Source organism: Acomys russatus, chromosome 28 (genome assembly GCF_903995435.1).
Source record: "Acomys russatus chromosome 28, mAcoRus1.1, whole genome shotgun sequence".
Lineage (NCBI taxonomy): Eukaryota > Metazoa > Chordata > Mammalia > Rodentia > Muridae > Acomys > Acomys russatus.
The window spans coordinates 4,465,671-4,526,618 of record NC_067164.1 but is presented as its reverse complement, the minus strand read 5'-3'; the positions used below and the strand labels follow the sequence as shown (position 1 = coordinate 4,526,618).

The 60,948-nt window shown below is 42.4% G+C and overlaps 1 protein-coding gene across 1 annotated transcript; it reads right to left on the bottom strand.

The window, feature by feature from the left end:
- Positions 1–10,139: 10,139 nt before the first annotated feature.
- On the bottom strand, positions 10,140–38,035 carry Exoc1l (exocyst complex component 1 like). The gene is made up of 3 exons (XM_051170453.1): positions 37,910–38,035; positions 22,458–22,588; positions 10,140–10,524 (listed from the first exon to the last, which is right to left on the bottom strand). The coding sequence occupies exons 1-3, from the start codon at positions 38,028–38,030 to the stop codon at positions 10,258–10,260; spliced, it is 519 nt and encodes a 172-aa protein (XP_051026410.1). The 5' UTR covers positions 38,031–38,035; the 3' UTR covers positions 10,140–10,257.
- Between the last annotated feature and the right edge of the window lie 22,913 nt (positions 38,036–60,948).

Below are 60,948 nucleotides of genomic sequence, written 5' to 3'. Positions count from 1 at the left end.
CAGAAAGGATTGGAGTGGGAGGAGAAATGAAACATTGCAAAAAGATGCAGTCAGAGGAGGCATCTTGGTTGATCATCAACACATTTGAATATTTTCGGACTCTCTTAGGACTTTTCAAAAACTTTATCAATCTCTGGACTGTCTACTACGGGCAAGAATGAAGGAGTCATTTGTATGTCAGGCCCTTCCTTTGATCAAAAAGCTAATAATACTCCTGTGCATTAACTACTCTGCATTTTTGAAATTACCCAGTTGGGAAGCTCAGCTTATGCTCTCATCAAAGATGTACTGCCGCAGGAGCGAGGGAAGAGGTGCTGATGTGGTGCCCTGCAGAGCTCATCAACCCTGTTCAGAACAGGTTGTTGGAAACAGCAGTTAAAATTATGAAGGAATTTGAAGTGGCAACAGAAACTGTGCAGAAATGCATTCATCCTGAGGGTGCTGTTAAAAAACAAACAAACGAGAACATTTTGACGGGTGGATCTGAGCCCAGGGGTCCTGCTCAAACTAGGGCACCAGCCAAGGGCAATACATGCAGTAAACTTCGAACCCCTACCCAGATCTAGCCAATGGACAGGACATTCTCCACAGTTGAGTGGAGAGTGGGGTCTGACTTTCACACCAACTCTGGTGCCCCATATTTGACCACGTCCCCTTGATGGGGAGACCTGGTGGCACTCAGAGGAAGGATAGCAGGTTACCAAGAAGAGACTTGATACCCTATGAGTATATACAGGGGGAGGAAATCCCTCTCAGGAACAGTCATAGGGGAGGGGAATAAGGGGAAAATGGGAGGGAGGGAGGAATGGGAGGATACAAGGGATGGGATAACAGTTGAGATGTAATATGAATAAATTAACAACATATATTTAAACAAACAAACAAAAAAGGATTTGTACGTTGAAGTAGTGATCAGTAGTGATGGTCAGGGCTGCTGTAGCTTTAGTGACTGTGGACATTGGCATAACTAACGAGAGAAAGAAAAGTCTTCAGGTCACGCCTTCCCCCTTTTCATAAAAATAAACAGTAAAGTGTATTTCTACAAGCTCTGCTGAGAGCACAGATTCCCGGGGGTACTTAATGCTCCTAAGAGCTATCCCTCAGTGGGAATGGCGTGCAGCAACAATTCCATGTCACCAACCAGTTAGTGTGATCCAGAATCCAGTCCTCTGTTCTGTATTTAATAGTCACAAAGAACTCCTACGTGGCCATGGAAGTGAGTTGCAGAAGATATGTCAACGTTGGGAAAATAAATGATGAGGGAGTTGGAACCACCCATTCTTGAAATGGCTTGTGTTTTCTGGACCCGCTCAACTTGACCCTGTGCCATGTTCATTCTTCAACAGGTTCCTCTGAGCCTGTGCACCCGTGAGCTGGTGGAACTAGTAATTTACCCATCTCATGGTAGGTGACCCTCATTTTCCCAGGAGAGAATTGTTCTCTGCTTCAGAAAGCATGTCTTGCAGAACAGTAGGGACCAGTGTAGCAACCCTTAACTGTAGTTTTCTGGGGATGCCACACAGGGCTTTTCTCCATCACAGATTCCAAGCCTTCTGTTTGGATAACTGAAAGGCAACAATAATAATGATAATAAAATATTATATTTATAATAATTTGATAACATATTTGGGGCAAACAGTCTGGTAGTAGGGCAACTTGACATCCCTTCTGGGCAATATGGGGAAGTGGTGAATACCATATTTTTGCGTTGAGTTCATTCCAATATCCATCCTTTTGGGAAACAGGGTAGTAACTGTCGTTCCTTCTTCACAGAATAAATTCATTCATTCCCCATCCAATTAACTCCCAGCACCCAGTCAGCACTGTTGTAGCATCTCACTCTCACCTGGCATAGGTCATCACAGGTCCAGGAAGCACAAAGGCCATGTTTTAGAACTTACTCCACCTATCTTAGCCAAACCGTTGAGTGGTCAATCAGCTGATGCCATCTACTTTCCTCTGTCCCGCCTTACACCTGTATTTATTCTTCTGACCTAAAGTCTTCAATGTATATTCACACCCCATTTGTTTCTAGTGGTGTGTATTAGCCCATTTTTGCTGTATCTTTTGGGTTAGCATAGTTCAGTGGATCTCAACATCCATGGGAGGACATTTGACAATGTTTTGAGACATTTTTGGTTGTCATTACTGAAAGAGATCTGCTGACATCTAGTGGGTAGAAGAAGCCAGAGTTGGTGTTAACCGATCTATAACACTAAGGATGGCCCTTCACAACAAAGAACCACTCACCACAAATATCCCAAGTGTCCAAAGCGAGAAACCTTTGCTGTAGTTATTTTGTTTTGGTTTTTGGTTTTTGTTTGTTTGTTTGTTTCCCCTAGGGCAGAGATAGAAATTTCTCAAAAGGCTGGTCTGGCATAGCTTAGTTATGTTGTGGAGGGATTTTATAGAGATGGGAAACAAAGAAATAGAGTTATATTTTGAAGCAGTTGTTTTTGTAACATTTAAAGACATGGGGGAGATTGCTCTTCAGTGTCAGAAGGAAAAAAGACATTGAGGTTGAGAAAGATCTGATGGTTTAAGAGTATGAAGCCTGAAAGGAAAAGTATCAGCTTAGGACCCCAGGGAGCAAATTCTCAGCTCAAAGGACATGTCTTTGCTGCAGAGAGACTGAGGGCAGGGACTAAGAGCCAAAGACAGGAGAGAGAGGATGAGGGAGAAGGGGAAGGGGACAACGAGGAGGAGGAGGAGGAGGGTGTTCGTTCCAGAGTGTGACAAAGGACTGCCTCTGGATAGCGAGGGGACAGGCATAGCACAAAGGAAAATGGCAGTTTATAAAAGTAAAGGGGAAATCTGGTTTTGGGATGAGGTGTTTAATTTTGCTTGGGCATGTTGATTAGGTGAGCCAAAGGGGGCTTTTGATTGCTGGATTTCAATACTTTGATAGCTGGACCTTGATAGTCAGCCTCAGGAGGAGGAAGTGGCCAAATAAGGGACTAGACTTTGGTGGCTAGCTTTAGGAATGTAATCTCAGGGTTTTGTTTTGTTTTGTTGTTTTTTTTGTTTTTTGTTTTTAGCAAGGCAGAGGGAATAAGGGAGAAGGGCAAGGCCTGCCAGTGCCATGCTGGCCACACGCGAGCTGACCTTATAAAGACTTTACAGTGTCCCCATTCTAGATTTCAACAACCCATCGCTTTCCTATTAGTGCCCTGGCTTTGGTGTAGATGGTATTTCTAGGCTATGAATTTATATTCTCTTGAGCTTCTGTTTCTTCTTCTTCTTATTATTATTAAATACTGCACAGGCTGCAGAGTGGTTCCACTGCCCCTGAGTGATTTTGTGGTACTTTCTGAGAACCTTAGAGCTGTGTCTTACAATTTCACACAAGTGAAAAGAGAGAAGTGTTCACCTATTGGCTTCCCCTGCCACCACTGACTATTTCAGCACATCTGAGTGCACGTGTGATGAGAGGGCTGACTCATGCAGGTGTTCAGGCCCTGGCATTGCCTGGATTGCTAGGGAGTGGGAGAAGCAGCTTGTTGTCATGTCATCCTTGAGAGAAGCTAGCTGATGCCTCTGATTGGTCACTGCAGCAAATACCTAGACTAAGAGATGAAACTAGAAGGGTTCTGAGTAAGACTCAAGGAAATGAACACTCCTGGTCCCTCAGTACATCAGGGTTTGATCTAATCTGCATGGGAGCATTTTGGGCATGGTGCTACTGGCAAGCCCAGAATCGCCTCTTAGAAACATAAGCAAGCCAACATAAACATAACCAGATCCTTAGGTTTGCCATATTAATTTTTATTGAAAATCATATTTCATGTTAAGTGTCCAAAACACATTTTATTAAGCTTATTTTCCTCCTTCATCCTAAGAGGTATTAAATTATGATTTTATTTGTATATATTCAGCTGGAGAATGTGTTCTCACATAACCCAGTAAGCCACATTCAAACACTAGGAAGTATTTTTTTGGAAAGTGGCATTTAAACCACACAAAGCTAGGTCTGTTCTTAATGAGGCAGATTCAGAATTAGCATTTTCCTTTAGTGAGGGCCCTTGAGAATCCTGGCCTTCCTAGGAGAGGCATGGGATGCATCCTAAAGAGCATAGTTGCCTTGGAGTCGTATATGAATCTAGTATTTCTCTAAGAGCTTGTTATCTATTTCCTATAGACTCTTGGGTCTCTCAGAAAAAATGCCTAAAGTCGCTAGTGAGCTAACACAGAGAACTAAACAGTGAGATGGGCGAGCACATAGGTGAGAGTCAATGCCTGACCTTTACAGTAAAATCTCCTGGCTCTCAGAACAAAACAGCAACAAAAAAGTTAATTATCTAAATGAATCCCAAAGTGGTATAAATAAAAGGTTTCTGAACACGATGAATTTACTTTTCTGCACATTTTACTTAAAAATGTAAAAGTGTAATGTAAGTGGGGGAAAAACCCAAACCAAACCAAACCAAACCTGGTCTCTGCCCTGTGATCAGTGACATCACACAGGTGTGGGTTCAGATTTGGTTCTGGCCTTTGCTGAATTATTTAGTCACAAGGAAAGTTATTTGACCTTCTGACCCTCATTTTCCTCATCATCAGGAAATTAAAAATAATAGACTCCATCTGTGTATCTGTGTCCACTCTGGTGGAGGGCGTTGTGATTTTACTGCTGCAATGTTCTCATCAATGTTAATTTTTAGGGGAACTTACAGCTTTTCTCTTAGCTGATCTTTTAGTTTGTGGCAGGAAAAATTTGAAAACCTAATACATTGTTTATGAGCTATGTTTTCTTTTTTATTGTGTTTGAATTCATGTAGCACAAAATCTAACCATTTTAATCACTTTTTTCTTTCTTTCTTTCTTTCTTTTTTTTTTTTTTTTTTTTTTTTTTTTTTTTGAGACAAGGTCTCACTGAATCCCTAACTGGCCTGGAACTAACTATGTAGATGAGTCTGGCCTTGAAGTCACAGAGATCCACTTGCCTCTGCTTGCAGAGTGTAAGAGTAAAGATATTCATTACTACACCTGGCCTTATTTTAGTCACCTTTATGCATAGAGTTTGGTGGTGGCACAGAGGCACACACTTGGAATCCGAGCACTCAGGAGGCTGAGGCAGGAGGCTCTATATGAAGTCAAGGCCAGGTTGAGATACAGAGCAAGACCCTGTCTCAAAAAAATATACACTTATATAATGTATAATATTGTGTAATGTTGCCAGCACCCACTTCAGAACTGCTCTTTTGTTGCAAAACTGAAGCTCTGTATCCAAGAAACAATGACAGCCATATTTTACACAGTCATGTTCCCTCTACTTCACAATACGGTATTTCCCTTTCAATGGGAATTTGGGGGTGGAGAATTTTATAAATATTGTTGTAAGATAAATATTTATGTAGCTCTATTATATCTGGAACCTATTTTAATTATTAATATATTGTCACACATTTTACCCAAGAAAGAGATGTCTGCTCACAGTCTTGGTTTGATCCCCGGGTAGGTGGAGTGCAGTTGCCGTTTTCAGACTTTGGGCTTGACCTGCTTGCTGTGACCAATGGGTTGCTAGTGGACTTGACCTGAGCAGAAATTTGAAATGTACCTGGAAAATAGCCATATTCTTTATGTCGTTGGATACATGTAAGTCCTTGGATCTTATACCACTGAAAATCTATTTGTCATCATTGTGATATTTAGACATTGATGAATAAAGAAAAGGAGCAAGCATATTTGTATTTCCCTTTTCTGATAGGAGCTGTAGTCCAAGTGACAGCAGAGAAGGGCATACCAGTAAGGAAAAATCCCAAATAATAAGGGAAGAAGGTGTGACAGAGCCAGAAAGCAAAATAAAGTTGAGGATTGCTTGACATCCCTTTTATAAAGAGGTCTTTCAGCTCAGGAACAGCTGCAAGAGAGAAATAGTGCATGGACTAGGATAACTAGTGCTAGCTGATGAAGAAGTGCTCTAAAAAACCCATACACAGATGTATAAACATCCATAGGAAATATTAATTATTTGGGCTTTGTCAGGGGAGTGTTGTAGACAAATCATACGCCCAATATTAATGCCATTATGAACAAAGGATAAGAGAGAGAATATAAGCACATAAAATCAAAGAAGAGGAAACCTCAGGCTGCTAAACTTTAGTTGTAAATATTGACATAAACTCACTAACATGAGTGTCTGTCTTCAAAAGCAAGCATGCATTTCCTGTCTGTTTGTCTTTAGGCAAAGCATGTGGGTTAAGCACCCTCACCAGCTAGGTGGTCCTGAGTTTCTTCAAGGGGACCACATTCAGGAAGTGGTACCCACAGTCCACCCACATGGTAAGCTGCATGTTCAATATTATCAATTAACCTGCTTGCTTCAGGTATCAGTGAACAGACCTAGGGAATGTAGGCATATTTCAAATAGATTTTATGCTTTTATTGTATCTATGTCTTAGTTACTGTTCTCTGCTGTGAATGGATACTATGACCAAGGCAATTTAATGAACTATAGAATTGATCCCTGGAAGTATAGTCTTGACCAAGGCAATTTAAAATGAAGCATTTAATTTGGGATTTAATATCATAGTGTTAGTTCACAACAGGCATGGCACTGATCTTTAGCCGAGAGCTTATATGTGTGTGCTTTTGAAATCTAAAACTGTACCCCAAATAACATCCCTCCTCCAACAAGGCCACACCTCCTCCAGCAAGGCCACACCTCCTCCAACAAGGCCACACCTCCTCCAACAAGGCCACATCTCCTAAACTGTCCCAGACAGTTCCACAAACTGGAGACCGAGCAATCAAACACATGAGCTTAAGAGGATTCTCATTCATACCACCACAATCTCTGAGTATTCTTTTAGGTTTGCTGGATTTTGGAAAATTTACATAGCTGTAACTACCACAACGATGATACTTCTGAGTATTCAAACAATGACCATATTATTTGCAGAAACAGAACTCTGGTTTACAACCTGCCGCAAGCAGCCCAGGAACCAACATGCTATATACGGTAACTAGTCCATGCTGTTATCCACTATCCACAAAGTATGTATGGATAGACATACACTATCCATGTGTATAGTATGTAGTCCAGACAACTAACCAAGACACTCTGGAGCAACAGGACCCATGTGGGCAGGACTTAATCATTAATGGCGTCCCTAATTCTTGGCTCCTCCTTAAAAACTTAGGGCGAAACTGAAGAACCCAAATACGTATTCCTAAGTAACCACATAAGATTTCCTGCTTCTAATTATCTACCCCAGCCCCAATCCGGTTGTACCGAAGCCTTTGATGTTTCCGCCTGCACACTGCCCCATTTTATATATAATAGTTTATTCATTCTGTTAACCTTCCAATGTTACATACTTGAGCTCATGTAAACATTTTGCAAACAACATGTGCCTGCACACATGTCTTTGAGATCAGGATCAACACATCAAAGAGTAAACACACACACACACACACACACACACTGAGACAATATCACTATTTTGGGATTTATTTCCCAAGAAGTGAGCTCACCCCACAGATACAATATCCGTTTCTCTCCTGAACCAGGTTGAGCATCTTTTCAAGCTTCCCAGTGCCATTTGCGATTCCTTTCCTCTGAACTGTCTGCTCATGTGTTTTCCAATTGGTTGCTAACCTTTTTTAAAAAGGGTCTTTAACTTTAGGAGTACGTACATGCGTGTCTTTATACAAGTTGCAATTTTTCCAAGTTTGCAATTCATTTTGTCTTTGTCATTTTTTTCATATATGTTTTATATAGTTAATATTATTTGCCCTGTTTCTGGATTCCGAGCGATAGCAAGGAAAGGTTTTCCCATTCTTAGTTTGTGAAAAGTTTATATAGTTTCCTTCTGGTAGACTCAAGGATGTCCTTTTTTCCTTTTATATCTTTATTATTGTATAGTTATTCACCATATAACCTACCATTTAAAGTATAGTATATGTTGTTTATTTATCACATTTTAAAGTTATGTTCAATATATAATATTATGTTGACCTTTTTAACCATTTTCAATGTACAACAAGGTGGTATTCGTCCCACTTGCTATGCAGCACAACCATCTGCATGTCTAAAGCCTTTTCACCACAGAATCTGTATAACAATAAAAAAAAATCTTCATTTTTCTCTCCTCCAGTGTGTTAGCTTTTCCTCTAGTCTGTCTCTGAATTTATCTACTCCAAATATTTCATCAAGTAAAATCATGCAATAATTGTCCTTTCCTTTGTAGTGAGCACCAAAAGTTTTGTCCCTTTAAAGTCTGAATAATATTTCATTACTTGTTAATTCATTCATCTTTGATAGACACAAGATGTTTTTCTCTTTTTGTATTTCAAGGAATGCTGCAAACACAATTATAAGCCGATTTATAATATTATGTACATTGGTTCGCAACTATTTGCTCAAGTCACAGTTTTGAATTTGCTTGGGTCTGTACCTAAAAGCAAACTGCTAAGTCATTTGGTAACTTTACTTCTAAGGAAATGCCTGTAAGGAGCGAGACTTCTTGAACTGTGCATTCCATGGCTGGCCTTGAATATCACTGCTCAGTTCTCTCTTTGCTTCCCAGAAAGTACAAACTAGTCATTAGAGTAAAACGTGTTTTACTACTGAACCCAGAATGATGAGGGCACCAATACCAATTCTTTAAGGGACACTTTGGTACCGAGTGTGCTTAAACAAGGTGCATTGTGCATTCCAGCTTAATTGAATTCACTTGTGTCTTCACCCAAATTGCAGGGATCCAGCTGGTACTCTGACCACCAAGACCTACATTTTCTCAGCAAGTCCCCAGTAGGCTTAGTCTGTGCAACCCTAGATCTGTGTGCATCTTTTCTTTGGCCCCACGACTCCCTGGGGCTGGTTCTTGTACTTTGGGCGTGGCTTGCTCGAGCACACCATCAAACCCACTTCTTCTGTGTCTGCAGCGTTTACATCCCCACAGCCGTGGAAGAGGATTCCAGTTGCTGTACACCTTCACTCACTCTTCTCTCCCACTTTTATTTTATAAAGACATAGTCATCCTAGTAGATGTGAAAGCAGATCTGACTTGGCACTTGGGTTTTGATTTACATTTCCCTAATGACTAGTGATGCCAAACATCTTTCTCATGCTTGTTGTGTATTTGTAGAAATGGCTGTCAACATCCTTTGCCCATGTTTAAATTGGGTTGTTTTATGTCACCGAGTTCTCTGTGTCTGGGTGGTAAATCTTCAGACAGGCGATTTGAAGATATGTTCTTTCCTCCGAGGCTTGTTTTCAATTTCTTTATAATGTCCTTTGGTGCAAAGATATCTTTATTTTTCATGAAATTTAGGTTAGTTCTTTTTTCTTTTTAGTTGTGATTCTCTTAATTATAAGAATACAGCATCAAGGCCAGGTATGGTGGCGCACACCTTTAATCCCAGCACTTGGGAGGCAGAGGCAGGTGGATCGCTGTGAGTTCGAGGCCAGCCTGGTCTACAAAGCAAGTCTAGGACAGCCAAGGCTAACACAGACAGACTCTGTCTTGAAAAACTTAAAGAAAATACAGCATCAATCTCAAAGTCCTTAAGATTTACTTTATATTTTATTATAATAGTTTATGGATTTAGTTACTATGTTTAGGTTAATGATTCATTTAAAATTTTATAGCTGGTGTGAGGTATGTGTCCAACTCAGTTTTTCTGTGTGGGTATCCAATATCCCAGCCTTATCAGTTGATGAACTATTCCTTCTCCCTTGGATGAACTCAGTAGCTTTGTGTTCTGGGACTATTTTTATGCTAGTACCATGCTGTTTTAATTAGAATAGTTTTTTAGTGAGTTTCAAAATCAGACATTATGAGTACTCCAACTTTGTATTTATTTTTCAAGTGTTTTTTTTTGTTTGTTTGTTTGCTTGTTTTTCCTACCAGGAATTCTGTATGAATTTTGAAGATTGGATTTTCCATGTTTACAGCACAAGCCACTGGAATTTTGTAGAAGGATTATCTTTTATTTTAAGAATATCTTGAACCTTACTGATATGGAATCTTCTTATTTATGAACCCAGGATCTCTTTTTATTTTTTTCTTGATTCTAATTTAGTTCAAACCATGCAACACCCCCCAAAGTTACTAAGGGACACAGTAGACCAAAAGAGCCCCAGCTTTTGAACAATTGCACCAAAGTACATTTCATTGTAATTCACAAAGCCTCATTTTATTTTACTATAAATAATAGCCATCCATGAAGAGGCAGAACAACCTTTTGACTGTCGGTATTCAGTTGGGGTGCCAGTTTCTTCAGACACTAATGAAGGACTTTGGGGGTACAGCTTCAAAGTGGCAGGGGACACAGGGACAAGCACACGAGATTGAAAGCATAAAAGCATATTCTCATAAGGACCAGGCAGTCCTTATTGTTGGAGGACCAAATGGAGTCATCGTTAATGTAAGTAGAGTCGAAGTTCACAATGTGTAAGTCCTTCTTAAGATACGCATGATTCAGCCTGTTCACCGTCCGAGCGAAGGAGTACTTGGAGGCACAACTGTAGGCCTCCAAGCGGTACACTTTCTTGAAGTGCAGATCAAAAAACGGATTGTCCTAGAAGAGGAAGAGGGAGCTGATTTACTTTTTATTCAAAGACATTTCCTGGATTCCTTTAGTCTTCTGGCTGTGCCTATCCGTCGTAAAGTATCAGTAATCGGAAATATTTCTAAAATCTACAGATCAGCTTTCCAAAGCTAAGAGTGCCAAATAGAAGTACTTCTTAACATCAACAGTACAACTATTGGTTTATCCTAGCCTCCAATTCCAGCAGGCATTCCCTGGGAACCCTGCAGAGAAGCACAGAGGCTAATTGCCGCTCTTCACCTTTCCTCCCATTCTTCTAGCCCTATCCCTGAGTCTTATCCTCAGCTCTGCAGCAGTCTACTTGCTGAAGCCTCCCTTCCACCTTCAGTGGCTCACACAGGTCGTTCATACACACCCCGTTGCTTTATCGCAGCCGCCAACTACAGCAGACCTTCCTTGGGAACGTGCAGGCCACTCAGGCCAGAACAGCAAGTAGTCTAACTACAGATCTCCATCACTCCCTCCTCTCCTCCAAATCCAATCCCCCAGTCTCAAACCATCTCTATAGAAGCGCACAGGTCACCAGGCTATTAATCACATACAGGCTTTCCGGGCAGAAAACAGGTTATATGTCTCTCCCTTTGTGGAGATATCCCTGCACATTTACCTCTCCTGGCTCCTCTAGTGCTTCTCTGTGAGCACAAGGACCTACATGCCTCCTACAGAGCACCTTGCTTTCCTCCCTCTTGTGGACACCCCCAACCCTCCCTAGTCCATTCTTTTCTAGATGTCAACTTTCAATACCTAGGAAGACATTTTACCTGGAAACCCCAATGGCCACACCCATTAGGATCCCAGAAGAGCCTTCTACTAGGCAACACACTACCACTGTGCTCTCCTGAGAACCAGAGAGGTCAACAGCAACCAAAGAACATACTAGACAAAGACAAGTCCAGATTTCAGCACCTAGATTACAGTCTTCCTAAACTCAGATGCCTAGATGCCAGCATAAAAACCCAATCATCTAGGACACTGTATCCCACTAGAGGCCAGCAAGCCTGTAACAGCAAGCCCTGAGCATTTACAACATAGCTGAAGCACAAGAAAAAGACCCTAAGAGAGCAATTATGAATAGGCTAGAAGTCCTTAAAGAGGAAATGAATAATCCCTTAAAGAAATATATGAAAACACAAACAGTGGAAGAAAATGAACAGCAGTTCAGGACCTGAAAATGGAAATAATTAATAAAGAAAACCCAAACTGAGGAAATCTGAAAGTAAAAAATTTAGGCACTCGAACCTTAGAGGCAAGCCTCACCAATAGAATACAAGAGATTGAAAAAAGAAGCCCAGGTATTGAAGACATGATAGAAGAAATGGATACCTCAGTCAAAAAAAAAAAAAAAAAAAAAAAAAAGTTAAATTAAAAAACAAAACAAAACAAAACAAAAAACTCCTGCACAAAACATTCAGAAAATCTTGGACACTATGAAAAGACCAAACCTAAGAATAATAGGAATAAAGGAAGGGAAAGAAACAGTTCAAAGGCACAGGAAATATTTTCAACAAATTCATAGAAGAAAAATTTCCTAACCTAAAGAAGATGCCTATCAAGGCACAAGAGGCATGCAGAATACCAAATAGGTTGGACCAGAAAAGAAATTCCCTTCAGCACATAATAATCAAAACACTAAACATACAGAATAAAGAACGACTATTAAAAGCTGAAAGGGAAGCTAGGTGGTGGTGGCGCACACCTTTGATCCCAGCACTCAGGGAGGCAGAGGCAGGCAGATCTCTCTGAGTTTGAAGCAAGCCTAGTCTACAAAGCAAGTCCAGGACATCCAGGGCTACACAGAGAAACCTTGTCTTAAAAAACAAAAACAAAACAAACAAACAAACAAGAAACAAGGGAAAAAGACCAAGTAACTATGCACGCAGGCCTATTATAATTACATCTGACTTTTCGACGCAGACCTCCATCCCCTAGTAAAATGAAAGTACTCCACTCTTGCCAATAGAAATGCTGGAGCTGACTGATACTATAGTCCCAATAGACCTTACAGGTATTTATAAAACATTTTACCCAAATACAAAAGAATATACCTTCTCAGTGTCGTATGGAGCGTTCTCTAAAACTGACCACATACTTGGACACCAAACACGTCTCAACAGATAGGAGAAAATTGAAGTAACACCCTCCATTCTGTCTGACCACCACAGAACGGAACTGGATATCAACAACAACAGAAACAACAGGAAGCCTACAACTCATGGAAACTGAATGACTCTCTATTGAATGAAAATCATCAAGACAGAAACTAAGGAAAATATTAAAGAATTTTTAGAATTAAATGAACGTGAATATACATAATATACCCAAACATAGGGTACACAATGAAAGTGGTGCTAAGAGGAAAGTTCATAGTACAAAGTGCCTACATTAAAAAAAAAAAAAAAAAAAAAAAAGGAGAAATCTCATACTAGCAACTTTATAGTGCACATGAAAACTCCAGAACAAAATGAAGAAATTACACCCAAGAGGAGTAGGTGACAAGAAATAATCTCAGGATTGAAATCAATAAAATAGAAACAAAACAAACAAATTAACAAGAAGAATCAATAAAACAAAGAGTTGGTTCTTTGAGAAAAATCAGTAAAATTGGCAAGCCATTATCCAAACTAACTAAAAGATACAGAGAGAAGACACAAATTTAAGACTTATAAATGAAAAGGAGGACATAACCACTGATTCTTTGGAAATCCAGAAATTCATAAGAGCATACTTTAAAAACCTGTACTCGGATAAGCTGGCTAATCTAAAGGGGATAATTTTCTCAATGCATACCACTTACCAAAGTTAAGTCAAGACCAGATAACCAAGTTAAAGAGACTTATAACTCCTAGTGAGTAGTCATTAAAAGTCCCCCAAGCAAGAAAAAAATTCCCAGGGCTAGATGGTTTTAGTGCAAAATTTACCAGACTTTCAAAGAGAGAAGGCCTTTGACAAAATCCAACAGTTCTTTATCATGAATGCCCTGGACAGATTAGGGATTAAAGGGACATACTGTAACATAATAAAGACAAAACAGCAAGCCCACAGCTAACATCAAAATAAATGGAGAGAAACTCAAACCAATTGCAGTAAAACCAGGAACAAGACAAGGCTGTCCACTCCCTCCATGCCTATTCAGTATAGTTCTAGCTAGAGCAATAAGCCAACTGAAGGAGATCAAAGAGATACAAATTGAAAAGGAGGAAGCCAAAGTATCTTTATTTGCAGATAATATGATAGTATATACAAGTGACACTAAAAAACTCACCAGGAAACTTCCACAGCTAATAAACACTTTCAGCAAAATAGCAGGATACAAAGTTAACTCACAAAAATCACCAGGCTTCCTATATAAAAATGACAAATGGACTGAGAATGAAATCAGAGAAACAATACCTTTCACAGTAGCCTCAAATAATATAAAATCCTTGAGTCTAACACAGCAAGTGAAAGACTTGTATGATTTAAAAAAAACACCTTTAAGACTTTAAAGGAAGATATTGAAAAAGATACCAGGAGATAGAAAGATCTTCCCTGCTCATGGATCAGTAGAATTAATATTGTAAAAATGGCCATCCTACCAAGAGCAATCTACAGAGTTGATGTAATCCACATAGTTCTTCACAGATCTTGAAAAGACAATCTTCAGTTTCGTATGGGAACACAACAGAACCCAGGATGGCTAAGATAGTACTGAATAATAAAAGAACTGCTGGAGGTATCCCTATCCCTGACCTCAAATTGTACAACAGAGCTATAGTAATAAAAACAGCATGGTATTGGCATAAGAACAGCCACATTGTTCAATGGATTGGAATTGAAGACCCAGACATAAATCTACACCTGATTTTTAAAAAAGCAAGCCAGAAGTACATATCAGAAAAAAAAAAAATACAGCACCTTTAAGAAACTGTGCTGGTCAAACTGGACAGCTACATGTAGAAGAATCCAAACAGACTTGTATTTAGCACCTTGCACAAAACGCAACTCAAAATGGGTCAAAAACTTTAACTTAAAATAAATACACTGAACCTGATAGAATAGAAAGTAGGGAATAGCCTTGAACTCGTAGGCACTGGAGATGCCTTTCTGAACAGAACGCTTAGCATGGGCACCAAGACCAACAATTAATAAATGTGACCTTATGAGACTGAAAATCTTCTGCACTGCAAAGGGCACTCTCGTTTGGACAAAGTACCAGCCTCCAGAATGGGAAAGCATTTTTACCAACTATACATCAAAAGAAGGCTAATATATAAAAAAATACAAAGAATTAAAATTACTAGATATCAAGAAAACATAACCCCAAACAAATAACTCTTAAAAAATGGAGTACAGAGCTAAACAGAGAATTGTCAAGAGCAAAAATTCAAATGGCTGAGAAACACTTAAAGAAAAGATCAATATCCTTAGTCATCTGGGAAATGCAAATCAAAACTACCTTGAGATTTCACCTTATACTTGTCAGAATGACTAAGATCAATAATGCAAGTGACAGCTCATGCTGGCAAGCAAGTGGAGCAAAGGGAACACTCATCCACTGCTGCTGGGAGTGCAAACTTGTACCAATACCATGGAGATCAGCACGGTTGATCCTCAGGATGATGGAATGGACCTATGCCAGTATCCAGCAATGCCATTCTTGAATGTACACCCACACAATGCTTCATTCTACCCACAGAGACACTTGCTCAACTGTGATCATTGCTGCTCTACTCATAACAGCCAGGAAATGGAAACAACATAGATGTCTTAAACAGAAGAAGGATAAAGAAAATGTGGTACATTTAGACAGTGAAGTCTTACTCAGCTATTAAAAATCATAAAATTTGCAGATAAATGGATGAATAAATTCCCAAATGAAATAAAATTTGCAGATAAATGGATGACCCAGAAAGACAGATACGGTATGTACTCACTTATATGTGGACGTTAGCTATTAAGTCAGTGATAACCAAGCTACAATGCATAGAACCACAGAGGTTGGGTAAAGAGTAAGAGAAAAGGGGTGGGGGTGGGGGTGACAGATCTTCCTAGGAAAAGGAAATAAAGGCAATTAAGGATGCAGTGGGCAGAGAATGGAATGGGAGGATCAAGTGGAGAAGAGGAAGGAAGACGGGGACAAGGGAGCTAATACAAGGAGAGACAGCTAAAATTAAAGGCCACTTGAAGGGTAGATTGGATACCACTTATAGTAGACACTTCCAATCTAAAATGTATACATGTATGAAGTATATCTAAATGAAATCACCAGATAATAGGAGACGGAGTCTCAACTAGCCATCTCGTATAATCAAACGAAGCTTCCAGTACTGGGTTGAGTTACATCTCATTGAGTTGTTGGCCAAAGGGGTCCCATGGGAATCCTCAAACAACCCAGGCTGTTGCCAAAACTATAAGTTGCTCTCCACACACTGAAAGCAAGGCTCCACTGCCGAAAACAACACTTACACAACACATTGAATACAGAGAAGTTGAGTTGGTGCCTTTGCCCCTATGTTCTAGTGTCCTTGAGTTAAGAAGGTACTCTGTAGGCTACTAAAGGAGAAAATGGAAACACTAACTGAGCCACAAACTCTTTGATATACAATCGTGTCCTACTTGCAAGATATGCTAATGCAATGGTGGCACAAAGTCTGTGGGAGTAACCGACCAATATCTGACTTGACTTCAGGCCCACTGCATAAGGTGAAACCCATACCTGACAGTGCTTGAGTGACCAAGAATCTGAGACTAGATAGCCTGAGGTAAAACCAAAATCTACTGTTAAAAACAAGCTAACTAGCTAACTAAACCAACCAACCAACCAACCAAAACCAAAAAACCAAACCTAGCAATAAATAACTGCTAATGATATTCTCAGGCACCAGTGTCCTCATCAATCCTTCCCCTCGGGGCTCAGGCAGAGAGGAGGTGGGAAAAAATGTAAGAGCCAGAGAGGACAGAAGACAGCAAGAAACAAGTCCCTCTAGATCAACAGGATGAGCTTACAGAGACTGAGGCTGCATACACAGGGCCTGCATGGGTCAGCAGCAGGTGGGGTCCTAGAGCTGGAAGGAGACTCTCCCACAGATAACTGCTTGCTGATGAAAATTGGTTTTCCCCAAGGGAGTCTCACTAGGGAAACAAACTACTCTTAAGGGTAGGCTGCATGCCCAGCAGTGGCTGCCCAAGAAAAAATTAGCTCAGTGGCAACTTTGGAGGGTTCTTGTCTCATATTATGTCAGGGCTCTTTCTTTTAAATAATAATAATAATAATAATAATAATTATTATTATTATTATTATTGTTATTATTATTATTATATTTGCTCTTTTTACCCTACAGGTTTTTTTTTTTTTTTTTTTTTTGGTTTTTCGAGACAGGGTTTCTCTGTGTAGTAGCCTTGGCCATCCTGGACTCACTTTGTAGACCAGGCTGGCCTCGAACTCACAGCGATCCGCCTGCCTCTACCCTACAGGTTCTTTGTGTGTAGATTATTGCTTCCAGTTTAGTGTTTCTTTATAGGGTTCCTGAACATGCAAACAAGTGAATCTCTTTTTTTCTTGTGTCTACTCTTGGGCTCTTTTCCTTCTGTTTGTTTATTTTGACCAATTCTGATGTTTTATTTTATTTTATTTTATTTTATCTCATTTATTACTATCCCATAGAGGCCTGTTTGTTTTCTAGTGAGAGAAAGAAAGGTAGGAAGTCTGGGTGGGAGGGGAGGAGAAGAGAGAGGGGAAACTGTAATCAGGATATATTATATGAGAAAGGAATCTATTTTTAATAAAAGGAAAAGAAAAAGTAAACAGTACCAAAGCCTTTGGAACATCCATGTCTCTTCAGTTGTACATATAATCATATAATATGTTGGTATCAAGTTTCCCGGTACATTTTAGAGTGTGGGAAAGGATGGAAGAAGAGACTCAACCCACTTGCAGACTTCTGGAGGAAGTAATAGCTTTCTCTCTGTTTTAAGGGATTCTATGGCTCTGTGATTAAGTGGGTCCTTTGTGCTATTTTGGAGGCAAATTGGGACACACAGGATGGCTAACTTACCCTTTGACATCGTACTGTTTACCAACTTGATAACTTTGAAGGTAACAATGTGGAATAAGCTTTGGCAGAGTAGAGAGAGCCATAAAGTCTTTTGACCAATATGGACAAAAACCCAACACTGACACAGCTCTTGCTGCTTCTAGTCATCTCTTTTGTTATGTGTATAGACAATGACAAGCCCCGCTGTTATTAATGGGAAAGACAATGCTTTAAAGCAGTGTTCAAAATGCATTTCTATTTACAAAATACATCGTCTGCCCGGCTTCTAACTAGCCTGGAGAGCAAAGAGTTTAAATTATCTGCTTCTGTGTTCCCAGTGTTTGCCTATGGCAGCTAAGTTCTCAGCAAATGTGTGCTGGGCTGATGTGAACTATATCTTTGAAAAGAGGGATGGAGGTAACCATTGCCCTAAATAACAAAGAAATTGAGAGGGTCCAAAACCCACAAGAGCACTGCTGACCATTTAAGATCCTGTTACAACAATGACAAATTATTTGTCTGAGCTGACCCTCCCCTTTGACCATCATTTTAGATAGGGTTGCCATGACATTTTCCTGAGATCAGCTATATAAGCTGCTAGTATAAAGCTTAATAATGGAAGATCTTTTTGTCAGATTTGCTCAGTCTTTGCTACTTGGTGTTAAAATATTTCCTTAGTTTATACAGTCAATATTTTAAAAACAAAACAAAACCCAAGCCCTAGTCACTAGAGGCTGGAGAGATGGCTCATTGGGTAAGTTCTTGCCTACTCAGCATGAGTACCTTAGTTCAAATCCCCATCACTCATGTTAGAAGCTAGGCATGACACCATGCACCTGTAACCCCAATACTGTGGAGGAATGGGGATAGGTGGGTTCCAAAGGCTCAGTAGCCAGGGATTTCTGGGAATATTCTGGCTAGTCTAGCCTAAAATGATAAGTCCTTGGTTTGTTGAGAGACTTGCCTCAAAGAAAAGCAGGGAGCAGCTAGGCAGTGGTGGCATATACCTTCAATTAATTCCAGCACTCAGGAAGCAGAAGCAGGCGGATCTCTGATGTCACAGTCAGCCTGGTCTACATAGCCAGTTCTGTGACAGCCATGGCTACATACGGAAACCCTGTCTCAAACAGACAAAACAAAACAAAACAAGACAAAAAATAATGGGAGCAATTAAGGAAGACACTTGAAGGTGGCCCCTGGCTTCACACACATGTGCAAGCACATTTATACACAATACCTGCCCACATGCGCCTTCCTAAACACACAACAATTATTTTTTTCTCTCTCTCTATCTTTTGTAATTTTAATTGAAGCACTGCTAATCACTGTTTTTTTTTTTTTTTTTCTTTTACTTTTAAAGCACCAAATTTTAATCTCTAAGTCAATTTGGGGGTGAGGGGGAGAAACACTCCAGAACTTCTCTCCAGAAGAAAACAGTGATGTTCATTCCTCCACATGTCCACATTAAAGATCTACTGAAACCAAAACTAAACCCCAAATCTTATACAGAGGAAAAAGATGCTAAAATCACATTCTAGGGGGTCAGTGCGTTCGCAGTCTTTGTTAGGCTAATTGTCCTTCAGCTGACTTTTATAAATGAACAACACCCTAGCTCATCAAAATATACATTTTCCCATTGGTTTTTTTTTTAATTAAAAATAATTAATTAAAAACGAAAATCACTGGAGGTATTCATGGACAGTTGCCTAACTCATTTGATGGCATATATGGCATAGTTGGGGGAACATAGGAGCACATGCCTATCCTCGTAGCACCTGGGAGGCTGGTGCCTGACAATAGCCATGATTTTGAGGCCAGTACCAGACACAGAATGACCTCAGGATAGCAAGACTGTTTACAAAGCAAAAATAAATGATGTGCAGGGGTGCCAAGGTTTCACGTGCTCTGCATGTCACACCTCACAACTGTTTCCTAGCTGCCATTACTGCAGTTGAAGGACAATCACAGAGAATCTCAACCAAAGAAAATCACAATGATTGTGCCTTGAGGTGGTTTTCTCTCCCAACACTTGCCCCTTATCATGGTGGGAAAATCTTTCATGTCTTTGAAATACTTAGGAAAGGTTGAAATTTCCTCTAGCCTAATAATTGAAGGCTGAGCAAGTGTATTCATAAAACACAGTCTCTTCTTCCCTCTTTCCTTTCTTTGCATTCTTTTTTTCTTCTAAATTCTAGAGCTGAGGCGAGAACTCATGGATTTGTAGTTTTCAAAGAGGTGACATTCAGGTGACCCATGTAAAGCCCAGGCAGAGCCCAGGACAAGGACTGAGGCCCCAGTCAGCTCAAGCCACATTTCGCTCCAGCACCCTCTCCTGTTACACACCAATCACTCTTCAAATCTCAAATTATTTCTTTTTCTGCTTTACAAATTGAATTTAATTCCAGTTCTTTCCATGTATAGTTGACAACTGGCTTGAAATTGCACTACTTATCACTTTACATTGCCATTGTTTTTTTTTTAAAAAAATCACAATTTGTACATACTCCTGAGGATTCACCCCCAAGATAAAGAGGTAGGCATTCCCAGGGTAGCCAGGAAGAGATTCTTAAGAATACAACTATTTGGGTCCTATAGTGTTTTTTCAAGCAATTTAGTATTTTAGGTCCTTAAGTGATGAGAGAAGCAGAAATGGTAGATTTTCTTTCTTTCTTTCTTTCTTTCTTTCTTTCTTTCTTTCTTTCTTTCTTTCTTTCTTTCTTTTTCTGGTTCACTATCAACAACCATGATCTTCACATTGAAAAGGGGAGAATCAATCATTTTGCAATGGAATTAGAGGCCAAAAAAAGTAGGGAAAAAATAGAATACAGTTAACCTCTTCAAATAGATCAGACTTGACAGGCTTCATTTGTACGTCCCCAGGCACTGGCCAAACCCAGCAGATAATTATGACTTACGTAATATTTGAGAGTGAGAGGGGAAAGACGAATGGGCTAAAAATGAATGAGGATGGATAACTTCTAATCCCCAGATTGGTAAACATGCTATAGATGTCTCTTAAGAGTCAATGCAATATAAAAATTTGGTACGCACCAAAAAGTATAATGAAGAAAAAAAGTTGTACCACTATCACTCAGGAAAATGTTATTAAAGTTTGTTTCATATATATATGCATATACATATATGTATACTTTCGTATAAAATATAAGGTTTAACATTTTGTATTGGGTGAAAACTAATCGAACTTAGACACGCCATGCTTAATCATTTTCTAAGTCTTCCACATTTAGGTAAAATATGTTTTCAGGACATTTTTGAGTGCCCAGGACACGAAACAATGATATACCCCAATTCTTTGGCTAAGAGTCTTGTCAAATACACTCAAGAGTGGGATTTCTCGGTGACCACAAAGATAATAACAGAGTATGTTAATGGTGTAGAAAATGATAAAGTTTAGACAATGGCAACATCAAATGCTTATGAGTGTCTCAATACTCACTTTTTCCTCAGAGCCTAGCAGGTTCTGATGGTCTATACATCCCCAATAAATGACTGAAGAATGAAGGAGTATATGAATTCTTGCATATTAAACAACTGATCTAAAGAACACAAATTAATAAACTCACAAGTAGTCTAGATCTGCCACTTAATAGTTGTGTGACCTAGGACCAGTTAATTAGTCTCTTAAATATATTATTTTCTTCCTCTATTGAATTGTAGCAGTAATAGAATTTAATCCATGGGGCTTAAAATGAGGTAAAATTTATGTGTCATATAAATATAGTTGTACATTGTGTATTACATATTATATTATGGTTAGCTTGGTTCCTGTCCCTCTTGTTTACTATGTGTAAGATGGCAGCTGGTGACAAACCCAACATCAGCAGCAGTGATAATCATCTATTCTGTAGAGGTTAGTCCTTGGTCCTACCTCTTGGTCTTAAAGGTTGATTTGCTTAACTCTGGATCACAACATAGTGATGCCAAAACATCAAGGTATGAAAGCACTCAGTATGTCAGGCTATAGGACGAGCTAAGAATATGCTATTATTTGATGATAACAAATGACTTTAAGTTATATAATTCACTCAACCATAACACCACAGATATTTATTGAGCCATCTATTAGGCAGAAGGCTATAATAAAGAATGAAGCATTGGTCCCAGAATGTTAGGACTTTTCTATCCAAAGGGGAGCTGGGTAGCCCATCAACCATGTGTTTGGATTCATAATGAATGAGTTACGGAGATTGGCAGTTGTGAGTAGGATTTACTCAATGAGAAATCTGGGAGTGGGTAAGAGATGAGGGTGACTGGGCATTCTCAGGTTAAACAGTAAGCAGTTAAGCACTGCAGACATGCAAAGGTCAATGGTGAAGGGTGACCTTTCCATCAACAGAAGAGTTCAAGAGCAGACTGAGAAAATTACTGACTGAGTGAGGAGACTGGGACAGCCTCTTTGTCCCCTTTCAACTCTAAGTCTGTAGATTTCCAAGGCAATCCTTCTGGAAGGTGAAGTGGGCTTGCTGACTGTGCATTTGTTGTCAGATGAAAGGACTCCCCAAAACAACAAAACAAAACAAAAAACAACTCAGCAAATTGGGTTCTAGATAGTGTCATCGGAAATGTCATCTGTTTGAGAAGGTTGCGTTTAAAGGTGCATGATTGACTGGTAGGTTGTGTTTAACCTGTCGAGAAAATCTTAGGAAAGATGCTTTTGAATTTAATAGATAAACTTCAGATTCCAACTCATAAAAGCAAATCATAAAAGCCAGTATAGATCATCCCAGGAAATTAATCCATACCACTTAAGAACAACATAATGTCATCTTAACACTTCGTATATGCCAAAAATCTATAAAGTAGGAAATCGAACGCACCGATCTCCAGTGTATTGATCCCACACTGCCTTTATAAAATGGTAACACTTACCGTATCTGCTTCCTTTCCATCAATCATCCGCAGATCACTCAGAGACCACTTTTTTGTTACTTCGTACTTTTCATCTAGACCTACCCTGTAGTGCTTCACTATGATTATTTTTACTTCCTTAGTTTTGGTCACTGCAAGACAGAAAAAAAATACTCAGTTTATACAGACATATACTTTATCAATTCTCTAAGCCACATTTTAGAATTTATTCATCTCCCTTTTACTTAATGACCTCGTACCCAAATATAAGTACGCTCCTAGTATGAGTCCTGGTGTAACTGAACTTTTGCCAACATGCCCCCATATTAACTTCATTTTGTGACACTTGCCTGTTAGAGCACTGAGCAATGCACTTTGAACTCCGAGCTTTGTGGGGAAGGGTGTCCAGTTTGGGCCAGAAAATTATAGGCTGAGCAGACCACCAGGGACAAAATGTTCACCAGAGCTAGTTAGACTTTTAGTTGATGACTAAATAGTGAGGAAATAGGGTACAAATGGCAAAGAGCTCTGCTCGTACAGCAATTCAGCACTGAAGTGTGACCAGAGAGAATGGTGACACTTCTTTCGTAACCTGCCATGAAACTTTACACGTGGACGTGCCTGTGACAGAGCTCCCAGGGGCTTGCTGAGTAATGTTTGAGACTGTCACCTCTCACATGTGTCTCTCTAACTCTAGTGTTCGAAATGTGCCACCAGCACAGATTGTTTTCATATTCTCCTTTGAAAGGCATGGGGGAAATCTTTTCTTAGCTACTGTGAACAAAATGGGATTAATAACTTCCTGGTCCTGAAATCATTTGTCTCTGGTCTCATTGGAATATTAGTTCTTCTCTTAAAACTATCAACGAGTCAATAAGTATTCAGTATATACTGAGTACTTTATAGTTCCTGAGATTATACATGCCACAGGGCAGACAAGTGAGAAATCTGTAGATGCTCAGGATTTTAGTAAGAAGACAGGACTATCCATGGGTCACATCTACTCACATCTTTTCAGATGGTTAATGTCACCTGGAGAGTTGTAAGCTGATTGTCTTCTTAGAGTGAGATTGGAATTTGTTCTGGGAAAAGATTCCCTTTGGTTCTGGAAAATTCCTTTGGCATGCTGCTGTGACTTGAATGCCCCTTCCCTCAAGTTCTCATGCTGGAAACTTCATCTGCATTGGATCAATGTTGGAGGTGAGGCCTTTAAGAGATTAGGCCTTGAGGCCAGATCCCTCATGGAAGGACCAATGCTGCTGTTGCGGGCATGGGGGTGGGTGAGAGGGGCGGGGCAGCTTTTGTGGAAGTGTGTTGCTAATGAAAGGATGTGCAGTCCAATGCCTATATCTCTCTTCCTCTCCTATTTGCACTCACACTCCTTCACCCTTGGCTTTCCACTACAGATGATCCAACAAGAAGGCTCTCACCAGATATGAGCTCTTCAAGATTGGAATCCTTGCCCGCCTCCCATTATGTAGAGCCCCTCCAGAGCTCTAAGAAATACTGTTATAGTTTTTTTTTTAAATAAAATTGTGTTTATTTTTCAGTTTCTTTCTCAGCCTGGCTATCACACAAACAATTGAGACTCTATTATATTATTATTTTTAAGTTTTTATTTATTTAATCAGTTTTTTTTGAGACAAGATTTCTCTGTGTAGTCTTGCCTGTCCTCGACTTGCTTTGTAGACCAGGCTGGCCTCAAACTCACAGAGACCTGCCTGCCTCTGCCTCCCCAAGTGCTGGGATTATAGGCATTTGCCACCATGCCCAAGTCTATTGTATTATTTTACCAAGATTCACAGCACAAGAACTGAGCAGTTATTACTCTATTCTTAACCCTCTAAGGTAATTTGGCTTCCTCCCAGAATACATGCCAGAGATACTTGCTCTTTGTAGCTTTTTCTGTTCCAGCTCCTCTCTCCCCATGTCACTTGGACTTTTCCTGAGACTGAATCCCCTACTTTCTCTTTTGACTCCTCTTCCCCTGGCTGTCAGGAAGTCCAGTCCTATTCTCTCCCCTGCTCAGCAATTGGCTGTAAGCTACTTTACTGGCATACCAGGGGACAGCTGGGGAGCAGTGTCTACACAACATCGAGACCAGAGGTTCTGAGAACAAGGATTGAAAACAGATATGACGGGTACAGGAATCAGCATTTGAATTACTCAGTCGCCTTATACCTATAAATACATCTCTGTTCTTTATAAATTACTAAATCACGAGTAGTTTGTTATAGTAGCACAAACACACTAAGACATGTGACCTTCTAGTTATGTAGATATAAAGTAATTACAATATAACCATAGTCATCAGTGACTGATAGAAACAGACTGTCCAGTTTGGAAATAGATGCTCACTATGTGGGTACTTCTAGGAGAACGACAATATGAGGAAACTGACAATGGAAGCTAAGTTGTACCAGGTAAAAGAAAGAAGGTGGACTGTGTAGGCTGGTTGGTATTAAGATATGGTTGAAACAAAGATTAACTACAGGGTTGGAAAGTTGTTAAAACATTTTAAAAGACTTTGAACTTCAAAAGAGGCAGAAACCACTCTGAAGTTGCAGTGTTTAAGATATATCCTCTGTCCAACCCAAAAGTGATCCGCTGAACTCCGAGTTGACGGCAGAGTGCGCTCAGCCTCCTACAGAAGGGAGTCGGAGCCAGTTGACGATTGCAACATGAGGATGCTATGTCAAGCGTTCTATGCAAGCTCATGCAGTGACACCTGGTCCGTAGTCTTTCTTCCCTGCGTGAGCCAGGGATTAATAAAATGGTGCCCTGTGGAAGAAGTTTTCCAGCAACACAGAACCCATTATGGAAACAAGCGGAGGTGAAGGGCTTGGGAGAGACGATGCTGTCAGTGGGCTCTGCTGTGCGGACGGACATTCGGGAGTCATCCCAGCACCATGCAGGGAGGTTGACATGAGCTAATTAATCCCTAGGGAGTAAACATCGCCCGCTGTTGTTATTAAGGGAGCACAAGAGATCACTCGAGATGGTGCTAAAGGATGTTGGTAGCCTCAGAGGGACAAACAGAAACTGACAAACTGAAGTCAAGTTTCAGGGGAGGCTTTGATGGCACTGGCTTAGGATGCTACAGGGAGGAGACTAAACAACAGTGAGTCCAAATGGGATGCGTGGGACGTGGGCGGACGGCGGGATAACGAGCCTTGATATACCCGGGGAGCGTCTGCTAGGCTCCTCAGAAGCGGCCGAGGTGGATGTGCCATAGCTTTGGAATGATTTGAGATTTGTGTGTGTGGAATGACTTTGTGGATCCAGAAAATCGGGACTTTTTCAGAGGAAGGAGTGATGGCAGAGAAAAGGTGACAGCTAAGAGGCTGGAGGAGAAGGAAGAAGCAAGCCCAACGGCTGCCTTAGGGCCTTGACGATCAGATAAGGGGATAGCTCAGAGTTTGAGGACATCCCTGTGGATTCACGGAGGTAAGATAGAGAGGCACCGGTCCGAGGAAGATCATTGACTCCCGTCCTGAAGGCCGTTTCTCTACAGTGACGGGAGAAGGTGGCTAGCAAGGGACTCTGCACACTAATACAGATTGCATGTACACTGTGTGCTGGCCCCTGGGCCAGGTAAGGTTTTAAAGGCTAGTAGGAAGGGAGGCTGAAGGGTATGATGTGGACCACATATCCTAGGAATTGAGAAGAGATGGCACATCCGGTGTACAGAGGAATTAATTAAGGGGCATGTCTGAGAAGACATCCATTATAGGTCTAAGCTTGGGGCCAATGGAGGCAGAGACCCTGGAATATTCCTGACAGTGTACAGAAGTGGGTGGGTTTCTGCTTTTCTGTATTTCTCTAGCCCCAAAGAAGGTCCAAGCACACGGACTAGATGTTAGGGTTGGAAGGAAGCAAAGACGAGCCCACAGCAGTGTGCTGGAGGGCTGAAGCACAGGCGCTGAAGGTTTTGTAGTTTCCACTAGGGGGCAGTTGTTCCGGCTAGTTACAACAGTGGTTCTCAAACTGTGGGTCGAGACCCCTCTGACAAACCTCTGTCTCCAAAAATATTTGCATTACAATTCATAACAGCAGCAAAATTACAGTTATAAACTAGTAATGAAAATAATCTTATGGTCGGTGTTTTAGTTAGGGTTTCTACTGCTGCAACGAAACCACCGTGACCAAAAAGCAAGTTGGGGAGGAAAGAGCTGATTTAGCCCTACACACCCACATTGTTGCACACCACCAAAGGAAGTCAGGGTAAGAACTCAAACAGGGCAGGAACCTGGAGGCAGGAGCTGATGCAGAGGCCATGGAGGGGTGCTGCTTACTGGCTAGCTTCACATGGCTTACTCAGCCTGCTTTCTTAAAGAACCCAGGACTACCAGCCAAAGGATGTCCCCACCCACCACGGGCTGGGCCCTCCCCCATTGATCACTAATTGAGAAAACACCAGACAGATTTTACGGAGGCATTTCCTCAACTGAGGCTCCTTACTCTCTGATGACTCTATCTCAGGTCAAGTTGACACACAAACCCAGCCAGCACAGTTGGGGTCACCACATGAAGAACTGTATTAAAGGGTCACAGCATTAGGAAGGCTGAGAACCGCTGAGTTAGAAGACACACCTCAGTACTGGGACGCTCGCTGTTACTGCCTCACTAGCAAGAGAGGGGCCGAGAGACAATCGTAGTAAAGAAATCGTAGTAAAGAAATTTGGAGAAATAATTAGACATCATATGAGTTTCAAGGAGCAAGTCCCATGGCATAATCTACGAGTTATGAGAGCCAGCTGAGTGGCTATGGAGCCACTCATTCACTTCATTAAGCTGATAAATATTTAAATGTCCCTTGTGAACCAAGTACAGTGCTAGGAATTGAAAAAAATAATAATGAATTCCCATAAGGTACGATTCCTGTTCTCACTGAGACAGCGGGGAAAGGAAGTTTCAGAAGAAAATATGCGAAGGGTGCAGTGAACAGTGCTATAAACGAGGCCTGAAGAAGGTCGTGGTCGAGGGGCGTGGCCAAGGCAATAAAGGAGGGGCTCGGCTATCTGACTGTAGGAGGAAAGGCTTAGGGAGGGAGGAATCTGAGTTATAAAAGGCAACGGAAGTTACTGGAATAAAAGGGATGAAGGCACTTTTAGCAATGTGTGGGTACAAAGGCGCGAAACACCTGGCACTATCAGTCATGGCAAGTATTTGGTGGTGTTGGCATGAAGCAAGAAGGTGGCCAGGTGGTAGGAAGAAGGTTAGGGAGGAGTTTGTTCCTGAAAAGACTGGAACAGGTTCAGATGTTTAGTTTTTCTGAACATTATGTATGTATGAGGGTGTCACTGAAAGTTTTTAAATAAATGTAGAGGCTGTGGTGTAGAAGAATGCTAATTCAGAACATGGCTGTTCTGGCAAGAGATCACATCCAAAGACCTTCTAGGTCTGTGTGGTCCGGCTGGGAAGAGATAACAGCCAAAGATCTTCTATGTCTGTGTGATCTGGCTGGAATACAAACACACCTTTAATCCAGGAGACAGAGGCAAACAGATCTGAGTTCAAGGCCAGTCTGATACAAAGCAAGTATCGGGTAAAGAAAAGCTTAGATCTAGGCTTGGTAATACAGGCCTTTAATTGCAAACAAAGGTAAAGTTAGTTTGTAGAAGGAAGCACACATGTTTGAAAATGATGTCTCAATTGAGTGGCAGAAAAAGTGACAAATCAGAGAGTGACAGAATAGGATACACCCAACTCTCACAAGTAGAGAAAGGAAAGAGAAGCTACTTAAGAGGCAGTCTTATGGAGAGAGGTTTTACCAGGACAGTGATAGAAAGATGGGTTGCTGAGAAAGAGAGAACTCAGGTGAAGACAGAAGGAGCCAGAAAATGAGAGAAGCCAGATTAGAGCAGATGGCTGAGTTCGTTTGAGGCCAAGCAGAGCAATTCTAGGCTGAGAGAGAAGCCATATTAAAGATGTCAGCTGGGAGAAGAGTTTGAGCCAGAACAGCTGAGTTGAATCAGCCAGCCCAGAGCTCAGAAAGAACAAAAAAGGGTGAGCTTATTCAGCAGTAAGTTTCAGAGGCTGAAAACATTCTAGGCCTAGGTTAGATTGTATGGAGGCTAGAAGCGTTCAGGACCAGGCCTAGGTTAGCAGACGGAGGCAGTGAGCCTCCAAGACAACAACTGAGCCAGGAGAATAAAAGTTACTTTTACACTGTGGTTTAAAGTTTAGAACACTTCTTGAACCAGGAAAAGATTCTTTAGACTTTATTTGGAAGATATATCCAGACACACACACACACACACACACACACACACACACACACACACACACACATATATATCTGCAGCTAGGTAAATATTAAATATATTTACTCATGACATCTTACATTCTGCATAGTTATCTTATTTTTGTCAGTTACATACACATGTGCAATGTATGTCTTATGCCCCTTCTACTCCTGCTGTATGTGTGTCTATGTGTGTGTGTGTGTGTGTGTGTGTGTGTGCGTGTGTGCACGTGTGTGGTGTGTGTGTGAGCGTGTGTGTTTGTGTATGTGTGTACGTGTGTGTGTATGTGCGTGTGTGTGTGTGTGTGTTGCAGGTAGCCATAGTTGTGGAATGCTTGTGAAGGCAAAAGCCATGTCCCATTCAGAAGCCTGTATCCCCATCCACTAGCTCTTACAGTCTTTCCTCCTGTTCTTCCTGTTGTTTCCCTGTCCTTGGAAGGCGTGTACCCACGTCCTCTTTAGGGCTACACAGTCAACAGTCATGTATCCTCAGCATGTAGAACACTTTTGATAACGTTAAAATGTTCTTTTGGGAAGTTCCATAAAGGATGGGTTGGTGGTAGAGAAAGAAAAGAGATGTTAAGAAAGTAAGCCATAGCAGCCCAGTGTTTGTACAATAGTGGTCATTTATCCCTAAGTACTAGACTCAGAAAACATAAGGGCCTGTCTAAAAGTTTAGCTTCAGTACAATGGTGCAGTGCGGAAAGAGAACAGCCTCCTTCGTCGGAGGTTCCAAGGGTTCTCCTCAGCCAGGAGCCAACTGGAGTCTGCCGAGGCTGGAGTTGACCCAATCCCCAATATCCACCCGCGAGCTCTGCTGCCAGCGGGAATTAAGTGGCCATCTCCACATTAATGCAGTGGCAAAATGGAAACTTATCACATTGTCTTAAACCCAAATGTGTTTATAAAGTGTAAACGCTAGAGCGTTAGGGCGTTGTTTTCTCTTCCTTAGAGGATCTGTTTTGTAACTGTGGTTTAGGGAGTGATATCTGCAATCTCGGGAGGGGCGGGGAGGGGGCAGGAGAGGGGGCAACATGGGACAACTTCAGAAGCAACCAGTTCTGGGCTTAAAATTTTATTCTGTTTTTTTTTTTTTTTTTTTCCTTCCAGGTCTTATATTTTAGTAGATATTCACAAAATCCCAGTCTTTGTAGCCATCACTGTTTTAATTTTAATGTAAGATTTGTCATTAATACATTCTTCCACCACCTTTAAAGAGCTACCAGTATTTAGGAAGCTAATGGAACAAGAATTGGCCAATTGATTTAAAATAATTAGAATTGAGGAAATGTGAGACTCACTATTAAGTCGCACAGAAATGCATTAAATAAATAGATGTGTTTTTTGTGTTATAATCCAGTGTTATGTAATGGCTTTCATCATTTATATTAAATAATAGGAGAAGTTATCATGAAATATTTTTAAAGCCTCAGTGAAATGCCATGCTGTATCAGTGATACCTTGTGGTTGCTGGGAAGGCTATAGTTGATTTCAGCAAAAACATATTTTTATCTAGAAATATCTTTATAAAATCCATTTCAGGCTACACTGCGAGTCCTTAAAATATTAAGATGATTGGCCTTAAGCAAGTTAGGGCTTGGGTCTTGGTGACCTTATAGAAATACAAGACATGTAGAAGAGAAAAAAGCTGATTCTATAGGAACAGAAGTGCCAAAGGAACAAAAAAAGCCACCCAATGAGGTTTATGCCAGGCTTGTTTCATCAGCTTCCCTGCTAGAATATTCTCAGTGCACCTGCTGAAAGCAATATGGCAGAACATGTAAGCATGAACGGGCTCAGCTCTCCAGCCTCAGTCTGTCGTCTCCTGTGGGTGAACTTGGGCAATGGCGATTTGACTTTCTCCTCTATAAGAAGTGACAAATGAGGTACCATGTGTGACATCTTGAAGTGTCTGCACACACATGCTCAGAGGTGCAGTTATTCTTACCAGTCTGAAGCGGCAGCGGCAAAGTGGGGTCAGAATTAGAACGGCTAATTCTAATGAGTCTAGTCACAAGGTTAGCCTGTAACCTGAGGCTAATACCTAACTTCTTGTGCCCACGTTTTCCTCATCTACAAAAGGTCTCATCCACATGAAGATGACAGGGAACAACACACGAAAATGGCATTCAGTGAACTCATGCCTGACCCTGAGTAGGCTTACCTCACAGCTCTCCCTTCTAGGTCATCAACAGAGCTAACGATTAAGTGGTTTTTCTTCTATAAAACTTTAGAGTTTCTAAGCATGCTACAAACGATGTGGCTTGGACCACATTTATATCTCCACAGTGCTAAATTAAACACTGGGAAGATCTGCCTCAGGTAACTCACCGATGAGGATACATTTTGTGTTGTTGATTTTATTATTTGTTTAGTGTTTTTATGTGTACAGTGTATACACAGTTATGCATGTGGTGTCTGTGTGTGTGTGTGTGAACCTCAGATGCCATCCCTCAGGACACCATCTACCCAGTTTTTTGAGATAGAGTGTCTCACTGGCCTGAAACTCAGATTCAGGGATTGACTTGCCTCTGCCGCCTAAATGCTGGAAGTAAAGGACTGTGCCAGGCTTTTAATACAGGTTCTGAGGGTTGAACTCAGGTCCTGATGCTTGTACAGCTAGCTCCTTAGCCTGCTTCTTGAGTTTAGTGATAAAGACAATACATCAGGTTGCACAGCCAAGTCCTTTATCAACAAAAATGACATCACAAGTGCAAGGTAACAAGAGGACCCAGAAGAGCTCACTGCTTTCGGTATTGTGCATTCTGATTTAGAAAGTCAGAATACTTTTAAAAAATATTTCCCTATAGAGACAGTGATAATCCACTAATGTACTGTGTGTATGTGTGTGAGAGAGAGATAGAGGGGGGCGGAAGAGAGAGAGGGAGAGAGAGAGAGAGAGAGGGAGAGAGAGAGAGAGAGAGAGAGAGAGAGAGAAAGGAAGAGGAAGAGGAGGAGGAAAGAGAGATTTTACTTTGATAGCTAGATTTCATATATGCCAATTTTGATTGTAATCAAGTTATGTGACAACTTTGTGTTTTGTGCAATTTTAGTAAGCTATATATTTGTTTCATAAATCAACTCTGTATTAATTCCCCATTTTAACAGTAGATAATGAAAAGGCAGCCCAAGGATAATTTCTTCAAGTGTGTTCTCTTTGGGAACACAGATTTCTATACTTTTGCAGAATCAAGTGTGTTCATAGCTATATTATTGAATGAAAGCAAATATGCATACTGGCTGTGTTCTGTTCTGTGTTCAAGATGTATATAGTTTGGGTAAATCATGGCCCAAGTGTTGTTGTATTGTCAGGATGATAATATTTTTATGTATAAGAAAACTTTTCAAAAATAGTATCCCATACTTTTATTCTCACAAATAATTACCAGTGAGCAGGACTCTTCTCAAGTTAGTGTTGAAAAGTTGAAGCTCTTTGGTGGAATTGGAACTTTTAAACACTCTTTGGATTTGGGCTCTCTGGGAAGTCGTGAATTTACCCATGGAGGCTCTGAAGGGAGTCGTGGGAAGTGCTTCTCCATAGCTTCCTTTGCATGCTATCCTGTTTAATCCTCCTTTATAAGCGATGTGACTAAATAAATCTTTTCTTTGGGTCACAGAGAAAGAAGTTCTGGTTTGTATAAAAATCTAATGAGTAGAAAAATTCTGTTCAGTTGAGCATGACGACTCACGCCTTTAATCCCAGCATGTGGGAGGCTGTTTGAGGCCAGCTTGGTCTACAGAGTGAGTTCCAGAACAGTCGGGGCTACATATAGAAACCCTGTCAAAGAAAGAAAGAAAGAAAGAAAGAAGGAAAGAAAGAAAGAAAGCGAGCCAGAGAGAGTGAGGGAGGAAAGGAGGGAAGGAAGGAAGGATATAAAAAAGAAAAGAAAAACTGTGGTCACTGTCTTCATAACTCTGACAAGTGTCACTTATTTTCAAATTAATACTTATGAGTATGTACATTTTAGACTAGGATCAATCAGCATGAAGGAAAGCATGCAGGTGTTTTTTTTCTCTTTGAGATTGGGTCATCTCACTTAAAATTATACATTCTAAGTCCATCTAAGTAAGCACAGCTGTAAATGTGGATAGAGCATAACATTTAGAAAAGAGACTACGAAAAGGTAACATGAGGTCACGAGGAAGGACACAATGCAGGCAAAAAGACACCTGAGACATGAAAGAGGAAATGAAGCTAAATGTTTTTCTAGTTTCAACTCTGCATGTTTTTCTATTCTTTTCTTTCTTTCTTTCTTTCTTTCTTTCTTTCTTCCTTCCTTCCTTCCTTCCTTCCTTCCTTCCTTCCTTTCTACGTCATTCTTTCCTTCCTTCTTTCTTTTTTGGTGGTGGATAAGTGCATAAAATTTAATTGACAGTGAAAATGTAAAACCCCAAGTGAAGTTCCATGGCTTTCCAACAGTCATTCTGACTATACCGAAGTTCACTGAGATGCCCAGCATTTCGCAGTGGCAGCAGGCATCACTGAGATGCACAGAGTTTCACAGTGGCAGCAGGCATCACTGAGATGCACAGAGGAGTTTCACAGTGGCAGCAGGCATCACTGAGATGCACAGAGGAGTTTCACAGTGGCAGCAGGCATCACTGAGATGCACAGAGTTTCACAGTGGCAGGAGGCATCACTGAGATGCACAGAGTTTCACAGTGGCAGGAGGCATCACTGAGATGCACAGAGTTTCACAGTGGCAGGAGGCATCACTGAGATGCACAGAGTTTCACAGTGACAGCAGGCATCACTGAGATGCACAGAGTTTCACAGTGGCAGGAGGCATCACTGAGATGCACAGAGGAGTTTCACAGTGGCAGCAGGCACTGATCCTACACAGGTTCAAGCTAGATGAGGTCCCAGCATTGAGAGGGGAAGTAGACACGCATACAGCCCCTAATCAAGAAGCTATTTGCAATCGATTCCTACTGATGAAGGGAAACCCAGTTTTCTCACTGTATATCAATTATGCCCAGAGCAGGCCCAGGGATAGTTAGCCAAGCTAAAATGAATTCAGTGGTAGTTTTGTGTACTTTCCCTGTTTTTGCTTTGCTACTTTTTGTTTTATTTGTCTTTAGTTTATTTGTTTTGATATTTTCTTATCTCTTTTGTTTTAATGAGTGAGAAAGGGGAGGGAGAGAGAGAGAGAGAGCAAGGAGAAAGAACATAGAGTTGACTGGATAAGGGGGTGGAGAGGATTTGGGAAGGGTTGGGGTAGGGGAAAACATCATCAACATACATTGTATGGTGAACAATTTTTATTAAAAAAAAAAAAGAAATGTGAAAAAAATCTGGCCACAAAACCTTTGATTCACAAATTGTTCTGCCTACAAGATGTGCAGGGATAAAGATGGAACAAAAATTGAGGGAATGGCCAACCAATGACTGGCCCAACATGAGACTCATGCCATGAGAGAGAGCCCACCCCTGACGCTATTAGTGATTTTCTGCTATACTTGCAGACAGGAGCCTAACATAACTGTCATCTGAGAGGTTTAACCCAGAAACTGATGGAAACAGATGCAGAGACCCAGAGCCAAACACTAGGTGGAGTTTGGGGAATTTTATGGAAGAGGGGGAAGGATGAATTGAAGGAGCCAGAGAGGTCAAGGACACCACAAGAAAACATACAGAACCAATGAACCCAGACTCATATGGACTCATAGAGACTGAACTGCCAACCAGAGGGCATGCATGGGCCTTCTACACATATAACAGATGAGCAGCTTGGCCCTCATGTGGGACCCTTAACTGCAGGAGCAGGGGCTGCCTGTGACTCCGTTGCCTGTCTTTGGATCCCTTTCCCCTAAATGGGCTGCCTTGTCTAGCCTCAAGAGAAGATGTGCCTAGTCCTACTGCCACCTGATATGCCAAGGCAGGTTAATATCCATGGGAGACCTCCCTTTTCTGAGAAGAGGAAATGGAGAAGGAGAAGTGAGTGGAAGGGTCTAGAAAAAGAAAGGAAGGGAAATACATGATCAGGATATAAAATAAATAAATCAATTAATTAATTAATAAAAATGTATAGCACTGGAACTAGCCAAGAGTTTGTTTGAGTGGCCACATTAATTTAGCTGCATAGTGTTTCTATTTTTAAGGTCATAACAATAAAGTGATTTTTATTGAAAGTTGTCTTCTTAAAAGTATAAGAACACTCTATACTCATATATTCTATGTATTGAATATGTATATGATTTAAAAGGTAACAGAGTATACCTATTTTTGCTATATATTTGTTACTATGAATATATATTTATGACTAGTATATATGTATTGACATTAAATATTTTCTATATATATTAGAACTCTAAGCTATCTCTTTTAAGGTTGTACTTTTATTTGCTTAGAATATAAGCTATCATTAATAAAAATTAAGGAGGAAGGATAATAGAGGAGCACTTCATAGATGTTTAAATTTTTATGAGTTTTTTGAGAATGACAGACAATGTTTTGATCATATTTACTTCCTCCCAACTCTTCCCAGATTCATCCATCCACCTCCCCTACACACTCACCGTTGTGCTGCCCCAATGTTTTTAAGCGATGAAGTCTAATCTGTGCTTCCCATATAATCTTGGATGTAAGGCCAATCCACTGGAGCCTGGTGGACCCGCCACAAGCCACACCCTTAAAGAGAACTGACGCCCCCGCCCCCCCCAGCAGCCTTCAGTTGCCCATAGCTCCTCAGTTAGGGATTCGTGGCCACGTCCCCTGTCCATGGTGGGATATTTGTCTAGCTTGAGCGTGTGCAGGTCTTGTGTATGCTGTCACAACCACTGTGAGTTCACATGTACACCTGTTTTTACTTCTATTTCAGAGATGGCAGCAATGAGCCCATAAGTGATAATTACTTGTCCCCAGTGTCACAGCCGATAGGCAACAAAGCAGGACCAGATTTCACAGTAAGACGTGCTGTCAAGAATTCCCAGGTTTTAGTTTTAGCTAATGCTGCAACACAGGTTTTCACACCCTTCTCATTACACCTGTGACTTATCCTTTCCTCACACCTGCAGGCAACAGAGAGCCCCCCCCCCCCCTTCACCAGGAGATACTGCTTTTAATTGCCAGGAGGAGTGATGTTTTAAGTGGGGATAAACCAGTTCCAGAGAGAAGTCACCATGAAAAGCCTGAGATTCAAAGGATGTAGGTTTCCGGGAATGCCCCATGTACTTTGTAGCCAACTACTGGGAGGGACACTGAGTTTCTGATGTCTTATTTTGATATCAGTCATTGAATCATTAAGATTGACTAGAAAACATTCCTCGCTGCAAAAGATGGCTCCTACTCATGTAAGAAGGGAGCTCAACCATGTTTACATATAGTCCCTTTAACCAGGAAATGCATGGTGGGACCAAGAGGTCGCACGTGTAAGAACCCCTGGGTTAAAGAGCATGAGGAGCAATCATGTGACTCTACTCCCTGGGGACACACAGTGCTCAAAGTATGGAGTCACCTGCTTCAACAAATGCCCAATGGCTTGCTTGCTTCATGTCAACGATGGCCACACTCTTAGGACTGTCAAGCGTCATCTAAACTGCTGTTTGGTTGAAATGGTGTTGGAGTGGTCGTTTTAAAAAAGTGTTACACTTTGGGAAAGTGTTCCCAGACTGACGGACATGGCAAGTATGGCTAAAGTGAGAGAACTAGCAAGGCTTAGCGAGTTAACTTTATGTGGAATATCATGAAATAATTTCTTCCTCATCTCTGAGAAAAGCTTGATTTCCTTAGTACAGGTCAGAATCACTGAATACTTTCCAAATGTTTAATTGCAGAATATATATTTAATTATATAATTACTGAAGAGAGACAGTAAGATTTGTTTGGCAAATTAGATCAATAACACACAGTGGCTATTTTATTTCTAAAACTTTTCTTTTAAAATACTGCCAATGCTACCTAATGAGAAGTTACTTTCACAAAGCAGGCATCATAAAAGGTAAAAAATTTTACATCTTATATTAGAAGAGGCATCTTCTTTAGCATAATGGGTAAAATACTTTTGATTTGGTGATTTGGTAGGCCTCAATGTGGTCCATTAAGTAATTTTAATTTACCTATTTACATAATTTATTTTTATAAACTGATCAAGTCTCTTCTATTTGTTGATGTGCCAAATCCCCATACTTCAAATGTGTAGTAACATAAGCTTGGACATTAGTAGGTAATGCTACTTTTATTGCTGGATACATAACTTCTACATTTATTAGAAACTGTAACCTTTTAAACTTTTTTTTTTTTTTTTTTTTAGAACTTTCTTTAAAGATGCTTGGCTCCCTCTTGATACATCTAGAAAGCTTTTCTAAGCCAGTTATCTGGGGGATGCAGATGATGAACTGTCTGAAAATGAGTGTTTGCCTTTTTAGGAACACCTCAGCCTCAATCACTTAGAGTTTCCGAGCTCTTTTTTTCCCAAGCCCCTAACGAGTACTGAGAAGCATGGGACAGTGAAAAGGAAGGCTGCATATCAAACTGAATAATGACAACAACATTTCTTTCTAAATTCATAAAAAGGTTGGAAAATCATAATTAATGCAAAAGTTGGTACATGGATAATTTTCATGTATTTTAAAAACAGGAAGGAACTATTTAATTTACTAAATACTGTACACATCAGATCTCTAGGGATTGTCCCCTAATCTGTAAAGTTCTGTCTTCATGAACTAATTCTACTTTTAAAGTATTGGTACTGTGGTTTTTTTTTTTTTCTGCAAGAGAATCTTTTAAAAGAGAATGTCTTCCTTTAAAATAAACTATCGGAAGTCTTAATAAGTCCTCGGGGGGGGGGAAAAAAAACTAAACCAAGGTTGTGCTTCTGTTCCAGGAGAGAAAGTCACCGGCGATGGCCATATAACTTGTTTCTGCAAGACATTTAATCACATTCTAAATGCTGTTGAATTTTTCAAAGTAAGCTTTTATATAAAAAAAAAATTGTAGGCTGTGAAGCAAATCAGATAAAGATTGGAGGAAAAAAAAACGACTAAACCAAGAGAAGTACAGACCCAGTTTCACTTCTGAACTATTCATGTTGTCTAACACGTTTTTGGTTCGCTTCGGCGCTTTAAAATGTCTGTAGAATATAGATTCCTTTACTTAGCTAATTAAACTCTCAAGAAGATCTGTGCATGCCTGGGCTGCGTAGGAACGCAGACGCGAGTCCCCTCTACCCCATAGACACCTTTGAGCTCGTTGCTTTTTGAAATGATATCAGAAAGCTCTGCTTACCTGACACACAGAGGTAATACCTGTCCTGGACTGAGAACTCAATCTCAATAAACTCGCAGAGATTATGTGCCAGCGGCTTAAACAGTTTTTTCTCCAAGTCTTCCTTCACCAGCGAAGACATCTCGGGCTCCACCTGCCTTCTATTTTGGTTCAAGCTCACACTTCTCTTTGCCACTGAAGCTCTCTGCAGCTTAGATGTCTCCTTTGGAGGTTCCCACCCTCTTTACCTCTTTCTCGTAGCAAAAGGCTGGGCTCCCGGCAGTAGGTGCCTGCTACTGGCAGCCCCACCTCAGCAGCCCAAACGCAGCGCAGCGTTAACCACCTCGTCATCTTCATTCAGCATCCGGCCCGCGCCCTGCTGCTCTCTGAGAACTCTCCTGTGGCTCGCTGATGGGGGAACATATTGATGAACACTGACAGATGGCCGCAGATCTGCTTGGGGAAGTCCCGGGGTCGGCAGCCTTTCCCCTTTCACAGTCACAGTAGCACTATGCAGAGAAAGACCACTACTTCAGCGTGAGGCCATTATATAAATCAGCTGTCTGGCGCTATTGATTGGGATCATCTTCCATTAAGAACTTCGCTTTCACTGCCCAGAAAAAAAGGCATCCGTGCTTGCACCCAACACTTCCAACAAGTCTCCTCTCTCCTCCTTCCTCTGCCCTCCTGCAAATCACTCCTAGCCTTTGCGTTCAAGAGTTTGCACCAATCCCTAGGCTCACATTATTTTTTAAGATGGACATTTAAATGGGCCCACTTTAATTCTATTTGTGCCTCCACTGAAATGCAAATATAATTAGGTACCTGCTAGAGTGAAGCATTCATTACATTTGTTTCTCAGGAGGATGAACTTCCTGTTCTGGAGCTTACGGTCTAATGGAAGAAAGTCATACCAAGTAAGTATTTGAACCATGAAAAAGTAAGCCCTGCACAAAAGAGAAGGGAAAACATGAGAGAAAGGATGATTGTATTAAAGCATCTTCGTCACCGTCCTATGACTGTGAAGAGACACCATGACCAAGGCAACTTCTGAAGAAGGCATTTGAGATGAGTTCATAACCATCACAGCAGGGAGTGTGGCAGAAGACAGGTAGGCATGGCCTTGGAGCAGTAAGTAGCTGAGAACTTACATCCTGCTCCACAGGCAAGAGGCAGAGAGAGGGGGGGTGGGGGGGCAGGGGGGTGAGGAAGGGAGGAGAGTTTTTGAAACTTCAAAGCCCATCCCCGGTGGCACACCTTCTCCGAGAAGTCCACGCCTCCTAATCCTTCCCGAATAGTTCCATCAAACTAAGGAACAAGCATTCAAACACATGAGCCCATGAGAGCCATTGTCATTCAGACCAGCTCAGCAAGGGTCTGAGGAAGTGGCACGTGAGAGCTCTGCAGCAAGACTGGCAGAAGGACACAGAGGTAGAGAAGAAGCTTCACATCAGTAAAAACCCCCAGGGTGTGCTGTGCTGAGTGCTTCCCCTCCAAAATTCACAGGTGGTTAGGGTGGCAGTGGTGGTGGGTAAGAGCACTGACTCCTCTTCCACATGACCCAGGTTCATCCCAGCATCTCGCCCGTGGGTTTCATTCCCATCACCTATGCGTTATCTCGCAACACTTACAATGTTAGTTCCAAGGAGATCCTAAGCCCTCTGGTATCCACAGGTATCGGTCACACATGCAGTACACAGACATACATGCAGGCAAAACACCAATTCACGTAACATAAAAATAAGCCTAGGAAAAAATGCACCGGAGGCCATGGGATTAAGAGATGCTGTAAGAACAAATCTTTTAACGAACTCTGCTAGAATCTGACCAAGGAACTTTTCACTCCCCTAAGGCTTGCTGGGATCCCCTGTCCCTAGGTTGAAGAAGCAGCCTCTTCCATCTCACTGCCATCCCCTAACTCAGTCAGCCATCCACTATACACGGCATCCTGGTAGTCAAGGAAAAATTTAAAGATAAAATGGCCTTGTTGGACAAACAGCTCTAGCAAGTAGACTGCAAACTGGCAGGCAGCCCCTGAAGCTGCATTTAACTAATATTAACCCCCAATAGAGACTCCAAGTATTCCTTTTTTTCTTGGCTGACACCCCTTTTCAGTCTGCCTCTGCCTCTGTCTCTGGACATTGCCTTGGGAATCTAGCAGGGGAGACCTTTAAGAAATGCCTAAGTGCATGTCCCACAAAAGTCTTCACTTACCAGGAGATTGGGATAGATGTGAGGACATCCTACTGAGACTCTAGGTAAGAGAAATATAGGAGATGGGGAAATAGAAGGACCCAGAGGGTCCTAGAAACCTACAAGAAGAACATGGTAATGGGTGGGTCGGGGCCCAGGGGCGGGGGTCTGCTCAAACTATTGCACTAACCAAGGACAATACAATAGTAAACATCAAGCCCCTACTCTGATCTAGCCAATGGACAGGACATTCTCCACAGTTATGTGGAGAGCGGGGACTGACTCTGACATGAACTCTGGTGCTCCATATTTGACCACCTCCCCTAGGTGGGAAGGCCTGGTAGCACTCAAAGAAAGAATAGACAGGCTACCAATATGAGACTTGATAGTCTATGACCATATAGTGGGGGAGGAGGTCCCCCTCGGTCTTAGACCTAGGGGAGGGGAATAGGGTGAAAGTGGGAGGGAGGGAGGAATGGAAGGATACAAGTGATGGGATAACAACTGAGTTGTGATCTGAATAAATTAATACACTTTAAAAAAAAAAAAAAAAGAAATGCCTAAGTGGCGGGCTTCTTCTCCTTTATGGACGAGATTGGGTTCTTAGAAAAGAGGTTTCCCACAGCCTTTTCCTGGCCTGCGCCAGCCCAGTGAGGACAGTGCTCCTCACCCCAAGAGGTGCTCCCCTCCTCCCCTTTGGAGCATTCCTCTCTCACAGAACATCTGAAGCTTAGGGCACCTTGATCTTAGACTTCCCAGTTCCTGGACTGTGCGAAATAAGTTCTGATCCCTAAAAACTACCCGGTGGTGGTATTTTGTTAAAGCTGCACCACAAACTTGGGCTGTTGGAGAGAATAGGAAATAATTGTACTCTCCAGAGTCACAAAGCACATGAATGTCAGACAGCGGTTCTCAGCCCGTGCATGGCAATGCCCCTGGAAATTCCCCTTTACAGGGGTCGTCCAGGACCATCAGAAAACACAAATTTAATTACAGTTATAAAGTAGAAGTGAAAATAATTTTATGGTTTGGGGTCGCCACAACATGAAAGAGTTGCAGCATTAGGAAGGTCGAGAACCGCTGATGTATGGGAGTAAAGCTAGGAAGACAGAACAAAGCCGAAGTACTGGGCCTCATCTGTTGAGTCAATCCTTTAGATTTTATTTCTTTTTTTTTTTTTTTTAATTTACTCATTTTACATCCCAATGGATCTTATTTCTTGTAAGTAGAGGTCTGAGGGAGATTTTTAGATTGTCCATTCAGTCATTCAACTGACAAGTGTCTATCAGACACTGACCATGTACCAACCTCTGGTCTAAGAACTAGAGAAATGGCAGTGGAAACTAATTTAGATTTTACAGAGTGAATTAGTGGGGTAGATGGAGAGTGAGAAGGCACAGTGATATCATATTCAGATGCGCTCAGCTGCAGGTAGCAAGGCATGACACATGTCTGGATAATCTCTTAGGATAAGAGTTCTTAGGTGGACAGTCCAAAGGTGAGCTCACGCATGGATTCTGCGTACTCTCCAGTCTCCTGAGCCACTCATAGAAGCTAGTAGCTTTATTATGGTCTCTAGGCTTCTGTGACAGAGAAATGTCTTTTTGATTCTTTTCTTTAAGGAGGCGAATGTTTCTCAACAGATGCTCTTTACATGTTGGTGCCTGTAGCTGAGTTACACGTACATGCCTAACGTGGTGGTTGATTTTCACTGTCAACCTGACTGGAGTTTAGAATCATCTAGGAGCCACGCTTCTGGGTGTGTCTGCAGCGGGGGTGGGGGGATAGGGGGCGGAGCGTGCATTTCCAGAGAGATTTAACGAAAGCGGAAGGCCTATCCTGAATCTTGCCAGCGCCATTCTTTTGCCTGCAGTGTCACACTAAATAGAAACGAGAAAGGGAGCTGAGCACCAGCGTTCGTTTTCTCTCTGCTTCCTGACTGCTGCTGCAATGAGCCCAGTTGCCTCAAGCCCCTGCTGCCATGTCTTCCCCGCCTGTGTTGACAGAACCTCAAATCCTGAGCCAAAGTGAATCCTGCCTCTCTTAAGCCAGGCATATTCTATAGCAGCAACGAGAGAAGCAACTGGTACACGTAGGAAAACAAGTATTTCTAATGAGGAAGACAGGGTGGGAGTGACAGTAAGCAGGCAACCAACAATGTCTCCCATCCTTGCTGTAAAGAAAGGTTAATGACAGGTCTGTGGTTGAGTTGAGGGGAGGAGACCTGAGTGAGCCCCGGGGTCCTCAGCTGAAGAATAGCCCCTCAGGTTTTTTTCCAACTGAAATGTTTGCCTGTGATGTCTAAACTATTTGGGTAAGAGGGAATGGAGAAGAGAGGACGAGTAAAAGATGCACCTGGGAAATTAACTTTGGAGCACCCCGTTGGATGAGGGGGTCATTATGACACAGCTAGTTTCCCCATTCCACTGGGAAAGGAGAAAAAGGGTTCCCCCCACGACAGGCAGGCTTTTGGAGGAGGGATCATCTCTATTTTTATATACTTAAAAGTTCTTCCCTGGAACTTGCTCCAGTGGGGGCAGGGAGGGGGGACGACACACTAGGACGACTTGTTGGGGCAAGTCATCGACACTGTCATGGACACCTTAGCCCAGGATCTGTTTATTTGCACGGTTCTCCACGCTCTCCTCTGTTAGGGCAGGAACCACATGTTCGATACTCGCTATATTTGCGTGTGGTCTGCAGTGCTCCACGCGTGATGGCACATGTTTCTAGATGCATCAATTTATCCGGACTCGCTAAACAACAGGCGATTGAGCCGAAAAGTCATGTGATGGACATATAACAATTCTTTTGCCTAAGCGGCTTTGCAGTGACACACTCCCAAGATGGAGCCGACAGTCTTACCAAGCACTCCCCTTATATCAACATCATATTTTTTGTCATGAAGATATGATCTTTAGTTATGAGAGTCAAATGCATTTATGGGGTAGATACTCCTTTCCATCATTTTCTTTTTAACTTTTATTGTTTGTTATATTTTATTAATTTGTGGGAGTTTTTTGGGGGAGGGGTGCATTTAAGGGTGTCATTTCTTCATGTCTTCCTATTGGGCCCCACGCGTGGCACTCAGATCACCAGGCTCGGCAACAAACTCTGTACCAGCTAAGCCATCTCGCTCGTCCTCTTTTTCCTTTTGAATTAGGGTCTGGACATGCAGCCCAGGCTGACCTGGACCTTGTGGTAATCCTCCTGCCTCCGTCTCCTGAATGCTGGGATTATAGGTGTGTGCCGCCACAACTTGCTCACAGTAAGGATTCTATTACAAATGAAGTGTTTACTATCAACTGTGTCTAGAAATAATTTCTCATTGTGTTGACTATTTTTGTGTATCATGTAGATTGCGTTAGCTGGTGAGCAGATACAAAGGGAAGATGATAAATGTGTATTAAAATGTTATTAAACATCTTAAGATTCTGAATAATTCTGTAAGAATATTACATGAAAACATTGTCTAAGGTTTAAAAAAGCCTACGCTTTAAAAATACTTATAAGTGACAATTTATGAAAACTAGAAATATAGAAAACATTTAAGACCTTAATTTTATTGTTTATTAATTCAGAGAAATAATATATTAGACTTTTGAAATTTAACAATAAAAAGAGCACAGGAAAATAGACACCTAAACACATTCACTAATGTTAACAATACTTTATAGACTTTCTTGGCTTTGTTTCACATAGATGAGCACTGTTTTAGTCTGTAGATGTATTTTCTGAATGCTGTGGACGTGTCAGTGAGGATAAGGGGGAAAACAGAGCAAAATGGCATCTAAGAGTCTCCCAAGTTGCTGCACCAGTGAGGACACGCTAGCGCAGCACTGTGGGTAAAGAAACAACGTGTGTGGCTTTGCAGGTGTTGCAGCCCAGCTGGTGCAGAGGAAGGCGAGTCACTCAGGACAGAAAGACTCTTTGTGTGTAGCCGTTGGAGAGCAACCACAGGGTTAGCTGTGGAACTGAAGGCTGAGCTCTGAAAGACAACCAGAGGAGCCAACCATGAATTCAAAGCTTGGGAATAAACGCTCTTGTTGTGTTAGCAACCAGCGGTCCGGGAATCCCTTTGCTTTTCCCAGACAGCAATTGGGTAGCCTTACTTTAACTGTCCAGTTGACACAACCGGGAAGAGAGTCTCAGTGAAGGATTGCGTAGATTAAGTGGCTCTGTTAACTGACATGAGCAGATCCAGCCGTAGGGTGGACAGCACCATTCATAGGGCTTGCCTCCTGGACCGTATGGAAGAGGAGGAAGTGAGTTGAACACAGGCATGCACGCATCCAGCTGCTCTCTGCCAGTGACCGGATGTGACTAGCTACTTCAAGTTTTTGTCTTCACTTTCCCGTGATGGTAGACTAAACCCTTTCTCCCTCTAACCTGCTTCTGCCGGGGTTATTCCATCACAGCAACAGGAAACAAAGGCACGACAGAAGGTGAGACTCGCATGCGCATCCGGTGCAGCACTAAGCAGCAACACCAGGAGACAAGCAAGGGCAGCAGCAGGCGGGGTCAGGCCTCAGTTACCAACCCTCTTAGTGTAACAGTGATCTCCTTCTTGAAGCCATGGTGGGAAAGTAAGTACTGTAAAGAGAGACACAGCACACCTCCCTTCAGCTGTCCGACCGACCGTTTCCTGCCCCCTACCCCACCCCTTTCACTTGATGTGTTTCAAAGGCACACAGAAAGTCAAACACAAAGGTGATTTCCTATGCAACGATGTAACAGGCTTGCACCCTGAACCTGTCAGCGAAGTAGACCCAAGAGCTCAGAAAGATGCCAGGACTGGCGCAGGTCAGGGTCTTACATACACCACTCCATAAAATCCCCAAGTCTCTTTTTCTCTTTCAAAACTGGAAAAGCTTTAAGGCTTAATGTCTGTTTTAGTTTCCTTGGCCTAGTGTTGAATGATTAAAAATAAAATAAAATAAAATAAAATAAAATAAAAGTGTCTCTCTAACAGAGAACAGAGACATGAAGGCAGCCTGGGGGCTGGGCGCTGTAACCCCAGGAAAGGACTAGTTTGCCTGTCTCAGAGCTGATGTTACTTGCATTCTGTTCTCAGTCTCATAGGGCTTTACTTCAACTACAAGATGGCTACAGGTGCCAGCTAGGGTGGGGAGTACTGAGAACCCCTCTCCTCTCGATTTGGCTAAACTCTATTCAGTACATTTTACTCTACCTATTTTTGATTCATAATTCCTTTAGAATGCAAAAAAATGGGGAGAGAGCCAGTTTATGGATCTAAGTGCCCAGATATATTAGCCCTAAGTGACAAGTGATCCAGCTGTCTTCTAGAGGCCTAGAGTGTTGAGATCTGTGCAGACCTAGGGAGCTGGGATTCCTCAGCCCCGACAGCAGCTGGTGCTGTAGCTTCTGGGCTGAGGAGTGGGCATCCTGCTGTCACCAATGCCAGCAGCCTTCTGTCCTCTCTACATCTTGGCTGCTGGTCTTTCTCCACATTAGTTGCTCAGACCACATTATAACAGCAAGTTGGTGTTCATTATACAAAGAAGTGGATGTTAAGCCATAAAAGAGACAAATGTCCCAGCTCTGAACCCAATTGTGTAATACAAAACTAACTCATAAACCCCTCACATACAGTATTCACTGCACAACAATGCTACACTGTCCCAAGTAAAATAAATCACTGACAAATTAAAAAAACAATCCAGCAAGTTGGGGCAGCGTACTTGAGCACTTTTTTTAAAAAAAGGATTTAGTTTGTGTTTTTAAAACTCTGTCTGTCTGTCTGTCTCTCTGTCTCTCTCTGTGTGTGTGTACGCCTGTGTCTGTATCTGTATTTGTAGGTCTGTGTATGTGCACGCCTGTGTCTGTGTCTGTATTTGTAGGTCTGTGTGTGTACATAAGTAAAAAATGGCCACGGAGGCCAGAAAAAGGTATAGACTTTCCTGGAGCTGAGTTACAGGTAGCTGTGAGCTGCTGGATGGATGCCGGAAACTGAACTCAGATCGTCTTCATCACTAAACCATTCCCTTAGCTTTGAGAGAAGCCTTTTATTGGGGGTTTTAACACAGGGAAGGTATTTTCCAACCAGTCTGTGTGTACAGCCAGAATGGGGCTGTTTTGCCAATCCAGGAACACTTTATTCAGATGGAGGTTCGAATTTCTACTAATTATGACATTATTCTTTTTGCAGCGGTCACAATGGACCCGCTAGGTCACCAGAGGAGGTGTCCTCTGTCCAACCCCATCTGGACGGAACTGGCTGCAAGTTAAGTGTGCAAGCTGTTTAGAACAGTCAGAGCTGGGCCAGCACCTCCAGGAACCCAAATGCATGGTCGTAATTACTTGTGGCTTCCCCATTGCACCAGTTCTCACCTAACATGCCAGTGGTCTAGGGCTGGCAAGGGTTAGCTTAAATAAGTGCTCAGTGGGCGGGTGCAGAGCTATTGATCTTCAAGAAAGGCTGTAGTTCCCCCCCCCCTTTTTAACTGGTGGCCCCCAACGGGAACCAGCTATTCTGGCATTTCTTTAGCATTCTTCCCTTTCCTGTGGGAGAATTCCCCTTGCTTCTTCACAGAAACCGGTCCACTTTTGAGGTGAATTGCTTGCCCTGCATTGGGCTTGACCACAGCAACCACTATTTGAACCAGGCCTGGACTTGGCTCATCAGCGTTGTCCTTCCCTTACTTGGGGTGAGTGCTTCAGGCCTGTGCCTGTCACTCAAGTGGGACTGGACCTCATTTATTGGCTCCTAGTCCCAAACCTGCTCTTCTTCACTGTACTTTATACCCTTGAGGTTGAGCCCTAGGGATATTTCGGTTTTCCCTGCCAGCAGAATGGTAAGCCACCTTTGTATTTATAGATTCATTCATTTATTCACATATAGCTTTACATATTATATTTACAACATTTAAAATATTATCTATTTTTAAGAGGCTGTGAATTTGAGAGGGAGCTTGGGAGGACTTGCTTTGCCCCTACAAAGCAACAGCATCAAAAGATACTGCCCTTCTGCTTCTGGCCTTCTGTTGTACCATGGTAGCGAGAGCCTTGTGACTATACATCAGGAACTCTCTCTGTATCTTCTGCCTGGCTCTCAGGTCAGGAAGATGAAATAAACTAACATTGTTAGGGTCCTGAACATGCTGAAGAAAAGACCCTAGACTCAAATAGTATGCAAGCAACAAAGAGTGTTTACTCTGCAGAAATCCAGCATGCTGGGGTTACCACTTAGGCACCATGGTAACCAAGGTTAGCTCGCAGGTTCCTTTTAAAGACCTCTTGGGGTCTTCCAAGGGCATCTGGCAATCTTTAACATGATTGGAACACTCAAACTAGAAAGCCTGGACAAGCTGAGTAGACATAGGCTACGCTAGTCAGTGGTCATGGGTTAATCATATGGCAGGAGATTTCCAGGCCAGCAGGAAATCTTCCTTAAGCAATTATACTAGCAGGAAAACAAGCTTACACAGTCTTGTCTTCCTCTGGCCAGGTAGCCAGGCCATCTCTCATTAGCTGCTCATTTTCTGCAGCATTTCCATTGACGGCTGAGCTCCCTTCTGAGGAATGGGGGCCCAAGCCTGCTCTGAATCAATGAGAAACTGAAGCCTGTTGTGAAGTCAGCTTGGCCCCTAGATCAAGCCTTTTGGGGGCCTCAGTGTTCCTCAGAGGTCTAGAAAAAGGGGTCCCTCTAGGGCCCCACAACATCTGTAAGGATCTCTGAATGGTGCCTACCAAACAGCTCATATGACGGCAGCTATTATTTGAGTTGATTAGTGTCGTGTGGCTATCACATCGTGTTTCTCTCCATCAGTAGCTTTACCCCATAGACTTTGCTCAGCCAGACTCTTGGGCAAGGGTGGCTGTTTCTATAGACTGCATGCAGTCCACTCCCTCCCAGGATAAGAGCACTTCCTTAGGAAGACCGCTCTCTGTGCCTTGTGGCAGATCCCTTATCAACAGCAGCTCTGCTTCTTAGGTGGCTGCGTCCTTTTGAAGAGTCTCTAGGTCATTGTTAGTCAACCATGATCTTTTTTTTCCTCTTTCATTCCTTAAGATCTTTAAATTATTATTACCATTATTACTATCACCATTACTATTTCTTATTATTAATTTGTTTAATTGGGTTATCAAATAATAGGTTTTTACCTCGGTTTCTCACTAATCTTTCATTTTGGTTGATTTTCTACTTCCCACCTCCACTCCACTTCTCATTTCTCTGCCTAGCTTCTGGGTAGGGCAGAAGTGTTGTCTTCAACTTTGCTTGCTTTTCTTCCCATCCACGTCCTCTTTATCCCCCCTGGTCTTAGGGGCCCTTTTGTAGTTTTCCGGCTTTCATCCATGTTACCCCTGCTTGGACACATAGTTAACAGTTAGAGGCTAGGCTCCCCATGTGAGAGAACATCCTCTTCTGTTGTTCTAGTACCTGAAGCCTAGGGTTAGGAGATGGTTATTTGTATCCACTCTCTCTGTGCCTGTTAGAAGTCCTTTCTTGTGTTTTTAGTGACTTTTGCTTCACAGAGATAAAGGGGGAGGAACTAACTTTTCCACATTTCTAGTTAGAAACCGGATGTATTAAATTCCCCCTGCTCAGACAAACAGTTGGGTTTCTGTGCCCCGGCTGATCCTGATTGATGTAGAGTCAATCACTGTCCTCTCTGATTTTTTTTTTAAGATTCTAGAAAAAAAAAAAAAAAAAAAAAAAAAAAAACAATAAAGGCAGCCTTTCTCTTCCTTCTTCCCACTGGATCAGGAGCTGAAAGTGTAAAGTAAGCAGGAGCTGCCTGAAGCCAGAGAGGCTATTTTGAGTATAAAAGAAAGAGAAGATGAGCTCATGCACAGAGAGAAAGACAGACAGGAGACAGATGAAGACAGAGAGAGGCTCCTGCTGGCATCGCTGGGAGCTCTTGGATCCAGCCATGCCTGAAGTCAGCACTCCAGTCCACGAACTGTGCTGCCTTTCACCCTTTTAAGGGTGAATTACTTGCTTCTCTTGAGAATTTAAGAACACAAACTGTAAGATAACGTAGCTTGCTTCAAAAGGAATAAGCACTCACTTTTTATTTTTTCATACATTGAATTTCTTTTAAAAATTACTGTATTACATCATCACCCCTCCCTCTAATCCCTACAACCCCTCCCAATATCCCTCTCTACTTCATGGCCTCTCTAAAAATTACAGAAACTATATATGTATATCTAGATATGAACAGATGACTACATCTGTAAATAGCCTAGTCTAACCACTTAGTGTTGCTCATATGCACATATCTTTAGGGCTGATCGCTGGTACTGATAGCCAGTGAGGGGCCTCATTTCTTGACTAACTTTCTCTCTGCCAGCAGACCTAATCGTCTGTAGTTCTTCATCCTGGGGCTCGGTGACACTCCCCCCATCTATTTTGGGATGTCGGCTGGTGTTATTGTTTAGGTAGAGAGGCAGGGAGGAACAGACAGACAGACAGACAAACATGGCTCGATGCCCCTTAAACATGACCCTGAGCATGCTTCTGCAGACACCCTGTCCCTTTTTGTTTTGCTCAGTGGACCTAATAAACTTTACTTGTGCTGTCTTCTGTCTCAGGTGGATTTATTCACAGCCGGCATCCTAGACATCAGGTTCTCACGATCCTTATAGTACCCGTTAGCTCTCAAGCCTGGCACAGACTGGCCAGCTAAGGTGCCTATTAACATATCAAAGCTGATGCTGCCTGCCTTGCTCTCCCAGCGTCTCTAGTCCCAACTTGATACAGGGTCCTCCTGGCTGGCGTACCCATGCCCCCTACTCTAAGTTTCTCCAACCCAGGGACTGGGCTTTCCCTCCCTCTAGCTTCTCTGATTCCTATCTAACTCAGCCATTTTGGCTGCCCCAGTCCTTTTTGTCCTCTTGGCCACTGCTCCTGGCTCCCCTCTCACATGGCCCTGGTCTAGCCTAGTGAGCATGCCCACTCTGGACTCTCCCAGAAGTCTCTGCATCTGCTTGTTTTCTCCCTTTCACCTATAACAAAACCCACAGCTCCTTAGGAGTAGTCATGTCCTCCTTCTATTTCATTTTTTTCATTCAGTACCTTTAATTTTTTGAAAGATTGCAGGGTTTTCTAACAGTCTAGTGAGAGCAATCTTTGCTGACTGCTGTTGCCGTGCCCCCATTAAAGGGTGTTCAAGCAGTGCACTGAAGTGTCCACATATGCTTGTCTGAAGAATTAGATTTCTTAGATGCCCTAAGAATGTGGCCATCTGCAGGTCACTGAGGGAAGCTGAGACCTGTCCTACTCTCCCAGGCATGGGCTCAGGGAGCGGCTGCAGCCAGCTGACCATTCCTCAGACTGAGGATTCCTGCTGTTCATTGGGTACGCATCACTGTGACAGATACTAGGAATTTAAAGCAGAATATTGGCCCTGCTTTGAAGACATACTATTGACTATTTATTTAACTTCCTATAACCTAATGCTTTGACATCTGGAGCCTCGATGACCCTGGAGGGCTAAGTCCTTTCTGTAAGTTAAATAATTTCCAAAGAAGGTAATGTCAAGGCGAGTAGGCTCCCTGGGAGGGCACGTCACTACGCCAGGAAAGACCAGTCAACTACAGACAGCCTTGATCTTCCAGAGTCCACAGAAATTACTCAGACCAGCCAATCCTAAACACATTCCCTCAGCCTGTCTCTTGCTGCCCACAGAAACCATAGGGAAAAATCCTGCCGAGTGCTCTAGACAATGCGCATGTGCTGTGAAGAGCCCCTGTGCCAGGATCCATAGTGCAAAGAGCTATCTTCTTCACGGCAATTGTCTACTGCCCCAGGAGCTTTACTGAGCATGAAGTCTTCTATCAGTAAACTATGTTTTAAAAGGGCAGCCCTATGGAAATGTCAAGTGTTTTTCCACTCATTGCAATTTGGCTTGAAAACAAACCGTGTGCACCTGTTCATCTGCATCTATAGTAATATATATTTACAATCATAACCCCCCCACACACACACAAGCGTTTTCAAGCATCCATCACTCACACACACCGCTCTCTGATTTTGACCAAACTCTACTTCCTACAGGGCGCTATGAGTTACCCAGGCCTATCAGTTACTATGAGTGCCATTCGCACACAGATGGCTGTGTGGAGACAGTCTTCCCTTAGGACAAAGTTGTTTTGCGTCACAGCAGGGGGTCTCAGAGCAAGACCACCGCTGTCCCCCAGAAGGACTGCCATCTCATCAGAAAGAGCTAATTTATATCAAACCGGAACTGCAAAGCGTGGGTACCACTTTAGGAAGGTAGTGGCTGTATGAGCCATTTCTGACTTAGGACAAGACAGCCAACATCCCAAGGCTCTGCCTGTTGCTAAGCAAAATAAGCCCAAACCACAATTAGCCCAGAACACTCTGCTACATAAATACCATCCCACTGCCTTGTAGAACTCCCTCTTAGGAGCCGCTCTAGCACACCTCTGCAGACAGCTTCCCTTTCCTGTTTCTCTCGCTATGGTTGTGCCTCCTGCTAGGATACTCCACTTTTGCCTTAAGTGAATTTATTGGCAGCCCATTTGTCACCACCTTGTCAATGACATCCCTGAAAGGGCAGTTACTTCCTTCATTGTTCTGTCTCTCAGCTTTGTTCTTCAGCAAATGACAAATCCACAAACCTCTCCTGACCCCCTCTCTGAGGTCTTTGGTTTCCTCCCCAGCCAAGCTGACTCATTTTACTCTTTGGTTACTACTTGGTGACACTGGGGAGTTGAGTTTAGGCGTTGTGCGTGCTAGGCAAATGTTCTGCTATTGATCTATAGTCCCTCAAGCCTATTTTGTTGTTTGTTTGTTTGGTGGTTGGTTTGAGACAAAGTCTCCTTACATTTCCTAGGTTAGCCTTGAACTTGTGATCTTCATGCCTTTAGAGTAGCCGAGATTACAAGCCTAGCGTCATTCTCCTAGCCCCGCAATTCAGCCTGGTTGGCCGTGTCCACCTTCTCTCTGCCTCTGCTGTCTCCGTCCATTTCTGTCCCTGGCTGTCTCTCTGTGTGTCCCTGTCTCTCTCTCCCCTACATTGTTACACCCTTGTAGAAAGAAACCACACTTTCAGCCTTGCTGTATTCTCAGCTGCCAGCAGTGTCTGCTAGCTGGTGCTCCATTAGCTGATTATTAGATGCATGGGAAACTATTGGATTGTAAACTCCCTTTGGCCAGCAACCATGATTGACTTCTTTTTGTACATTTTGGGATATTTACTACAAGACCTTGCCTGTAGATGATAAATATTGAGTGAGTGGGATAATCCCATAGGTAGGCAGGGTGTGCAGGGTGTATAATCACCTCAGTTGACAAAGAAACTGGTTAAGTAAAGTCAATGGCTTCTTGAAGGGGACTGAGATGGTTCACTTGGGTGGTCTGCTTGACGCAATGCGGACTCACCTGGAAAGGAGTCCTAATGAGGAGTTATCTGGGTTAACTGTGCTGTGAAGATCTGCACTGGATATGGGCCAGCCCAGTTTTATGGGCTGTGTCCTGAACTGGATGAAAAGCGTTGAGATGAGCATTGGCACACACGCCCTAACCCGTTTCTCTGTGCCCTTGACTATGGATGTGATGTGATCTGAAGCATCAAGTCCTTACCACCTTGGCTTCCGCGCAGTGATGGGCTATAACCTGCCACCGTGAGCCGAATAAATGTTTTCTCCCTTAAGTGGCTTCTGTCAGGCTATTTCATCAAGGCAACGGGAAAGGAAACTTGAGACACTCACCAAAGCACCATCGAGTCTAGGAGGAAGGAAAAGGTGTTGGGGCATTTCCAAGCGGGCAGAACCTTGCTCTCCGCTATTGGTGTGTTTTAAGGCCTCTCTGTTTGAATAATGTTAGAAATGTATTGTGGCCTTTGTTGACAGAAGATACTTGGATGTGTCTCTGGTATTGATGTCCTAAAGATTGAACATGAATTGAGGAATTGGCAGGTGCCAGGAGCTAAGCATCACTTCCTGTGTATGGCACATAGGAAGCTGAATCTCCTCCTTAAGATGCCACACACACCTGTCCCCAACCTTGGCAGTATCTCCTGGGCTACCAACTTTATTATTATTATTATTTATTTTTGGTTTTTTGAGACAACGTTTCTCTGTGTAACCTTGGCTGTCCTAGACTCGCCTTATAGACTAGGCTGGCCTTGAACTCACAGCGATCCACCTGCCTCTGCTTCCCGAGTGCTGGGATTAGAGGTGTGCACCACCACTGCTGGCCACCAATTAATTATTAAACTCGCATGTGAACCGAAGTGCTGGGATTGAACCTAAAACATGGTATTCATCGGAGAGGTCTGGCGAGAGACAGAAACACACAGATGTTGAAAGAAATTGACTGGGCACAAAGGACCTATCGTTGAAAAGACAAAAATACTCTTGCATCATGAAGGAAGCCACTGAAGGAAGCAAGGGCTATCCTTCTGCCTCAGGGGAAAAGAAGCTAAAGACTGAAGTGATTAAAACATTGAAAAGCTCAGGAGTTGGTGTGGGCTATTTCTGATTTCCTAAAGAGGCTGCAGCTGGAGCCTGGTGCTGGGTCGAGAGCCCCTCAGCTCTCCCACGTGGCTATCCCTGATGAGAATGTGGCCGAGGAGTGACTGAGAGGGACAGGAAGCTTCCAAGGAAGAAACCCACCAAATTCAGCTAGGTCTCTCTTCCTCTCCTAGCCCCACAAGGCTCCAGGGAGACCCTATTGGCAAGGGGAGTAAAGATCATACCTCTAGAGCAAAAACCGGGTTTGTACATTCCTGGAGCCAGCGTTGCCATGGCAGGTATCAAAGGATGGGTTAGAGGCAGAGAGGCTGTAGTTTCATATTGACTGCAGGTGACGATTTGGTTCTGTGTTTTTCTTTGGCCTGAACTTCCTGACAGTATCACCTGACAGCATCACTGATGTTAGCAAGTACAACCTGGGGCCACTTTGGACTTATTTTTAATATCTGATCTGAAATTGTCTTAAAACATTTAAGAGGAGGAGAAAAACTGTGTGTAGGAAGCAAAATAAAACTATCAACTGTTGCCTAGCAAACACAAGGCCCTGGGTTCTGTCCTCCGCTCTGGGAAAAGAAAAAAAAGACAAAAAAAAAAAAAAAAAAAAGACCAAAACAAAAAACCATCAACTGTTGATTAATGTTAGTAACTGTTAAACTTGGGGGTGTGTCATGCTCTTCTTCCCTACTTTAGTGTATTTTGAACTTTTCCATAGTGAAAGTTTGATCAACCTCATAAAAGAAAGTGATGGAGGGAAAAGGAAAATTCTAGAAAGCCCTATGCCGACCAGGGATTTAAAGTGTACAAGACATAGAAGTCTCTTTTTAGGTATGGGGATGCAGCCTTGAGTCTGTCTTAGTTCTAGGTCTTTTTCTTAGCTGGACATGGTCTCGTCTACATCTCTTCATATCTCTGAATCTGTTTCCTTACTTAAGAAATTGAGATAAGTTAAAGCCGTCTGACCTCCAGGCCTGGCCTGGCCTCACATCCTCTGTGCTTGCCCAGCCTGGCGAATCCCTGAAACACAGGCCTGTTTATGTCACCCCCAACTTTCAGGCCTAGCCTAGATTTGCACAGCCCATAGGCTTGCTTAGCCTGTGAATGCCCAATACTCTTGCCCCGGCCCCCACATCATCCTCAACTCTGCCAGGCACTGCTCGGGCAGCACAGTTTGCACACCAACTGTTTATTCCATTTGCATGCTTTCTTGTCTTCCACTGACTTTGGAATCCCTGTGTTCCTCCACTCAGGGTATGAAAAACTGACCTACCAAGTCCTCATGCCAGATCTGATAATCAACAAGAGAAAATAAAAATTTCAGTTTTGCTGGGAAAAAAAAAAAAAAAAAAAAAAAAAGGACCAATTTCAGCGTTAACATGCCAAAACCGCACTCTGATTCAATGCTTTTTACAAGTTTCAAGTGTGCTTCTGACCTAAGTAGTCCTTGGGAAACACAGAGTCTGGTGGAGATGACAGCGTCAGATGGGAAGCTGCGAGCAGCAGTTGACACTAGTGTGATAATGGGCGGCGTCTTAAAAGCATAGGAGATTTTATTTAGTATTCTAAGATTGATGACTCGCCTAGCGCTATTCTGGGAAAGAGCACTTTGTCAGTGTTGGAGGATATGCTGACGGTCGGTCCTGGTAGTTCTTTTAAAAATTATTTTATGGCTTCCCACTAATATATGTTCAGCTGCTAACTAATGGGGCATTGTCGGAGGCACTGTGCATACAAAGGTTTTATTCTAAAGTTCGAAGCAGCATGGTGAATTATATATTATTGCTCAGTCTAACTGTTCTTTATAATATATCATATTTCTACTGGAAAATGTTAACGTTAAAATGAATATTTGACTAGTGGCTGAGCTGAGTTGAAATGCAGAGGCTTTCTACAGCCAGCAAGGTGGACTCAGTTGACTCAGTAGACTCCACTTTGAAAACATAATGTCTAATCCTTTAAACACAGTTTCCTTAATCACTGGGGAAGCAAAGCGGATGCAGGACCTGAAACTTCAGTTTGATTTAATTGTGAAGATAGTGGAGACGACCAGGAAAGCTACAGTATTTCAAAGCTATAGTTGGATTAGGATGGGATGTCATTAACCAGTAATGCTAGGCAAAGTGGGAAGATTGGCAGTGTTGTTAGGCATTTAATAAAACATGAAGAAAAGTCATGTAAGAAGGCTTAAGACAGAACTCCCAGCAATGTTTATTTTAGTATATGCAAGAAGAGGCTATTATGAGTGCCAATGGAAGAGTGATGAACTGTGTGATCTTACTGTTTAAAATTAACCTTGCCTTCTCAATGATTTGGCTGCCTAAAATGATTTCGAATTTATTGTTCATGTTACTTGTATGTAATAACAGAATTCCGGGTATATAATTAAGAAGGTTGTTTCTAGAATTTCTTTGAAAAGCAGCAGTCCTCGCCAGGTGTGGTGACAGAGAGGTGTAATTCCAGCACTTGGCAGGCAGAAGCAGGTTATCTCAAGGCCAGCCTTGTTTGCACAATAAATTCCAGGCAAGCCAGGGCTACATGGTGAGAACATGTTTAAAAGTAAATAAATATAAAAAATAAAGGAGAGGAAGAAAAGCAGTAGTTTGTCATCCTAGGAGGAAAACACTCTACTCCCAACTGTTGAGCCATTTTATTTAACTTTGTTTCTGTTTCTCGTAAATTGGGTATCTCACTGTTAGTTTTTCTTATGGGAACACACACTCAAGATTTATCCTTTTAGGAGCACCATTCATTGTGTGCTAGTCACCACTATCCTCTTCAACTCTTTATCCCCTCAAGAGGAAACTCCATATGGCCTGGACAGCTGTCCTGCCCCAGACCCAGCCGTCAGTACTCTTTTGGCCTCGGTGTATTTAACTACATTGAATATCTCATATAAGTGGAATTTTGCAGCACTTATTCTTTATGACTGGGTTGTTTTATTTAGCACAATGTATTAAAGTCTCCTCCACATTGTAACACGGGTCAGCACCCTCTTTCTTTCAAAGGCTGAATAGCATTCCATCAGATTGCACGTTTTGTTTATCGTTAATCTGTCAGTAGGCAAGGGAGTTATTTCTATCTTTTGACTATTGGTAATAAGGCTGCTTTGAACATGTTTGTACAAATACCCATTTACATCTTTGCTTTTATTCTTTTGAATAAGATACTTAGAAAACGAATTATTGCATCATATGGTACTGGGCTTAATTTTTTTTTTTTTTTAAGAAACCGCCCTACCATTTTCCATAGAGGTTCACCATTTCACGCTTCTATCAGCAGCATGGAAGGGTTTTAGCTTCCATGCCTTCTCAGCAATCCTTGTTATTTTCTGTTTTCTTTAAATGTAGACAACGCCACCACTTAGTGCTGTATAGACTCAGAAGTGGGATGGTTCAATCAAACCTGGGATTCTTGAGCAAACTGTCTGGGGCAACTGTGTAGATTTTTAATGTATGTCAACTTGGGTTTTTCATGTGTGCTAATCTTCTAGGCTTCTTTGTGATGAAATACCCAGAAAAGTCGGCTTAAAGAAGGAAGGGCTTATCCTCGCGTAGGCTTACAGAGGTTTTAGCGTGCGGTCAGCTGGCTCCATCACTTTGGACAGAGGTGAAGTGGGGCAATATGGTGGGGAGGAGAGTGAACGGAGGTGGATGCTTATGTCCTGGCAGCGGGGGAGACAGAACAAGGAAAGGGACCAAGGGCAAGATAGACCCTTCAAAGGCATACCCCCCAGTGGCCCACATCTTCCAGTAGGACCCCTACTTCTAATAGCCCCCCAAATCAATAGGTTGGTGCACTGATGAAGCTAGCACCCCTGTGATGTATTCCCATCTGAACAGTTCCACGAGCTGGGGATCAAGCCACCGATATGTGAACTTCTGGGACATTTTATACTAAACCCATGACATTGCTCTTACAAGAAGTCATGCTAAGCCCCCACTGTTCCAGCATAACATATCCACTGTGCAAGCATGCACTCTGGTATATCGGCTCTCCACTTTCCAGAAGACTTGCCTCACGTTGTCTTCTTTCCTCTCTGTGGAGTTTTCACTTCTGTGATTACTTGTGTGCATACTTGCCAGGAATTTTGGTTTCCTGAAATTTTATTTTAAAGACACCTTTGGGTCTAGAAAGATGGCTCAGTGAGTGAAAGCATGTGCTGCCAGGCTTGGCTGCCGGATTTCCACCCTTAAGACTTACAAGGTGAAGGAGTGAACAGATTCCTGAGAGATGTCCTCTGACCTCCACAGGTGCAGGAGTGAGCACACGCACACGCACGCACACACACACACACACACACACACACACACAGAGACAGAGAGAGAGAGAAAGACGGACAGACAGACAGAGGATGCTCTTTTTTATAAATAAAATGCCATTTTTCTATCCAAGCACGTTAATTGCCTTAAGACATACAGTGACCTCTGTTTTTCAGAGTTGCTTCCCTGTCTGATCCTCTGTGTCAGTCTGTCTCCTAGGCTGCTTTTCCCTGGGTACCTGGTGATGCTCAGCCAGTAGCTCACACTTGAGAGCTCTGAGCTATCTGGAAGTTGTGGGCTTGCTGACAATGGCACTCACTGGAGGGTGGTTTCCAGGGGCACTTTGTGGACATCGTCACATATGGCAGTTTGGTCGCTCTTTTCTCCTAGGGAAGCCTGTTCTTCACTTGAAGGAAACAGCCCTGTGAGCATACTTAGAAACTGTCCCATCAGAAAAAGGGACCAGGGAGGGTGAGGTGTTTCCTCAACACGCAGAAGGTAATGTGGTGTTCCTAATTCTGGCTGTAGCACAGAAGTCCCTCCACTGTGCCTAACATCCCTCAACAGAAACCTCATTTCTGTCTCCAGGGCTTGAGCCTCCTGCATCTGGGGGGATGGTGCTGGACAGGTGTGTGGTTTGCTGCACATCGCCTATTCCTTCAGCCTTCCTGGTTTTGGTGCTTCCAGAATCTGGTGTTGCTCATTCCAGAGACTTCTGCGGTTCTCAGTGGAGCCAGGATGCTGCCCCTTAGCTGTCTCCATGTAGGTTCAGGATTGAGATTACGGTCAGCCTTCTGGTTGAAAGAAATAGGAAATTTCTGTGGGGCAGGCAGAGCAAGATGGGGAAGGGGGGCATTCTAGTGACCTCTGCACAGTGTGATGACAGGGAATGATAAAGCATTGTGTATTTCAAAATACTAAAAGAGCCGGGCGTGATGGCGCACGCCTTTAATCCCAGCACTCAGGAGGCAGAGGCAGGCGGATAGCTGTGAATTTGAGGGCAGCCTGGTCTACAAAGCAACTCTAGGATAGCCAAGGCTACACAGAGAAACCTTGTATCAAAAACAAACAAACAAAAAACATAGCAAGAAATGATGTAAATGTTCTCACTACAAAAAAAAAGTAAATGTAAATTATAAAATCACCTGTGTTAATTACCTGACCTGAGCATCCCACAAACATATGCTTGTATAAAAACATTGTACTGCATTTCATAAGTAAAACTGTTTTCCTCAGCAACAAAGAAAATAAACAGCATGTACAGGAGTAATTATCCCTTGCCCGCTATTTTTAACTGGTTACATTGTGCGATGTTCTTTCTCCACCTCTTATCTTGGATGCATTATGGTAATCGTCGTAACATCTTTGTGACAGTGCAAGCTCATGTTCAATCTTCTTTTCTCCTGAATGCTATATATTTTCTGGCTCTAGCCACCTAAGCATCTAAAATTGTGGTGGTAGCAATGTGACAAAGCCCCCTAAGTCCATTCGTGTAAGGCTATGTATGTTGTGCAAAATATACTTTTCCCCTTAATTACCAGCGTGTGTTTTATTCTGGTCATCTGGTTGATTTTACAAGCGGGGGGGGGGGCGGGGGGAGGAGAGGGTGGTGCCACGTCTAGCAACTTGTTCCGCAGCTTATCCTCTTTGCTGAAAGGATATAGGAAGGAGTGTTAAGGACCTTGGCTAAAAGTGAAGAGTAACCGTGTTAAATTGCTTATGTTCTTCTAGCCTTCAGTTAGTTTCAGATATTTGTATTTTATTTATTACTTGTATTGTTGTTGTTGTTGCTGTGTGTGTGTGGTGTGTGTGTATGTGTAAGTGGGGGGGTGTGTGACACAGGGTGCATGTGGAGTTCAGAAGACAAATTTTGGGAGTTTGCTTTCTCCTTCCACTATGGGTTCCGGAGGGGAACTCAATTCGGCAGACTTGGGCAATGAGTGTCTTTACCTGCTGAGCCAGCCATCTTGCCAGCCCAGCTTCAAAACGCTTTTAAAACCACACACCTTTCAACAAGCAATAAGCGAATGATTGTGTCACCTTGATGTGGTATATTTGGTCAAAACGGTTTTTTATGGTCACAGTGACTACACAAGGTGTGTTCAGATAAAGACACCGCGGCATCAGAGCGATCAGACAAGCATCCTTAGTAAGGGCAGGTGACACAGGCCCTTCCTGAGGTTGGGAAAATCATGGTTTCCGTCTCTTCTATATCCCCTCGACACAATTAGAACTATCTAATGTTGTGAGAAGTGTCTGGTCTGAGAGGAGATTGGAGGTAGACGTGCAGCCGTCTGTGATGACTAAGTTCCTTAAGTGCCTGGTGATGTGCAGATTACGTAACGAATGGTGCTTGGTTGATCTTCATTATGATCCTTGTCCTTTACAGAATGGAACGTGCTGACAAGCATGGCTGGTGAGCACAGGGGAGGGACTGGGAGCCCAATCCCTCTACCATGAGCTCAGGCTCCTCCCACACTCAGCTTCCTTTTGCACACAGGTTGTTTAGTTGGTGTAAGGGTGAAATAAAGGGAAGTAGATACGTGCCACATGCTAGACCAGAGGCCCTCCACCCTCCTAATGCTCCAGGTGTGGGAAGCTAAAGCTATCACCCTCGCTAAGATGCCAGGCAGGATGACTTGCAATTCTGCTCCTGGTAAACAAGTCCTTATTTGGGTTGTGGGCCGTGCTTTGCTCTGACGTATGCATCCCGCCTTGTCGGGAACCAATTGGAGCTACCGACGTAAGGGCTGCTGATTGGTTGAGGCAGAGAATATAAAAGGGCGCGGAGGTGTTGGGGGAGGAGAAGCGAGCAAGCGGGAGAAGAAGCTTGTTGAAAAGGTTCCTGAATAAACTGCCTGGAGAAGAACGCTCGGGTCGTGTCCTTATTTTCCGCTGGTCGGAAGGGACGCGACATCCGGGCCCTTCAATACAGTTCTTCATGAGGTGACCCCTCCCCCAACCATAAAATTATTTTCATTGCTACTTCATAACTATAGTTTTGCTCTTCTTCTTCTTCTTCTTCTTCTTCTTCTTCTTCTTCTTCTTCTTCTTCTTCTTCTTCTTCTTCTTCTTCTTCTTCTTCTTCTTTTTTGGGTTTTCAAGACAGGGTTTCTCTGTGTAGCCTTGGCTGTCCTGGACTCC

Coding starts and splice junctions, on each gene's coding strand:
- Exoc1l (XM_051170453.1), bottom strand. CDS start 38,030: ATGTCTTCGCTGGTGAAGGAAGACTTGGAGAAAAAACTGTTTAAGCCG. Junction 22,589..37,909: donor GTATTACCTCTGTGTGTCAG/GTAAGCAGAGCT, acceptor TCTGTCTTGCAG/TGACCAAAACTAAGGAAGTA. Junction 10,525..22,457: donor ATGGAAAGGAAGCAGATACG/GTAAGTGTTACC, acceptor TTCCTCTTCTAG/GACAATCCGTTTTTTGATCT.